A 72,089-nucleotide genomic window follows, 5' to 3' on the forward strand; every position below is an offset into this window, starting at 1 on the left:
AAATAAATAAAATAAAATAAAATAAATAAAATAAAATAAAAATGGGATAGGGCATTTTATGACTGGACTATAATCATATTGTACTTAACAAGGGTCAAGATTATATCTTAAGTAAGTTGGGAACTGTGTTTGGCTGATAGTTCCAAGTCTGGAAATAGCAGTGACCTACTAAAGTTGAAGAAGTAGGGAGGTGGATGGTTCAGGCCTGAAAGGGCAGTTTCAAAGAATCATCTGGAAACTAGGCTCTTTGTGCTTCAGCATCAGGTGCCCTTGCTCAAGGTTCCTTCACTGCTAAGGATGGGGCAGGAACTCACATCTCAATTGTAGAGCAATTGAGTAATTGAGACTCTCCCAGAAACCCCCACCCAAGAACTTCTGCTCCTGTGGTCCCTACAAAATAGACAAAAAAATGTACTTTTCCGGTGGGCATATTCACTGCATTTTATTTTACTTAAAAAAGTGAGGGGGAGGGAAGGGGGAAATAGAAATATACAGGCAATCAGCAGATGGTATCTAATAAATTAAAAAATCCTAAGACCAAATATAAGCCAAATATCCTGGGATTTTTTTTTTAGCATCATTTTACTTTTTCTCGTCAAGAGAATAAATATCTATTATAACAGAGCAAATCAAGCTGCAGAGTTCAATCTAAACTACAGAATTGGCATAACAATATATTTGAATAAACCCAGATACATTTCAATGAACTCTGAAAATACTTTAGACCTATGTGAAAACGTTAAAAAGAACAATCAAAAAATGTCAAAGGGGAGTTCCTGTTGAGGCCCATCAGAAAAGAATCTGACTAGAATCCATGAGGATGCAATTTAGATCCCTGGCCTTGTTCAGTGGGTTAAGGATCTGGCATTCCTGTGAGCTGTAGTGCAGGTCACAGACTCGGCTTGGATCCTGAGTTGCTGTAGCTGTGATGGAGGCCAGAGCTACAGCTCAGATTCAACCCCTAGCTTGGGAATTTCCACATGCCATGGATGTGGCCCTTAAAAGACACACACACACACACAAAAGGGTATCAAAGGAAATCTGTAGTGATAGTTGAGAAATATCACATTTTAAATCAACTTCATAAGGGACTTCAAGGTAGCAATTTCAATTGTATACCCCTGGTTCCTTTCCATTCATGACACAGATGTTTACTGAATTTCCTACTATGAACCCAGCATTCTAGGTGGCTCTGAATCCATGATGTGAAAGTGGACTATCATGACCCCTTTCCTTACACAACCATAGGCCATTAGAATTTCTGCTTTATTTTGTTAGTAAATATTAACATTTGATTATTGTTAAAGTTATGCTGGTATTTAAACTGCTTTATAAAAAGAGTAATAGCATCAAGAACATATTAAGTGCTCCCTGGAGGAAAAAGCTTTATATAAAAATGACTACGGATAGAAGATATTTTTATTGAGATATGACATTCAAATATGAATGCAATGTTTTGGTTTTAAATGCAGTATTTGAAAATTAGAACTTCAGATTAAGCTGATATTTTATTCCTGAGAAGCATTTGTCTTTATTGTGAAACATAAAATGTTTTTCTCAAATTTGTGGTCAATATTGGAGTTTCCATTGTGGCTCAATGGTTAATAATTCAACCCCTAGCTTGGAAACCTCCATATGCCTTGGGTTTGGCCCTAAAAATACAAAAAAAAAAAAAATTGTAGTCAATCTCAACATGTAATAATGGCAAAATCTTGTGGTGCTTAAATCAGTTCATTTTTTTCTGGCAATATTTTCTAGGTTGCAAATTTTCTGGGTTATAATAGACAATAGGCTGCAATTACTCAATAGGCAGCAGTTACTAAATACATTTTTAAACATATCACAAAGTAATAGATGCAAGGTAAAAATCAATAAATGATATGAAAATTTGAGCCAGGTTACAAACAGTCAGTCTTTTACACATTTTCTGCTAGAGGTAACATGTAAAACATTCTTCTGTGGGCTAAAATACATTGTCTTTTTGGTATATTTTCCAAATTTGGGGATAAATTCAACCTAATTTTTCTCAGATTACATATATATGCTTGCTATAATTTCCAGATAAGGAGGGAGGAAACTTACTTCAGACTTTTGAAGAATTTACAAATAGGGTACTTGCATATAATCTATAAAGAAACTCTCTTTATTTAAACAGGATTTCAATTATGTTTGGCCTACAGATTTTAATCTCAGGTAACTTTATTTTTAAAAGGTAGAATATAATTTCAATAAGTGTTAGATTTGAACTTAATCTGTTTTACTCTGCATAATATGCACATTATGTAATATTAAGTAATTTCTTAGGATTAGGATTGTGCAGCAATATAATTCTACATTGCTAGAAGGCACTTAATAATATCTTCTAAAAGTAAAAATGCTTCATTTTTTATTTTTGGAAATAATAGAAATTCATACTTATTTTCAAATGAAAAATACAATTCAAAAGAGAATAAGGAAGGGGAGTTCCCGTTGTGGCTCAGTGGTTAATGAATCCGAATAGGAACCATGAGGTTTCAGATTCGATCACTGGCCTCGCTCAGTGGGTTAAGGATCCGGCGTTGCCATGAGCTGTGGTGTAGGTTGCAGATGTGGCTTGGATCCCCCGTTGCTGTGGCTCTGGCATAGGCCAGTGGCTACAGCTCCAATTAGACCCCTAGCCTGAGAATCCCCAGTGTGCTGCAGGTGCGGCCCTAGAGAAGACAAAAAGACAAAAAAAAAAAAAAAGAGAGAGAGAGAATAAGAAAGTGACAATCATTTGTAATCCCTCTACCCAAAGAATACTGATGTTTATTAATATTTAAGTATACATTCTTTCAAACTTTTCTGTTAAATATAGCTTTTATTTTTAAAAAGGTAGATTTTTTTTTTTTTTTTGCACATCTAGGACTTTTTTTCATGTTCCCTTTATATAACAATACTGAAAAGCAGTTTTTCTGGATAAGGAAATCTTTTTTTTTTTTTTTTTGCAAGCTTTTATGCTCTTAAAATTCTTCAGACATTTCTTCATCATCTTCCAATGATGAAGTGCTGATGAAGGAAATACTTAGTTTTGCTCCCCTTGAGGAGGTAATCCGTTTAATCTCCATCAGTTCTTACAGGATTTAAAAAATTCTACCTTGGAAATAAAAGAACAAAAAAACAAAAATTATGGGCTATATTTAGATATTTCTATTTAATTTGCCCAGAATATGTAAGTGCTTTCAAAAAGTAAACTTTTCAATAAGTAAATACTTTGTTTGTTACAATAAAGTTTTCCTCATTTATATCATTGATTATTGCATGTCTTCTGGTTTCTTTCTCCAGAATCCCCATAGATTCCTATCATTTTTATCTCTTTCCTTTTCATCTCTTGATTCTCTTTTTCTACATTCTAAGATAGTCATTATTATTTTTTTTTTTTCCTTTTTAGGGCCACTCCTGTGGCATATGGAAGTTTCCAGACTAGGGGTCAAATGAGAGCTGCATCTGCTGGCCTATGCCACAGCTACAGCAATGCCAGATCCTAGCCACATCTGCAACCTATACTGCAGCTGGCAGCAATGCCGGATACTTAACCCACTGAGTGAGGCCAGGGATTGAACCTACATCCTCATGGAGGCTATGTTGGTTTCTTAACCCTCTGAGTCACAACAGGAACTCTGTATATTTTAAGATATTCTTAATTTTGTGCTTTATACCCCTGATTCAATATTATGAGGCTTTTTTCTTAATTGAATCTATAATATACCTGAGTGTTGATATTTTAAGTTTACCTTGCATTCTTATCTCATTCAAAAATCTCTTTAAACGCTGGCCTCATATTAATCTGAACTCTTACTTTCATGTCTATAAACAGTTTTTTTGGATATATCTAGGAATTCTCAAATTTTCTTCCTTTTTCCATAAAACATTGTCCTCTGCTTTTTTATTAGTTTTTAGAAAAACTGAACTTTTTTCTCGTTATAGTTTTTTAAATGTCTTCAATTTAGATTTTTTTCTGATTTACTCATGACAAATCAGATGCCAATATTAGACACAAAAAATTAATTCACAAATTATACATAACTTCTCTTGATTTGCGATATTCATTCTGGCTCTTGGCAGATAAACAATGAAATTTTTAATCTCTGTCAAACTATTGAGAGTGACATATTGCTTATAGGTTTTAAATATACACTAATTTATGGAATATGCACTATGTACAATTATAATTTGAGTTTATAATTATGATTAACAATTATAATTAATAATTATGATATATGCTATTAATATTTGAGAAATATTTTTATATTCTCATACAAAATGGATTACATAAACGCCAATTATAATGAGTATCCAGGAAAGGTTGATAATAACAGGTCAATATAGTCATGTGAGATGTTAAATATATTGAATTTACTGTGTTTTATCAAGTCTAAAAAGAACCTTCTTCCTCCATATTTGAACATCTCTGAAATGGGCTGTATTGTGTAATTACTGGTGGAAATTGTGATGTGGTTATCAATTGCTACATGTTTTTATACATCTTAGGAAAAAGCTGGCAGAATATTGCCTTTGAGAAAAATAGCAAAGGTTAACAGTAGGGTACTCTCATAAAAATGTTGTATTACTCATGCTCTGGGTGATATAGATGACACTGTGTGGGACAATATGAAAATTGATGAATATGTTAAAAGTGATTCAGAAAACTGAGATTGTTAATATAAATAAATTCATGCCTTAACAAATTAATTTTTTATGTATGCCTAAAGGGACATCTGTTTTTAAAATCTATATTTCCATAAATCTAAAAAGCTCTTTCAAGGGGATATCATAAAATTTTAAATAATGAGAAAGAGCTGTGAATTTAATTGGTGGCATTTTTTAAGGGGTACATAAAATAAATGGTTCTTTCTACCACCGATGAGATGAAATAGAATATACTTTCACACTGGTTGGTAATTCTCATCTAAACCCATCAGTGGGGCCCTCTCTCCTACCACAGTCACTCAGACCCCTCCCCTGGGATCCCCTGAGATTTTTGCACAGTGCAGCAAAGGCCACCAAAACGCTGCTCCAGCATGATTGCCTATGCTGATTAGTTGAAGCCATTTTTCTCCTGTGCGTGGAGACTGAGATGGTGGAAAAGGAATATTGAAATGTCTAACGTCAATGATGTTTGAAAATTAACTATTAAGTGGGGAAACAAAACCAGAGCTTTCCAAAAAGCATGCTGTGAAAGGGTGGAAGCTGTGTCAAGGAGTGTGCACAGGAGACTGATTCTTCAGCCCCCAGGTGGCCATGTAGCACCAGAGACCCTGAATTCTATTAAGCACTGAAACTAGCTACGAAAATAATAGCACAGTGTTCTCCCCTGCACATTTAAAATAGAATGAAAATTCATTGAGGTATTCTGTTGTAAACTCAATAGCTTGAACTTATAAGCTTAATGAAACATCACTTCAAAAGAAATTTGCATAAGGGATTTGAGGTACTCAGAAATTCTTAATCTTTAGGTCCTTATTCAGTGAAATAAGAAATTCAATGCACATATTCACACACAAAGGCAAATACAACAACAATAATAAAAATGCCCTGCAAAAACATTTAGGAAAAAAATGTCCTTACATGAAGACACAAAGAGACCAAGACCTAATGAAAATAAAGTCTCATAAGAGTAGGCGATAACATATGGAACACGAATTTCATAGAAAAGAAAAATTTTCCAAGAAGAGAAATAACCATTTTCTTCTAGAATTTCCCACTCAAGTTTGAGCAAAAGACCATTTTAGAGGTTCTGTCCCAGTGAAATAATCCTTCCTGGTCAAAAAGAAACATTTAGGTGTTTCCATAAAACTTGGGTCAGAAATCAGCTTTGTAAGTCCACAAAAGGAAACAGAAGTATGAAAAGCTGATAGAACCCAATTTTATACTCCAATGTGATGACGAGAGCAGAGTTAGGTTTGGCCACCGGCAAATCCAGCAAGCAAATAGTGGCTATAAGGTACACAACATTAAAGAAAACATGACTTAGCCTTTCTTACTAATACTGTGTTTTCCAACCAAGTGCATGGAATTACTGTCCAAGAAAGGAAAATGTGTTTCTGCTCATTTTTTGAGGAGTCAAATTGATTTTAAATTCATGTAATTTGAGATATTCAGAATAATAACAAAAAAAGAAATCATTGCCTACTGGATGACTTGGCCTAGAGTAGCTGCCTATTATCACAGAAGACATGCTAGGCACACTATTGCCTTAATATCTATGTTATGAGCAAAACCTCCCTAGTAAATATGGTCAAATTTAAAAATCTGAACTTTAGTTACACAATAGAATGCAATCAACATGCAATGGCACATGCAAATAAAAGAACATATTTAATTATTCTGTACAATTATATAATTGCAAATCTGCAGACCCAAACCCTATACTCACAATCTGGTTCTCAGTTAAACATGGAAAGATAATTTTAGGAAAAAAAAATTGAAAGTTTTTATTGATCATTTTGCCCTTCCAATCAAGTTTTCTCCTATCTATTACACGATGTGCTCACAGTATATTTCAGTCTAGGGAAAAGCTGCCATAAAACCATGCTCCATCCCCATTTCCTCTGTGCTGGAAAAGCCACCTTAGGTCTGTGGAGAAGAGGCTGAGAAAGGTTAACACTGACTCATTCATTGACAGTTTATTTACCAGCAGTCTAATTAAGGCAAAGTATTTGCATTATCTCTAAATTATTGTTGGCTTAGCTGGTGATGTACTTTTGTGCTCTACAAGCAGTAGTAATGGAAACTTCATTTTAATGTTAAATTAAAATATGAGAGCCTAAGGATTGAATGTTTTTTGCAATAAATTTTACATAAATCATTTTAATTTATTTTATTTTATTCATGGTCTCTCTCTCTCTATCCATCCATCCATCCATCCATCTAATCTTCCTTCTAATAGTGTATATTATTGCATCATTTTTCACGTGAACAGCCTTGTATATAAATCTTTGCACGAAATCTAGAGAGTATCTAAAGAATAAATTCCTTAAAAACACTTACTTTTTTTGTATTTATGTTAAAATATTTGATTTATTTTTAAAATGGTTCATGCTTTTGCATGGTTCCAAAAATCATAACTACACAAAACATTTTCATTAAGAAGTCTCATGGTTACCCATGATCCATCTATCTGAAATCTTTCAGCTCTCTCACAGGTGAAAACTTCAATTTTTTTTGGAAATAATTTCAGAATTATAGGTGCTTCAAAAATATTGCACTGAATTCCTACATCCCCTCACCCAGTTTCCTCACATCTAACAGAACCATGGGACATTTACCAAAACTGAGAAATGAACTGGTATGTCTCCTTTGTCTCCTACACGCTATGACAGTTATTTTAAAATACTTTCCTGCTGACTCTAATATGTGCTATGTGTGTGGTGATACTTCTACTCTCTTAATTTTCTTATTTCTTATCACTGGTCACATTTCTATTGCTACACTCTACATGCATTATTTTAAAATTGTAATTAGGTATTGGATATAAAAGGACTTGAAAGACCCCGAATGATCTTATTTTGCCCAGAGAGCATTCATCGTCTCTTGCTTGGCAGAATGCATGTAGAACTGACCACATGGACCAGGCAGACAATGAGCTGAGCTCAAACTTTGCAACTTTGCAGCCCATCCATGATGCAACCTGGCCTTTGGATTGAGAGCATGGAGGCTCTCTGTCTCTTCTATATCCTCAGTCTATGTTTAAGGTAGCCCTCCTTCTCCCCAGGGAGAGATTTTCTTCTAAGCATTCCCAGACTGGGGGATTTCAATTTTGTCTGTTAGAGTTTTCCTACCCTCTTCCTTGGTCTCCTATTTTGCTGCAGCACATAGCATATGTCTACAAAGAAAACTGGCCATGCATTTGGGGTACTGCTAGATTTAAAACTGTCACACTGGCCCCGATGACTATTCAAAGCTTTGCTTCTCTTTACCCAGTAGAATCCCTCAGCCTAAATCAAGTCTAATGCAAAAGCCTCAAGGAAATAAAAAAGGCAGTGATCATCAGCTCCTCTATGAAATACTTTTCCTCTTAGGGATTTTAGTTTGTCTAATTCTTCTTGCTTCCATAGCTTTTCAGCCTTTCTAAAACTTACAGCTTTCCTGGTTGTTATTTTCAAAGTGTTAACTTGTCATGGATGGTCTCCTATATTGTACTCAGAGCAGAACCCATTTCTCAAAATTTCTGAATTTGGAGCAGATTCGGATTAGTTTCTACAGTGTGACTGAGCTGTAAAATATAATTCTCAAAAGGTATTAATGATTGCCTTTTCAACAATGTGGCTAAAGCTTGGCTACAATGAAACAAAAAAGCCAACAAATAAGCAACAAAAAAATGGGAACAGGAGAGTCCTAATGGTGTGTAGAACGTGGATCCTTTTGAAGGCTGCAATTGCCCTTGATCCCAAGTGGCTGGGGGCCCAATTCCTCGCTCTGTCTTTCTCTTTTGTGTGTGTGTGTGTGTCTTTTTAGGGCTGCACCCACAGCACATGGAAGTTCTCAGGCTAGGGGTCGAATAGGAGCTACAGCTGCTGGCCTACACCATAGCCACACCAATGCCAATGCAAGATCCGAGCCACATCTGTGATCTACACCACAGCTCATGGCACTCTGGATCCTTAACCCACTGAGAGAGGTCAGGGGTCGAAACCTCATCCTCAGGGATACTAGTCAGATTCTTTTCCTATGAGCTACGATGGGAACTCCCCTCTCTTGATTTTGAGGAGCCCAACACTCCTTGAAACAATTTCCCTCGTTTATTTTTTGGTGTAATCAAATTTGTTCCTCATCACTTGCAATAAATGTCTGAATTAATACTATACTTCATATGATTAAATATGTTAACAGAAATAATAATGTCATTATTGTCATTATTTTAGATTTTTATTTTTTAAAAAAATTAACCTGGATTCCTGGTTATTTTGCAATAATGATAGCAGCTGTGACATCTTACTGCATTCAATATGCTACCTGACATAGTTTCTCATCCGTTTCCAATGTGATGCTTCTAATCCTTAGGGGCCTTGAAAGTCACATAGCCAAACATGATAAAAAGGTATGTAAAGTAAGAAGTGAGATCAAAATGGGGCTGGGAGGAGCTGTCTCATGCATAAAGGGCAAAAGTTTTAGTACATGGAATCTAGATTCTTTTTCTTTACATTCCAGGTTTTGGCAAGTTCTTAGTTGATGAACTTGCCAAACCATTGATTTCTGGTTGCTAAGATGGATGCCTTTTAAAAAACTTTATTTGAATAGTTTTTTTCTCAAGGAAAAGGCCTTTTTCTTTGGTACACCATTGAATCACTGACCCACTGGTAAGACAAAAGTCAATATATTCAATAGACATGGAGAAAAGAAAAAATTCAATTTTTTAAATTATCTTTCTTTTTATTTGTCTTTTTTTTGGTCTTTCTGTCTTTTCTAGGGCTGCACATGCACAAAAAAAAAAAAGAATTTTAAAAATTGAATTGATTTTCTTTTCTCCCTATCTATTGAATATAATTGACTTTTGTCCTAGAAAAGTGGATTCGTTAACCACTGAGCTACGATGGGAACTTCTAAATTATTTTTCTAAGTGATCTTTATATTAACCCAGTTAAAAATGGAGAGCAGGGAATGTCACTACATTGAAATGGATTCCTTCCAAACAATTTTTAAAAAGCTTTCAGGAAGTTCCCGTCATGGCGCAGTAGAAACAAATCAGAGTAGGAACTATGAGGTTGCGGGTTTGATCTCTGGACTTGCTCAGTGGGTTAAGGATCCAGTGTTGCCATGAGCTGTGGTGTAAGTCACAGACGTGGCTCAGATCCCACATTGCTGTGGCTCTGGTGCAGGCCAGTGGCAACAGCCCTGATTAGACCCGTAGCCTGGGAACCTCCATATGCTGCAGGTGCAGCCCTAAAATGCCAAAAAAAAAAAAAAAGGCTTTCAGTTATCATTTTTTTTTAATTTAATGTGTATGCGTGTGGGGGAAGCTTTGGGGGAAGTGGTTAAGGATGAGGAGACAGGGAAGAAGAACAAAGAAGAGGAAGAAAAGGTGGGATAGAAGTGAAAAGGCAGACCCTGAAGATAACTAAATGGAACTGGGGAATGAAGTCAAAAAGCTTCTTGGGGAAGGGCTTAGCCTGGTTTCTTTGGGCTGTGAACTTTAGAGTATGTGGAACAGCATTGCCTATCAGTGCTACTTTGCAAGTGATGATTAGCTGGCTAAACATAATCATGGTACACAATTCTTTATCTGATTTTTATCTTTACCACCACCAGGAAGGAAAAAAAAAAATGTATGGGTACCTAATGAAATACTATTCTAGAGATGTAAAGAGCTATGAACACTGATGCCACTTCACAAGTGGGATGAAATAAAGCCACAGGCAGGATGGTTAAAAAGGCTGCAGTGCTGAGGTGCCTGGCAGACTTTGGTATAGACTCTTGGTAAAGAGGTGGATCTTGAAATTAGAGAGACTAGTTCGATTTCTTACCAGCTGTCTGGCATTGGCAAAGTTGCTTAAACTCTCTAAGTTTCAGATTCCTCATCCAGAAAATGAGGGTGATTTAAATGAGAGAATGTACGTGGAACATGTAGCATAAGGTTTAGTTAGTAAACAGTGTGCTCAATAAAGGATAATGCTTCTTATCCATAAATTACAGGTAAAGAAGCAATAAAACAGCTTGGATTTTTTTTTTTTTTCAAAATTAGAATGCATCTCATAGTAATGCAACTTCTCCTATTTCGAAAATCAGGTAAGATACGATTTCTATTGCTTTTATCCTTAAGCCAGAGGATGGCTTCACTGTTAAATTCTTTGATTTGATTTTTTAAGGAGAGATTTCATCCTGAAAAAAATTGCCTACTGAAGGCAGTGAGTTTTTCCTAAGTTTGGTGGGTTCATTGACATTGTTTTTCCATCCAAAACTTCTTATTAATGCCCAAACTTACTGTTTGTCCAAAACATGAACAAACGAACAAAAAATCCAATGCTCATCTCCAACCATGCAACCTCACTTATATTACTTTAAGCTTTAAGGTTAGAAATTTTCTTCTAATTCCTAAGTCGTCAGCCAGGTAATATGTGATTGACTGAGACCTAAGCTGGGAGCTAGCTCTTCTACTGGTTGGAGCTGGGCTGGCTTTGTACTAGCAGTAATCTACTTGTTGCACATACCTGTTCAAAGTAGCAAAGTGTTTCTTACTACAGACATAGGCATTAGAGTGTGTCAAAGTTTTATAAATATATACATATGTATATATATATATATATATGCTCTAATTTTTGTCTGCATTCTTCTTTCAATACAGATATAGCTTATACAATACAAATGCATTCTAATTCTTAGAGATTAATTTAGGCCAGACTGGCACTTAGAGAATAAAATATCAGTTTTATTATTTGTTAAGGCTTAGGGCATCCCTCATTGAGCATGCAATGTATAAGTACTATGACACAGATACAAAGTCAAAGGCCCAATGTAGGGTCAATAAGATGGAGAAGGATCAGGCTCAATAAGATGGAGAGCCAATAAGTTGGAGAAGCACTGGAATATGAGAAGGTCTGGTAACCCCCAAGTATTTTCTGCAAAATTTCTATGTATACATCTGCGTAGGTTCACTTATCTGGACATTTCCATAGTTTCAAGCAAAAGTAAGACTGTACTTTCGTTGCTATCAGTATTCTTCTTAAGGAATAGTTACTGGAGGAAATATAAGAGGAACCTAGAAACAGGCTACCACAACACATGAGGATGTTGTACAGAGCTTGTGGTGTCCCGCTGCCCATTTCTTGGGTGGAAGTCAAAAATAAGCAAACAAAAAAGCAAACAAGAAAACAAAAAAAGTAGTGGCCATAGGAGAAAGTGAGATTAACCAGAAATAGCTTGCCAGGCCCTCAAGTTTAAGGAGGATTCGAGTGGTGGGGTTGGAGGGTAAGATTAGTTTTCTTTTAGCAAAAGAGCAAAGCAATTACAGCATGAGAGGTCCAGCTTTTTTTTTTTTTTTTTTTTAAATGCAAAGTAAAGATAAATTTACAAGGACTTTCTTGCTCCTATGCCCTGGAGTTAAAAGTCACTTTCTAGGAAATGCAGGAAATGCAGGTTGCAAGCTAGAGGCAAGCACCCCAGATCAGAGGGCTACTTGGCTTGCAGTCAAGCCAGAGCTGAGCCTCAGCAAGTTCTATGGGGTGGCTGTTGGTGTTGCCTGGAGGCAGAGAGGGCTTCTTTTCACAGCCCTAGGTCTAGTTAGCGCTGTGGTGCAAACCTGCAAGTCCATGCCAGGCTTCACTGCAGTGACAGCACCATTACCTTCCAGCAGAGGCAAGATCTTTTGCAAGGGCGATTCTTCTCCAGTCCCTCTGCAGCTCACCACCATGTCAGGCTTCTGTCTGATCACAGGCTTTGCTGGGCTTCTGGTTTTATCCTCTGCCTCCTCAGCTTCTGCTCAAAGTCCACCAGAGCGGAGTGATAAGGGGAGCACATTCATTTGCTGTTTGTGTGTGCCAGGTGGCCTAGCAGAATCCCAGTTCCACTCAACTAATATTTGCTGCGCTCTGCTACCCCATCTGGATTCTCTCCTTGCCCCTCACACGGAATCTGTGTTGGCCGAATTTCCCACAGACTTGAAGGGATGTTGCTCAGAGTGGTTGGAGATGAAGGGAACCCCGGGGCCCCTCCTCTGCAGGGAATACCCAGGCAGAGGCGACTTTAAAGGCGACTTCTCGGGTCTCTGGAGCATTTCACAAACATGCACCTATGTGCAAATATCTATACTTTATATGTTTGAAAGTGCAAAAAAAAAAGTGAATGAAACGAAGAAGCTAGTGAGATGTGGGTCTCCACTAAACTGTCAAAATCCCATCTATGTGATGGCTGGCCGTGTTCATGCAATTCTTAACCAAAGGGGTAAAAAAATAAAACTCTTCCTCGCGGTGGCAGATTGCGCTCAGGGTCCAGGACTCCGCGAAGCAGCGAAAAGCAAGGCTGGAGAAAGCCACAGGTCCCCCATGTCACCAAACCCAAGGAGCGGCAATTAAATTTCAAAAGAAGAGGCTGTTTGCGGCTGCTAACATTCCTCTTTGCCTTCCTCCTCCTCCTCGAACCCTTTCAGCAGATCTCTCCAGCCTTGCCTCCCTCCCTTAAGATAGCGGGAAAATAGTTAAATGGCACCTCCCTACCACAAGGAGCAAACACACTCACTTGTGCTCCGTCCTGACCAACGCCCCCACCTAGCGGTTTAGGCTCGCCTGCTTCGCTTTCTTTTGCTAGGGTTTCTAAGAGAGCGCTGTTTTTTGCGAAATAATTAACTCTCTAGGGGTCTGATTTGGGTAGGTGGGGTGGAAGGATGGGCAGAGCCCCTTAAAAATTGGTGCAAAGGAGGCTTCCATTTACCGGTTTACCGGAGCTGTTGCTAGGTACTAGGAAAGGCAGGAAAGAGAAGATTGTGCCTTTTCACCCAGCTGGCTGCAACAGCCCAGACCGCAGCCAGAGGATGTCTTTGGAGAGTTTCCACCTGATTAAGTACCCTCACTCTTAGTACAGGAATGTGTTTTATTTTCTTTGCAACACTTTAACCTTATGTGAAAGTATGTTAATTATTTACTTGTTCATTTGGTTATTGCCTGTCTGCCTCATCTAGAATGTAAACTGTTTGAAAACTGGGTCTGGGTCTACCCAGTTGACCTTTATACCCCAGATGCCTAGAAGAATTCCCGCATAGAGCAGGCATTTGATTTTTGCCTATTTGGCTGGCTTAGAGACCCAGAAATTTAGGCGACTTGAGTTAGGGTTATGTCACCTTGGGTTGAAAGCTCTTCTTTCAAAGGATCTGATCTCCATGACTTCTAAACTGAATGGATTGGCCAGATAATCTCTGGCTCCAAACTAAATAATTCTCATTAAAAAATGCTTATACTTATCTCGATATGTTCAATTATAAGGTCGTTTTTATTGTATGCGTTCTAGCTGCCAGATACTGGGGTATGTGCTTGGAACTTGCCTTTGGGATCACTTAGTTCTTACAGCTGAACAGGCAGTGTCCTTTCCTGGTACTTTTCTTTAAATGTTCTCTAACTTGTATTCTCACTCTACACATGTTTCTGTTAGGGCTGGAGGAGGAACTGAGTAGAGTCCCTGGGTCCTGGGACCTAGGTACTGGTAGTGCTTGGGGCCACATATGGTTCATACCTGGAAGTATTTAGTGATGCCTAAGGAGATGCACGGATGATACTGGTGGTCAGGGCCACCGAGCCAGTTTTTTATATTCCCCTTGAATTCCGATGATCTCCTCTCCAGGCGCTCTGTGGGAGGGAGCTTGCTCACTGCGAACTGTTCTCCCCAGAAGGCACAGAACTGCTGAGCGGCTGGAATGGGAGGGTGGAGCTGATGGTTAAATTTCACAAACAGTGTGCTTCTGTTTGTGATACTTTTCACATTTTTGTAGACAGTTTTTTTCCCCCTTGCTTTTCCGGTTGACTCACAGTTAAAGGGGAGGGATTAAATGGAAAGTACAGATTCCTAAAATCAGATGTGAAAAATTAGTTTGTATTGTACCAAGAGTTCATGACTTCAAGCCTGAAGTATAAAATGCGGTATTGGCCATTTCCTTCTAAGGCAATATTACTGGTGCCTCCTTCTAACCTGGGTGTGGCCCATGGGACTGGATAAAATTCCAGAGTGGAGAGGTCAGAGACTGGGGCAGGCTCCACCTAGCAATGGCTTGGCCTGCTGGGATAGGAGAGGTAAGCAGGAGCCTAGTAAGGGACCTAGTAAGGCTGTACTGAGTGTGTGGGTCTAACTGGAGGGGCGTGTAGCAAGCTCGGAAGAAGAGGCAAGGACAGGACGTCCGCATCCCCATTCCAGTCAAAACTGCGTGCCCGGGTGTTAAGATTAGGAAAAGGGCGGGGGGGGGGGGGGGGTTATTGGAGAAGAGGGCGATAGGACCCGGCGGGAGCCTCCTTGGCGGGGAAGGGAACAGGGCGGGAGGAGAGGAGGAAAGGAGATAGAAAAAGGGAAGGTGATGGGGAGCGGGCATCTGCACTCGCGACGCGACACGAGTTGCACGGCTCAGGCAGACCGGACCTGGACTCTATAAAAGGAGCCTATCCGCTCTGCCACTCACACGCTCCTCCCGGACTGGCGTGCGCCGCTCCCTCCTGCTTCCCCAGATACCTGCCCCTTCCCCAAGAGCCGCGCCAGGTCCCTCAGACCCTTGCGCCCAGCAGCATGGCTCCGAGCGGTGCCCGTGGGACCAAGGTGGCCGTGGCAACGTCGCGGTGCCAGTAGCCGCATCCCCAACCCCAGAGTCCCCCTTCTTGCGGCCCCGTCTCCGCGGGGCAGCTCTCCGGAGCGGCCAACGCGTGAAAAGAAGGGAGGGCAGAGCTCCGGCGCGCCGCGCGGCGCGGCGCGGCCCCCAGATTTCACCCCACCCAGATCTGGCGGCCGCAGCAGCCGCAGGAAACTGCCCCAGCCTGGGTAGGAGGGCGGGGATGCAAGACCAGGACTCCTCGCTGGCCTGCAAGCTTTGGTCTCGACAGCTAGGAAACTCCTGCGGCCCGAGTCTGCAGATCCGGGAGCTCCCGGGTTAGGAGACGCTCAGCCCCGAGCAATTGGGGTAAGAGATCCCACCTGGCCGAGACTCCCTTCTCAAACAAAACAACTCCCACCTCACCCAGACGCCCGGGTGGGAGCCGGAGCGGAGCGGGACTGCGTGGACCAGTCCTTAGCAACCTAGAGCTGAGACGGGGCGTAGTAAGGAGCCACCGGAGACTCGGAGGCAGCGCCTGGCGCACTGGAAGTGCAGGGGACGCACTGGCCAGCCTTGGCTGCCGCGCCCTTGACCTCTAGTTTCAGCTGGGAAGCTGGATGGAGTAATTCAGGAACCCACGGAACTGATTAGTAACCACGGAACAAGACTGTGGTCTCCTCTGAGGTCCTTTCGTCCTCTTACTAGTTCGCTCCATGCCCGAGAGCTGCGCTCGCTCGGGAGCCAGGGCGAACAGAGACATGGAGGAAGCGGGCGCTCAGTGCGCCCCGCCGCTGCCCGCGAGCTCCCAGACCCGGCTTTCTCAAGCCAACCTCTCCGCGGCTCCCTCCCAAAACTGCAGCGCCGAGGGCTACATTTACCAGGACTCCATCGCCCTGCCCTGGAAAGTAGTATTGGTCATGCTGCTGGCTCTCTTCACCTTGGCCACCACGCTCTCCAATGCGTTTGTGATCGCCACTGTGTACCGGACGCGGAAGCTCCATACCCCCGCCAACTACCTGATTGCCTCCCTGGCGGTCACCGACCTGCTGGTATCCATCCTGGTGATGCCCATCAGCACCATGTACACGGTCACCGGCCGCTGGACGCTAGGCCAGGTGGTCTGCGACTTCTGGCTGTCGTCGGACATCACCTGTTGCACTGCTTCCATCTTGCACCTCTGTGTCATCGCTTTGGACCGCTACTGGGCCATCACGGACGCCGTGGAGTACTCGGCTAAAAGGACTCCCAAGAGGGCGGCCGTCATGATCGCGCTGGTGTGGGTCTTCTCCATTTCCATCTCGCTGCCGCCCTTCTTCTGGCGTCAGGCCAAAGCCGAGGAGGAGGTGTCGGACTGCGTGGTGAACACGGACCACATCCTCTACACTGTCTACTCCACGGTGGGCGCTTTCTACTTCCCCACCCTGCTCCTCATCGCCCTCTATGGCCGCATCTATGTGGAAGCCCGCTCCCGGATTTTGAAACAGACACCTAACAGAACTGGCAAGCGCCTGACCCGAGCCCAACTGATAACTGACTCCCCCGGGTCCACATCTTCGGTCACCTCCATTAACTCACGAGCTCCAGACTTACCCAGCGAGTCAGGATCTCCTGTGTACGTGAATCAAGTCAAAGTGCGAGTCTCCGACGCCCTGCTGGAGAAGAAGAAACTCATGGCCGCTAGGGAGCGCAAAGCGACAAAGACCCTGGGGATCATTTTGGGAGCATTTATTGTGTGTTGGCTGCCCTTCTTCATCATTTCTCTGGCCATGCCTATCTGCAAGGATGCCTGCTGGTTCCACTTGGCCATCTTTGACTTCTTCACATGGCTGGGTTATCTCAACTCCCTCATCAACCCCATCATCTATACCATGTCCAATGAGGACTTCAAACAAGCGTTCCATAAACTGATACGCTTTAAGTGCACAAGCTGACTTGTTGGTGGCAGTGGGGTGGCCTAAGCGGCCTTTGGGGGGGCCATGTTGTGTCTGGTTCCACAGGTAGGTCGAGTCTTCTTTCACTGTTACTGGGTCTGAGAGGCTCTCTCTTCTGAGCAAGGGCAATGGATCCTGAAAAGGCAGGACAGCCATAAGAGAGACAGCTCTAAAGGAGAACTGTTCAAACTAAGGATAGAGCTCCTTGGTTGAGGAGGAGGCTCACTTTCTCCCCTCAAACCCCAGGTTCAGTACACTGACTCTGCAGCAGCCAATCACAACAGTGGATTGCAACTTAAAATCAACAAAAAACTAAACAAAACAAAAAATGATGGTGGAAAAGGGATCTCTGCCTTGCTTTGGTATTGTGGATGATACCCTCTAGAACCAGAGGTACATGTAGTTGTTGTCTGAAGTTTGTCTGAGACAAACAGCCTGGAGGTACTTGAACTAGACACCAATACCCTGTGTTTTGGGAGAGACTTTATGTTACAGCTTAATTTAAGAACAGTTACTTTGGCATCCTTCAGTCTTCATTCTGTTTTTGTTTATTGAAACTTTGTTGGAGAAACTTGTGGATTTGGTGCTTCAAACCCCATACACATGGGCTTGGATGGCACAGAGAAACCTTGAAGAGTTAACACAATTCTGATGAGAAGATCTCTATTTTTTATTGGAACTGGGTGGATGGAAATGGGAGATGGGGGAGCATTCAACTGAAAACCAACACCTATGATTGTTTGTTTTCTGCAGATTTGCAATTTTTAAATTCATATTTAGTGATGGTCAAACCACATTTCTAACAACTCAGACAAAACATTATGTGTGCTAGTGCCAAAGTATGCAGGTTGCTTTATTTTTCCTCCTAATTTCATGTACTGCCATTTTACACATTTAAATCCCCATAAATGGAGGATAGGATGGGTGACTCGGCCCAAGCTGCTTGCTATATTTCTTATTAATGCCACTGATTAAAATGATGAGTATCTGATATATCAGCTCCTTGGCAAGCAAAGTATTTTTAATCCGTATCCACTTGAATGACACATGAAGGGGTCAGATGAGATAGGAATTGTTCTTATACAGTTAAGGAATGGGTGGCAATATAAGGATGTATATTTTGACTTGTAAAAAATCTTAAATGCATGAGACTTTTTTCTAATAGTCATTTGCACTCTCCTTCTCATCTGTAATTCCTTTGTGTGCTAACACAGAAAGTGACCAAGAGAACTAGCTCCTTTCTCAAAAAAATCTTCAAAATGTAATAAAACCCCTAACAATTATATTAAGGATAAAAACTTCTTTTCCCTTCCTATTGAAGTTCAAGTAGAAACAACAATTACTAGAAAATGGCATGCAAGGATTTTAGAAAAGCTTAGAGAAGTTAAAATGGAGCCCGTTTCCTTGTAACTTGTGGAACCAAACCTCAGACGTAATAGGTAACAAGGAAACTAACGAGCTTTTGAACCTTGGAAATTTGTCACTGACCTGACACCTCAATGAATATAATATCAGTAATACTTTAAATTTGTCTCTCTCTCTTTTTTTTTTTCCAAATTTCAAAGCTACTTAGTTGTTATCTCAGATTCACTCTGAGAACTCCCCAACACAGGGCAGTGTTAAAAGATGAAAAATGCATTATCTAAATAAAGTGGGGTAGCCCCAAAGGATCATCTACACAGAAAATGAATGTGTCTGTGGGACATTTATTATGCCAAAGAAGATTCACACTCCATGCTTTAGAGAGCTTTTTGCAGTTGACACCTTTTGTCTGTAGAAGCAAGTTGTCTTTGTAAAATGGATTCACTCTCTGCTTGAAGCTCCCCAGTCCAGACTGTCAGACAATAGATGTATTGAACTGAAGTACACGCTTCCTAGCTGTGCAAACCTTTACTCTGGCATAATGTCACTTGAAAATATGCTATTCAAAGATTCACATGTAAACTATGTAAGAAAGAGAATTTTGATTAACATTGTCACCTGTCACTGGAGGAAGATAAAATTTTAGGCATGAGATAATCCTATATTTCTGCTGTATCCCCAAGTCTCTATGTTGGTTTTTTTGGTGCCACTTCTCCTATGGAGAAATCTAGCTTACTACTGAGAGAACTGTGCATAGAGCACAGTGTCTGTTTTTATGTTATTAATGTGTCTGTCTTTTGTTTATGCAGCTGCATTTCCTTGAGCCTAAGAAGCAATTAAACCAACTTCTAGGAGCCTGAGAGGCAGAAATCAATAGAAACCAAGAGCCACTTACAAATGATTTCTTTATGGGATACCTGCAATGATGGTGTTCTCATATTAAAAAATACAGTCAATTTTGTCAAATGGGTTGTTTGCCATTAATAAACTACCTACCTAATTTTTTGCTTGACTATTTGGCTGAATTGACTGGAATTGGGGCATACTGTGTGATGTAGAAGCTTGCACACCTTTGTAGTTATAAGACATCCAGACTCCTCATCTTGCACTGCACATGATTATGCAAAGTGTATTATTCAACCCAGGGTTATGTAGTTAAGACTGTTAAGCTCCTTTTCAGTTACTGCTGCCTATAGCAGCATTTGTTTCACAAACTAGACATATGGCTTTTTTTTTGCAGAGTATTATATGGGAGATGGAAATATTTAACTTACATAGAAATGAAAATATATTTTCATTGGCTGTGGTAATAAATAACATTTTCCATATTGTTTAATTGCACAGATTTTCACACACATATATGAATGTGTACTTATCCCCAAATACCAATTTGTCTTGTTTTTCTAGGAATTTTAGAGTTTCCTTTTTAAAAATGGACACTGCACCTAGGAATGAATGGCTATTAAATGCAACAAATTTCCTACAGAACAATATTCTTCACTTTCCCTCTCTGTTATCTTTGTTTTACCTTCTTGAACCAGGAAACCATAAGTGGACTGTCATTCACTCAAGCAGCAAAATCTCCGATTATGTGTATTTGATCGAGTTGCTGTGATTGAAAATTGCTTTTGGTATTCCACCTTTCCAAAAATGTGTAATTGAAAATGAAATTTAGGAAAATAATAAAATAAAAGTCTTTTTTTTTGTGTTCCAAAAGTCATTGGGTAATAACTTTATTATTATGGAAAGACTGATTGGATTCTGGGTTGCCTTGAGGAGTCTGAACCTTCAAGAGAGAATAATTGATGATAAATGCACTGTCAGGATTTGGGGGATTTAATTTATATCCAGAGGAAGAATTTAAAAGGAATTAGACACATTCTGCCAAGAGGATAAGTCAGTTCCAGTATCCCAAGAGTTTTCCAGAACAGCATTCTTGAAGGAATGTTTAGTCTCTAGGCTGCAGAGTGAGAGTCTGAGGCACTTCTTGGTGCTTGAAATATAGAAAAAAAGAGAAGGAAGAGCTGAGTTGGAAACAGGCTTGGGGGAGACTGAAGAGGAGGGGCCTGGCCTATCTGAACACCAGGGAAGGAGACAGACAAATAGCTTCTGGAATCAGGAAGTTCTAGGTTTGAATTTCAAACGGAGCCTGTTATCTCTGTGTGGTTCTCCTCAAATGCAGTCTACTTGTGATTTGTTGCAAAGGCTTAGAGCCCTGTACATGTATATAGCACTTACCCAGCTATCTGACCCTTTGTGCCTCCCAGCAGATGTTACTTCCTCTCTAGCCATTATTTTAGCATCACCTTCTTTGTGGATGCAGTGTGCCTGTAGCAGAGAAAAACTGAGGGCTACTTCAGAGATGTAGGATGGGGGAAAAAACCAAGCTAGCTTGAAAGAGAGAAAAATGAGAAGCAATTGAGGCTTGAAGCTTTTCATACTTAACCCCCTGGGCTTGGAACATAAACAGCCAAGAGACCAAGAGGGAGAAGGAGATGTGGTTTGCAGTGGCTCTAGTGGCAAGAGGAAACTGGCGAGTATTTCATTTTCTGTAGCATTTTCTCATTAATTTTAAAATTCTCTTTCCTCTTCCTTGTATAGAGACTTCCATTTGTTTCCAAGAGTCCAAAGACCCTAACCACATTTATGTCTTTCCTTGGTGTCTCATTTTCTACTTCTCTGCTTTTTTTTTTTTTACCTATGACAAGCCATGATAACCAATGGTAACAATTCAGTTCTTATTTTATCTGTGAAAGCCTGATTAGATATCCCAGGGTTTTTATATTGTATCAAAGGAGATTGTTGGCCTAAATTAATTAGTGAAAGTTTTCAACTTGTGGCACCTACTGGAGTTTTCCGAGGGGAAGAGGCTAGTAGGAGAAGGGTATGGGAAGGGAAACGTCTGCATCTTTCCTCAAAGTCAGTTCTTGGATAGTCCACCAGGGGGCAGAGCGCCTCTGAGTTGTGCAGAAGACGCAGGTACTCAACCATTGACAATCTCTGACTCTCTCTTCCTGAACACTACAAATCGTATTAACTTCTCTAGGCTCAGTGAAAATGAAGACCTGTGAGTCAAGGGAGAAGGAATTTGTCATTTACTTAAAACAGCAGATTTTTCAGAACTGAAAATTTAAGCAGAAGGTCCCTAAAATAAAACTAAAATTTTTCTTCGTAGTTATAAACTTATTTTTGTATTCATCTCTTGTCTTGGAATAATGCTAAAATCTTAGTGTTTTAAAGCATTTGGACCTTTGAGTCATGTGTCACTGGGTAAATAAGAGTTTATATTATAGAATAAGAATTTATGTTCAAAACTGAAGAAACTAATTATTAAACTTATCTTTCACTATTATGATTTTTCTCATCACTCTTTTTCTTTTCAAAAGTTTATTGGCTTGAAGCTAATATATCCACAGTTCAAAGACAGAGCACTGCCATTTACCATTTAAAGAGAGGGCTGTTTTTTGGGGTTTTATTTTCTTTTTTTGCACAGAAGTCAGATGTATTTACATGTCAGTTTTTCCTAGAAGGAAGACTTTCAAATCTGTGTAATTTTGGCATTTACTTTAAAAACAGGAATATAGAAATGTGAGTACAACATCATGTATCACAAAATTAAGTTTCCATGTCAGAAAATGGATATCTAGTGAGAAAACAAATGAGGTGATATCATTGTCATTCTCCTTAACTGTTACCCCTTAACATTTTCGTTGTCCCCAGCAGAGAGTTTCATATCTGCCATTTCATACATCTGTCAGTTAAATCACACTTTCAAAGTCAACACTCATCTCTTAGGATTATAGTAGGATTTTCAGTGCTCCCTGACAAAGAGCCAATCCCTGGAGTTGGGACAGCTGACCAAGAGATTGTCTTAACACCCTTCCAAGTATAGTTGGTAAAAGCAAATGCCCATGTCTTCATACTGACTTGCACATATTTCAAAAGATAGAAACTCTTTTCAAAAACTTCCAACTGGAAATATAAAGAACAAGAGTGGTCTTAGAATATTTTCTGTACTTAAAGTGAACAGATGGTGATATAAGAGCCATTTATGGCAAATGCTGTAAAGAATCTACACAGGGCTTAAGTGATGCATGAAGCTGTGACTCACATCCTCCCTGGCTCTGTGGGTACATTCCCATTGGCTTCCACTAGTGGGCCCATATTGGGATAATCAGTAGAAATCTAGGTATCTCCTGTTCGCAAGTGTGGTTCAGGGACTGCAGGGACAGAGCAGGCCACACGGGGTGGGTTACTTGTTTCCGAGGCTCTTCCCAGGCTACTTTTGTCAATACACACCTGGTTGTGTCTTCTAAACTCATGTGGTATTCTGTGTGTAGATGTGCAGTTCCCCCTGTGATCCACCAACCCATTCTTGGTTCCTTCAATACCTTCAAGTGGTTCAGCCCTGGGCTAATCTGACTTTGTGGAGAAGCAGTTATATAGTTTTCCATCTTTCTCTCCTAGACTGGCCCAGCCTTTAGGTCATGGAGTTCATCGTCTCTTCCCTGCCCCTCAGGCTTTCCAACTGAGGGTAGCATCTTGGGATTATCACACACAGGCAGTTTGGAATCACTTGACTTGAAGGACCCCTACACAGTACTAGATTGAAATACAAGAGCAAGTGTTTGAGTCAAAAAGATGGGTTTACACATGAGAAAAATAAATGTTTATATGTATGACTAAGTCACTTTGCTGAACTGCAGAAATTGACTCAGCGCTGTATATGAACTATACCCTAATAAAAATACATTTAATTCATTAAAAAAGATGTCTTTAAATCCATGGTTTCTCTGTAAATGTAATAATAGGCACCATTATGTTTGCAGGTAAAAATTAAATGAGATAATGCACATTGACTGTACATTTGATTATTAGGAAAGATTTAAAAAGACCTGTGCTCAGACCCTGAATCAGATGAATTTAACCATGTTATCTGGAGTAAGGCCTGATAATCTTATTTTAAAAAATTCTCTCAAGGTAATTCTAATGTGTAGCCCAGGGTGAGAGTCACTGAGAATATGCTTATAAAGCTCTTAGAACATAGAGTTCCCATTGTGGCACAGTGGTAATGAATCTGAATTGTACCTATGAAGATGCAGGTTCGATCCCTGGCCTCATTCAGTGGATTAAGGATCCGGTTTTGCTGTGAGCTGTGGTGTAGGCCTCACACGCGGCTTGGATCCCATGTTGCTGTGGCTGTGGTGTAGGCTGGCAGCCGTGGTTCCAGTTCAGTCCCTAGCCTGAGAATCTCCATATGCCACTAGTGCAGCTCTAAAAAGCAAAAAAAAAAAAAAAAAAGAAAAAAGAAAAGAAAAGAAAAAAGAAGAATAAAAAGTCCTTGGAACAATGCGTGGCACGCACAGGATCTATAGGTGGGAAGGGGGGTCCCAGAATGATATGGAAACGGTAAGTCAAGTGGAATTGGTTTGTTTTACAGTTGTGCTTCTCAAAATGTAATGGACATGTGAATCAGCTGGGGGCTTGGTTAAAATGCAGAATTTGATTCAGTAGGTCTCTGGTGTGACCTGAGATTTTGCACTTCTGATAGGTTCCCAGGAAAAGCCGTTGATGCTCATCTGCGGAGTGTCATTCATGGAGCATCAGTGAGACTCATCTCTGAGTACAAGAACATAGTTATAGATTATATGTCATTTCCTAAGGAGATTACATATACATACACACATATACATATGTATATGTCCTTTGTTTATATAGAAAATCCTAAGCAACTTAAAATTTAAAGATGAGAAAATATGTTTTGTAACATACAATATGTTGTGTTTTCCTGACTTGTTGGCATGGCATTCATGTCTCAGCTTTAGCAATTGTTAAACATCTTCCTCAACTGCTTGGTATCCTCAGTCTATGCTAAAACAAACAGCTTCCTTCTGGATCTGAATCAGCAAAGCATGACCCTTATATGCAGCCCTTTGTCTTTACATTGCTTCCAAATAAGGGCTTTGTCTTTTGTGGAAAAAAAAAAAGAATTAATTAAAAATACAAAACAAGTGATAAAACAAAGAAATGACAATTGTGAGCATATGGCAAATGACACAGTTTCCTTGTCATCTATTTCACTTGGTAAACCCACTTAGATTCCTTCTGTTAACAGACACATAGACACATACACACTTACATATTATATAGAATTCATCTTTCGTAAATACATGTAACTATATATTCAATGGAAAAGTGGTTTGCTTTCCATTTATTATATTTTTATTAAAGTATAGTTGATTGACAGTGTTGTGTCAATTTCTGCTATACATAGACATTCTTTTTCGCATATTATCCTCCATCATGTTCTATCCCAAGAGACTGGATATAGTTCCCTGTGCTATACAGTAGGACCTCATTGCTTACCCATTCTAAACATAGTAGTTTGCATCTACTAACCCCAAATTCCCAGTCCATCACATTCTCTCTCCGCTCCCCCTTGGCAACACAAGTCTGTTCTCTATGTCTGTGAGTCTGTTTCTGTTTTGCAGACCATCTATTGTATTTTACTCCTATTTCATTTTAGAGACAATATCCTAGAGCAGTGATCCGGCAGCCTTTTGATTTCAGGGAAAGCACTTCCCCACTTTTTAATTCCTAACATATTTCATGAATTTTTTTTCAGTAATGATAATTTAAATTATTTATGAAAAAGATTTGTCAATTTCTTGGCACCCACTCATTAAACTGGAGATACTGTTGAGTTTCCTACGCCTAAGTTGGGACCAAGAATCAAATGATCCTCCTTAAGAAAATATCACAACTTTTAGTTTTTTACTTAAATGTTTAAAGTGAAATGAATAAGATTTCCCATTGTAGCTCAGCTGATTAGGAACCTGGCTAGTATCCATGAGAATGCGGTTTTTATCCCTGGCCTCACTCATTGGGTTAAGAATCAGGTGTTGCCACAAGCTGCTGTGTAGATGGCAGATGTGGCTTAGATATCTGTTGTTGTGGCTGTGCTGCAGGCCTCAGCTGCAGCTCTAATTCTGCCCCTAGCCTGGGAACTTCCATATGCTACAGGTGCAGCCCTAAAAAGAAAAAAGGAAAAAAAATGAAATGAATAGTATCAATGTCCTATTAGGTTTTTCTTCCAAATTAAAAAAAAACATTGTTCAAAGTCTCCCATCTCCTCCATGTCTAATCAAGATGCTTAGGGTTGGATTCCAGCAAGGACATGTTCCTAGGATTTAACTGCTGAACTTCAGAAGGAGCAGCAACTGGCAAGGAGGTCACATGATTGAGCACTTTATGTCCCATACTTTACATAAATGTCCTCTCCCATTAGTCCTCATTTACACTAACATAAAGTAGGTACTATTGGTTTCATTTTTATGATACCATCATCACAATAATTACAATGAATAAGGTATTACAACAATTTCATCCCGTTTTGTGATTAGAGAATTATGGCAACAGCCCCAGTGGAAAAATAATTGGTATTCAGATTTGGACAGGAAACTGTATTATTAGGCCTATTCCACTTAGTTTTTGAGAAGAGCATTTTCTAAATGCTAATCTCCAACATAAAAGTAAAACAGAACTTTTAGTGTGTTTGTAAGTACAGTCTTGTTTCTAGGGAACACAGGTTTCCTTCTTGGTCTGCTCTCAAATTCCCGTTCATTCCCATTGAACTTAACCTTGACCAACCAGGGAACACACCATGGCCCCTGACCTATTGTGAGGGAGTTTGTATGGATGAAAATGTACATTTAAGCTGCTGGACTTGGCAGTTTTAAATATAAATGCCTTGGCTGTGATGAGTAATGCATGGTAGGAGGTATTTCCCTTGTGTGGAAAGTTACTGAGATATATAGACTTCAAAAACTTCGAGACTTGGGGCATTATATCCATTTTTACATTGAGCCCAATTTCTGAGTGAAAAAAAAGTAAATTCAGGCAAGTAACAGGATGTTTTCAAGTACTAGCGCTTTTTTATTTATTTTTTCCTCATTATACAGATAAAACTTCTAAAGGAATCCTATTTTTTCTGTTTTATAATTGTGGGTATCATTAGCACAGACCCTCTTTGCCAAGAGCTTTCCATTACTTTCCTCTTCCCTCTTTAGTTCCCCCCCTCCCCAAATTCTAAAACACTACCACAACCAACAAAACCAGTAAATCCTGAAGATAATAATGTATCTTTATTTACAAAACTGACTTAAAACCAAAACACTTAAACTAGATATAAAAATTTGCTTTCATCAGTGAGTAAACCTTACAATAGTGAGTGGGAAAGGCTGTGGAATCTCCTCTCTTGTGGATTATAAAAACATATATATTGAAGAAAATTCTACTCAAAATAATTTTTGCCCTATGTCTTTATTATCACCCATTTTTAATTGAAACAAAAATATGTACGATATAGAAACTTTGATAAAGAATTTGTTTCTAGGCCCAGGCTGACCATGGTTCAAATTCCAGATTTACCATTTGCCAGTTGTGTGGCTTTTACCTCACTGAGCATTAATTTCTTCATGTGTTAATGTGGAGGAAATAGTGTCTTACTTGAAGATTTATGATGAGGATTAAAAAGCTGCTATGTGGCTGTGCTCAATCCAGAAAGTGCTTAAAACATAGTAGTTGTTTACCGGATGCTGGATTCCCCCTGTTAAGACAAAATGAGCCAGGTGTCTCTCCAGAGACTATGGGATTTTGGAGTCAGAAAAACTGTTTAAGGTTCTGTCTTTCCTTCCCATTAGCATGCAACTTGGAACATGTTACTTAATCTCTGTGTATGTCAATTTTCCTACACCTAAAATAGGGCTAAAATGCTTGGCAAACATTTTAAGAGGACTGCATTATATGCTAAGTGTAGATGTCTGTCTGCGAGGGTTCTTGGGGCTTTGCAGTTGCCTAGTAGAACTTAGTGTTCTACTCTGTCAGCTTTCTTTCCCAACTTTAGAAGCTAGGGTCTGACAGTATATGCTGTGCTTATGTGTTGGTAAAATGCCTTTTATTGTTGAAAGTGAGATCTGTACAAGTTTGTGATTTGGAACAAATTTTATTGATACTATCTGGAAAACAATTGTATGCTGGATTCAGGAAGTACTAAAAAAATTACTCTGTTTTTATTGTAAAATATAAATATTTCTTGGAGTTCCTGCTGTGGAGCAGTGAGTTAGGAATCCGATTGCAGTGGCTGAGGTCACTGTGGAAGTACGGCTTTAATCCTTGGCCCAGTGCAGTTGGTTAAAGAATCTGGCATTGCCACAGCTGCGGAATATGTCACAGCTGTGGTTCAGATTTAGTCCCTTGCCTGGAAACTTCCATATGCCATGGATGTGGTCATAAAATTAATATTTATATATAATATATAATATATATTAATATATATACACACACACATACTTCTTGAAGTTTTACCACATTCTATTGGCCACCAATTATTTATACCTTAACCTAAATTAATTTCTGAGTGCTGTAGGTTATTGAAGCCCAGAATATTAAAATCATGTGAATTTTGAATATTAGAGGATGACAAAAAACTAATTCTGAGCTATAACTCAAATATTTCTAGATAGACAAAAATGAGGAGCATTATCACAAGTAGTCAGGTGAGAGCATCAGAGGAAGAAAGAAATTTGAGATTATTGAAAACAAAACTTACCCTCTTTCTAGTTTATTTAGTTCACCATGTGCTTGCATTTTCTGCTATATATTTCTATAAGATTGTTGATTATTTTGGATAACACGAGCATTCAAGTTTGCTAGAAGAAAAAATAATTTGGGTTGATAAATAAGTCCGTCTACCCAGCTAGAAAAATAGAACTGAGCACATATAAGCTCTCTTGCTCTGGTTCTTCATGCTCATTGTGGGTTTCTTTGTATTAAATAAAGATGGCTGGCTGGTGTGTATTTCTTAGAGGAAAACCTGGCAGATACATGGCAGTGTGTTTTTCTGATGCAGCCCCAAGTACCACAAGTACATACTTAGTAGTTATTTGTCCACAATAACCCACACCACTGTCCAGAGGCAATGAAATAATTTTAAAGGTCATTTAGTCAAGTCTGTTTTTATCTTTGACTTCTCATGTTACTCGGTGGTATCCATAAAACATAGATATTTGGTATAGCAACTGCCAGAAGCTAACACTGCAGGGTGGATGGACTGGCCGATTATTTTCATTCACAAAGGTGATCACTCCCCTGCCTTTATGAAATGATGTCTCTGAGACCTATTTATACCAAAAGAAGGAACCAAATAAGACAGGTAGGAGAGGCAGATACAAGGTATAATTAACATTCTTATCCCCAGATAAGTGACCCACAAACAAGAGGATAATCCCAATCGCAGAGATTCTCCCCAAGGATTGAGGGGTGTCAGCCCCACATCAGACTCCTTTGGTGCCTAAGGGTCCTGCACCAAAAAGATAAAACCCCAGGACTTCTAGATTTGAAGGTAAGAGGGCTTGCATATGGGAGATCCAGAGGGCTGTAGGAAACATAGGAAATGGAGACTCTGCTACTAAAGGGCACACACAAAATCTCACATGCCCTGAGTTCCAGTGCAGAGGCAGTGATTTGAAAGTGCCTGTACATAGCATGGGATGGCATCAACCCCTCTCCCCCACTCTAGGCACTGAACCAGCCATGACAGGACCAATTCCCACTTACCAGTGGACTGGCAGATACTTCATGAGGCAAGACCTGGCAACTAGCCAGAGGCCAGCCCCATCTACCAACACATGCACAGTAGTTGTCTCCACCACTAGAAAAGTACATACAGCCCATAGAAAGAGCACCCCTTAAACATATAACTCTAGTGGCCAGAGGGAAATGAGCTGCTGGCCCTCATGGGACATCTCTAAGTTTAGGAAATATAACCTACCTACCAAATACATAGAAATTTACACTGAGAATTAGCCAAAATGAGGTGACAGAGGAATATGTTACAAATGAAAGAACAAGACAAAATTCCAGAAGAACTAAGCAAAGTGGGAGATAAAAAAATTATCCAATAAAGAGTTCAAGGTAATAGTCATAAAGATGCACAGTAAACTCAGGGAAGAATAGATGAACACAGTGAGCAGTTCAAAAGGGTCAGAAACTATAAAGAAGAACTAAACAGAGCTGAAGAACACATTAACTGAAATAAAAAATACACTAGAAGGAATCAACAGTAAATTAGATGATACACAGGAATGGATCAGTGAATTGGAAGGCACAGTAGTGGAAGTCACCCATGCTGAACAGAAAAAAAAAAGGAATTTTAAACAATGAGGAAAATTTAAGAGACTTCTGGGACAACAGAGGCATACTAACATTCACATTCCAGGGGCCCCAGAAGAGAGAAGGAAAGGGAAGAGAACTTTTTTGAAGAAATAATAGTTGAAAACATCCCTAACCTAAAAAAGAACACAGACATTTAGGTCTGAGAAGCAAAGAGAGTGCCTAGCAAGATGAACCCAGAGCATCTATACTAAAACACATTATAATTAAAATGGCAAAAATCAAAGATAAAGAGAAGATCTTAAAAGGATTGAGAGAAAAGCAGCTAGTTACATATTAAGGGAATTTCCATAAGCCAATCCGCCAACTTTTAAGGAGAAATTCTGCATGTCATAATGGTGTGGCACAGAATATTGAAAGCAATGAAAGGAAGAAAAAAAAAAAACAAAAAACTACAAACATGATTATTCTGCCAAGAAAGGATACCATTCAGATTTGAAGGAGAGATAAATAGTTTTAACAAGCAAAACATACAAAAGTTCAACACTACTAAGCTTGCTGTATACAAAAAGTTAAAGGGGATTATTTAAGCTAAAAGAAAATACCACAACCAGAAATATAAAAATTATAATAAAATCTCATAGGTAAAGGCAAACATACAGTAAAGGTAAGTATATCAACCACTTATAAAGCTAATTGGGAGACTATAAGACAAAAATAGTAAAATAAATCTATATACACAATAAGTAAAGGGATAACAAAATTATAAAATATTATGTCAAAAATATTAAATGGGGAAGAGTGAATAAGAAGCATAGTTATAATATTTTTGAACTTAGAGATTGTCAACTTAAAATAATCACATGTCTGTCTGTCTGTCTATCTATCTATCTATCTATCTACCTACCTACCTACCTATCTTATCTATGTTGTTATATGTGGACCTCATTGTAACCACCAACCAAAACTGTATAACAGATAAACAACAAAGAGAAAGGAATCCAAACATAGCACTAAAGATAGTCATTAAATCACAAGCAGAGAGGAAAAGAAAATGAAAACAAAAACAAAAACAAAAAAACCCCAAAAACTGTACAATCAAACAGAAAACAAGGGACAAAATGGCAGTAAGTACACACTTTAATAAGTACATTAAATGTAAATGGACTATGGCTCCAATCAAAATACATAGAGTGGCCTAGTGGATAAAAAACAAAGTCAATATATATGCTGCCTTCAAGATACTCACTTCAGGGTTAAAGACATGCACAGACTGAAAGTGAGAGAACGGAAAAAAGTATTCCATGCAAATTGAAATGAAAAGAAAGCTGAAGTATTGCTACCTCCACAAAAGAGAATTTACTTTTTTTTTTTTTTAGATTAGAACACTTGATTTATTGGGAGAAGCTCATATTGAAAACTGCAATTGCTCATTCTAACAACTTATGAATCAATCATTTTATATATAAAATAAGTTCATTTTCATTCTATAAATGCAAATAGTAAAAGAAAATAGTAATCCATGTGGCATATCATATATTTGCCATTCAGATAAATCTCACATCCCTGAATTCTCCTGTAACATGTTGTGCCTCAAATTTTTAAAATCTCTATACTAAAACAAAAAAAAAACAAAACAGGTTTTTAACTATATTAAGTTTTTGCTTACAGCTGCAATATATCAGAAACTGTGTCTATATGATTAGAGTTCAGTCAAAACTAAGATGAAAAATTCAAGACATTTCTTCTCTTTAACCTACTTTAATGTTACTTTTGTGATAGGAATTGTCCCCTAATGTTTTACTGAACAGCCTAGTCTTATCATTCATGATGAATTAGACCAGTCTGTCTTCCAACCCAGTCTAGGCTTGTCCTGAATTATATATTCACATACAAAAAATAGCACAGATCTTTGAGTATACAATTTTCCCACATCCCGACCCTATAAACCACTTCAAAAGAGAAACGTTTACCTTAACATTTCACAACCTAAACAGGCCTGACTCCTGCAACAGGCTTTGGCCATGAAAAAATACTTTCCTTCATGCCAAGTTAAATTGAAGCTTAGAAAAAATCAATTACAAAGTATACTAATTGGACATTCTCACAAAATAAGAAAGGATTTTTCTTTAAAGAGCTGGAGGCTTGAAACCAAAAAACTTACATAACTCAATATCAAAAAACCAAACTCTATTAGAAATGGGCTGAGGACCTGAATGGATATCTTTACAAAGAAGATATATAGATGGTCAACAGACAGATGAAAAGGTGCTCAATATCACTTATCATCAGGGAAATGCAAATCAAAGCCATAATGAATTACAACCTTACATTGGTCAGATGGCTGCCAAAAACAAAACAAAACAAAACAAAAAAAACAGTAATAACAAGTGTTGGTAGAAATGTGGAGAAAAGAATACCCAGGTGCCTTGTTTGTTGAAATGTAAATTGGCACACCCACAGTGGACATGGAGGTTCCTAAAAAAAGCACAAATAGAATACCATACAATCCAGCCATTCCACATTTGGGTATCCTTCTGAAGTAAACAAAAATGAATTTGAAAAAATATATTCATCCTAATGTTCATTGGAGCATTTTTTTACAAAAACCAAGATATGGAAGCAACCTGTGTCCATTGATAAAGACCAGGTTGTGTTTGTGTGTGTGCATGTGTGCGTCTGGGTGTCTGTGCATTTGTGTGTGTATAGGTATATATACATATATATATACCTACACAAACACCCACATATTAATAATTTAATTAGATTTTTTACAAGACCACCCCTGCTTGAAAGTTAAGAATAATTGTTAGTGAACAGCAAATCAGTGTGGGGTTATCAAAAAATATGGTAACGCCAAACCCCTCCTCCTTGTCCTTTAAATTCCAGTTCACTTGCTGTCACCTTGGAGAAGCTTTTTCTGATTCTCGTAGATGGAGGCATTTGTCTTGAATTTATGATATGTTGCTTCAGAAGGATACCCAAATGTGGAATGGCTGGATTGTATGGTATTCTATTTGTGCTTTTTTTAGGAACCTCCATGTCCACTGTGGGTGTGCCAATTTACATTTCAACAAACAAGGCACCTGGGTACTCTTTTCTCCACATTTCTACCAACACTTGTTATTACTGTTTTTTTGTTTTGTTTTGTTTTGTTTTTGGCAGCCATCTGACCAATGTAAGGTTGTAATTCATTATGGCTTTGATTTGCATTTCCCTGATGATAAGTGATATTGAGCACCTTTTCATCTGTCTGTTGACCATCTATATATCTTCTTTGTAAAGATATCCATTCAGGTCCTCAGCCCATACCATGTGGGCTCTCAGAAATGTTCAACAGTACCTCAGGAGAATAGGGAGTGTTCAACAGTATCTTAGGAGAAGATCTTAGGAGATATTAGTATCTTAGGAGAAAAAGGAGTATTCAACAATATCTTATGAGAGAAAGCAGATGAACTTGCTCTGTATGTTGTTCCTTAGAGGTTTTAGTTTTCTTCTCCATTACATTCCAGGGCCTGGCACAGTGCTTCACACTTTTTAGGGACTAAGATAATAAATGAATATGTGAAGAAGAATGAATGCAGGATAATGCTTAGTAAAACATTTTTCAACTATATGGTTTCCTAAAAGTTTTTTTTTCCTTTTGTTAAAAGCATACAAATGAAAGAAAAATGTGTCACCTTAAAAGAGAAACTTCCTATCTGTTCTTAATAAGATACTGCAAGATGCTGAATCATCAAAAAAAGACTAAGTGATATGACGTACTCAAGATGTGCACTAAAACATTCTACGAAGATTTTCAACAGCAAATTCAGGGTCATGGTACTTTAAGTGCCAATACCTCTCAGCACCAGAAAGCAAAGTTAAATGGAAAACTATGCTTATGCACAATTGCAGTTCCGTTGTCATTAAATGTTTTAAATAAAAATTTCCATATATCAGTCCTCCGTGCAATCACATTTTCCTTCTAGAAATGCTGACCATACCTTTGCACAGTGTAGTGAAGGAAGGGACAGGGTTACTATGAACTAAATGAGTCTGTTTGGAAGGAAGCCAAAAGCAGTCAGGAGAGATGCTTGGCAGTGGCTAGAGTGAGAGGCCAGTGCCCCACAGAAGGAAGGCATTTTTCTGGTTTTTGGCTGTTCTGTCCTCCCCACTGAGTCCCTGACATTTAATGGGAATTGTGGTGAAGAAGAGCCTGGTGAGATTCCTGCCTTCAGCCATATGGGTCAGGGAATAAATCCATATAAAAGGTCCAGAAGTAGAGACAGTAAACTTTTATGGACACAAGACCTCACTCTGGCCCCAAAGATAGAGATTTCTGATCCTTGTTCTATGGGATAAAGCCCTTCCAGCCTTTCAGATCTGAGTGACAAACATAACTACTTCAAAGGCCTTCCTTTACTCATTTGCAAAACAACTTAAGCAATTTTTCAATTAGAATGCAAAAGCATTTTTGTTAGGGGCATTTATGTCAACAAAGGCCAAGCTTCCTTGTAAGGTTTGGATAAGTTTTTTTCAAGTAACTTAGGCATTAATACAAAAATGATCACGGCAACAACAGATTTTGGTGGCCTGAATAATTAATTTAGATTTGCGGTTTGCACTAATTGAATTCACTGGATAAGTGCACATTTGTCTTCTTTCTGCTCTTGTGGACCCAACAGCAGTCTTGGAACAAATGTTAAATGATGGGAAATTTTTGTTTATTGTGTAATTCAATAGCCTAGCATTAGAACTGCTTATTAGGTGATTATAAGATGCAGTGACAAGGAAAATTACATTTTTCTTGTGCTGACTGGTACAAACAATGGAATTAATTGCTGTTGGGTCTCAATTATACAGAAGTAGGAAGTTGCTGTTCAAGTATCAAAACGAAGATTTTTTAAGGGGGAGACAACAGAGAAGGGGGAAAAGAGAAAGATTGTGATAGAAGATTACGTTTATTGTGACAAGCATTATCACTCCAAGATCAAATTTGTTTCTTGGGGCTGAGTGAGGAGGAGAGACAAAAACAAGGCAAGAACCCATAAGAAAAGCAGTGCTACAGGAGCAGTGATCTTTCTGATCATTTATCACTGATGCTCCCAAACAAGTATTTGAGAATTAAATTATCTTGTCATTTCCCTAAGGACTGAAGTCATGAATAATGGGAAAAGAAACCAAACTCACAACATTTTCTCTGTAAAAATCAACCTATCGCTGCAACTGAAGTCCATATCACGGATGGCTCTAATTAAATACAAGCTTGCTTCATTACTTCTTAAGCTCCTCATCACATATACTGGTTCTCATGGAAAACATCAGATGAGGATGCTGTCTGGAGTCTCTGTGAAAATAATACACGTGCCGCTTCTACACTGCAGGTACCTTGAAAAAGAATTTTATCTGATAAAGATTTATTTTGGTACCAAGTGACATTTTTTTTCCTTTTTGGAATTATGGATATATAAAAATCTCAAGTCCTCCCTTCCAAGACAAGAGCCAGCATTCATTCAGAACTTAGTGAGGCACTGTGCTGATGATGGTTCTACATGCATTGTCTCATTGGATCTTCCTAAGAACATTTAGATGGTGTTGCTATGCTGTACCTCCTTGTGTTCCTGATGCCCAGGTGTATTAAACATCCTAGCCCTTGGAAGACACATGCCATTTTCCAGCTTCATATATTTGGTACTCCCTCTATGGCTATTGGACCTGACAATGCATCTTCCAAGATGCAGCTCAAACTGCAATGCTTCTGCTTGATGCTCCTAGGAAGAACTGGTACTTGATTCCCTTTGCTCTCGTAACAACTTATCAGCACCTCTGATTCCATTATATTATAGTTTTACTTATGTGTTTCTACATCTTTGAATGGACTAACTCTTTCAAAGACGGATTATTATTTATTCATTTTTGGAACTCTATGGCCTTAGCATAGGCTCTGGCCTATAAAAGATACTCTGTAAATGCTCATGCTTGCTATATTGTTAAATGGTTGTAGTTAATTTCACAGATTTATTAATTTCTTTGCATTAGCATTTAAGGTTATCCTGAAAGGTGACAAATTTTTTGTGTTTCCCTATTATTCCTAATTATAAATATGCCTATTTTTTTGTGTGTTTCTGGAGAAAAAAAGGCTTTTGCTTATGCATATGAAGGAGGAATTACATATTTAAAAAACAAACATAAAAAGTGTATGCTTGCTTCTACTTACTCTTCACATTGCCCTATTTCCACAAAGATTTGATAAGGATTTCCATATTTAAAGTAATTCACCATATCATGATGAGAAGCTATGTGATACACTGGAAAAACATATAATTTAGAACTCATAAGTTTGAATCATAACTTTCCCTCCTGATTAAATCACTAACATTGGGGGAACTCTATCATTTTTAGCATCTGTTTATTTATAGAATCATTGTGAGTTTTAAGTAGAAGGACTTACGGGATCATACTGAGTACATAGAAGTTAATCAAACTGTCCAAACCCTGTCTTCATGGAGCTGACTTTCCTGAGGGGGACTAAGACAATGACCAAGTAAATATAAAATAGGCAATGGTGATAGTTTTGGGAAGAAAAGTGAGTGGTACACAGCGGTGTGCTCTTTTAGTTAAGAGCGCCAAGAAAATCTTCTTTCATAAGAGGACTTTTAAGTAGAAACTGTAGAGGAGTGAGGGAGTAGGCCAAACTGGTATGGGGGAAGAGTGCCCAGGTCAGAGAGGTCAGCTATCATCATTCTTTGAACACTTGCTTTGCAGGTCCTGAAATGTGGAAGACAAGTCACTAATGACAGCTGTCTCCATGTAAGAAAGGTGTTTGCAAGGAGAGACATTATTCCCAGACTTGTTTCCACTTCAGAGCACCTTTCCTGCAGATCCTTTGGCCTCACTGATTGCTGCCATTGAAATTCAAGACATCTGACTTTCCCCAAAGATACTAGATTTTCCAATTACTAAGACATTTGAGTGTTCCCATATGTACTTAAAAAAAAAATTAAGTTGGAGCTCGTAAATTTGCTTTCATAGTTTCTTAAAGTCTGAACATTTTTCCTATAAATGTTGGCTAAACTGATCACTGCTCTGTAACATACTGAAAGAAGCAATGAGAAAAGTAAATATATAAGATAGCTAATATTAAAATTAGCTTTGGTATATAAAGTTTAGATACATAGAGAAATGGCCCTTCAACCTGGCAGAAAATTGCAGTTTTGAATGTGAATAACCTAAAAATATCTTTAATATTTTATTGGCATAGGGTACCAACTTTTGCTTTTCCCCGTTGTAGCAGGTAAATAAAAAAGCAGAGATTTCCATCGTAGCAGCACTATGCACATTGACCTTTATTGATTTCCATTAGTATCTGAGGTGGCTGGCATTTTCCTTTTATGTGCTGCATTAATAAATTTTGCTTAGATGCTGCCTGTGCATTTTTTCTTGAAGCCCCTCATTTGTTCATGACTCTTTCCGAAAAATCTTTTGAGTTTTGAAATTTGCATTTCTCTTGTTCTTTGTTTTCTTTTTTTGGGCAATGTACAAATAGTACCACATGAGCCTATTTCCCAAGGAACACTAAAGCACAGGAAGGCATATTCTATTTCAGTTTGTGGAGATTATTTAAAGGATCTCTTTGTTTTTTCTCCTTTTAAAGTCTAAGAGAACAATGCTTTGCATATGCTGAAACCACAGGACTGTAAATCAAAAAAAGATTCATTCTGGCACCTGGGTAAAATTGGTGTGAACTAATGTAGTGTTTTCTGAATGTTATTTTCAAGACCAGTGTTTACCAGCAGTCAAGTTTCCTTAAATCCACAGAAATAAGAGAAATAACAATGATGAAGTAAAATTTTTGTAAAGTAGCAGTAATTCAATTTGAATATCTGCCCTAAACCCAAGGTTATGTCATGTAAATTTTTATAAAGCATTCTATTTTTTTTTTTAAGGCCACACCTGCTGCATATGGAAGTTCCCAGGCTAGAGGTAAAATCAGAGCTATAGCTACTAGCCTATGCCACAGCCACAGCAATGCCACAATGCCAAATCCAAGTCTTTTCCCTGACCTGCAGCATAGCTCATGGCTCATGGCAACGCATGATCCTTAACCTACTGAGCAGAGCCAGGGCTTGAACCCGCATACCTATGGATACTAGTCAGCTTAGTTTCCACTGAGCCACAACTGGAATTCCTTGGTGTTAAGTGTTCTTTTATGAAAGATAGAGATAGCTTATGTACATTATAATTATTTTATGCCTGTAATAATAATGGTCTATTTTTTATAAAAAGAAATAGAACATGGTTCAAAATGTAAAAAAAAAAAAAAGAAACAAAGATATGCCTTTCTACATTTGTCTCTCCTACTTGCTATGGCTTCCCCAACCTACTAACAGTCAGGTAGCACTGTCGTGATTTCTTTGAATAGTTCTTTACTTCAAGAATTTCATATGTGTGCACCATGACTGCAGGACACATTCCTAGCAGTTCAAAATTAATACACATTTGCAACGATGTTCTGAAGATACAACCTTCGTAATATGTTGTTTTCCACTAAGTTATTGTGTCACTTAACACAATGTCAATAAAATCCCCAAGAGGCATCTTTTAAAAATGGACATAGTAAAGTTAATATGGACAAGTAAACAAAATGAAATAGCTTGGGACATTCTCCAAAATAAAAACAGTCTGAAGTTCCTGTCATGGCTCAGCGGAAATGACCCTGAGTAGTATCCGTGAGGATGTGGGTTCAATCCCTGGCTGCATTCAGTGGGTTAAGGATCCAGCATTGCCATGAGCTGTGGTGTAGGCTGGAAGACACAGCTCAGATCCCTTGTTGCTGTGGCTGGGTCATAGGCCGGCAACTGAAGTTCCAATTAGACCCCTGGCCTGGGAAATTTCATATGCAGCAAGTGTGGCCATAAAAAAAAACAAAACAAAACATAAACAGTCTGACAAGAATAGGATAATTTTATCAGACATAAAAACATAGTAAAAGTCCTATATAATTATGACAGTATGATGCTGGCAAATGAAGAGACAAGGCAATGAAATAAAGTAGGAGGTTCAGTCTACAGCCATACCACCCTGAACGCGCTCAATCTCATCTGATGTAGGAGGTTCAATAATAGATACAACCATGTAGAAATCTGATAGATGATATAACTTGACTCTTAGTGAAGAGAAAATGGAGTGAGCTACATTAAGATGCCATTTTTTTAACTTATCAGCTTAGCAAATTTCAAAAGTTTTATAGTTCTGTAAGGCTGTGGGAAAACAATCTGATATATTGCTTGGTAAGTATCTAGGTGGCTACAACATCTGCAAAAACATTTGGTGATTCTTTTCTTGCTTGGCGAGGTGTATTTCTGATCTTTGACAAGGATTTTGTTTTTGTTTTAGTGAATATCTTTATAAGTTTACTAATAGCCCTCATCTTCTCTTATGCACTTTGTACATGAATCTATAAATTTGCTACTCTGTACCACAATCTAGTCATGTCTTAACCCTCCTCTTTCCTCACTCTTTCCTTTCCTCTGTAACCCAGTGTTACTCGCTATAAGTATTTTTGAGTGTCTTTCTTGGTACCACTGTGTCACAGCTTCTCTTTGACCTCCCCATGTGTACTTTCCACTCTATCCCATCCTGATTTCTGTCCTGGAGCCTGCTGACATGTACAGATCAATAGATGGCTTCTGACCTGGTTTCTGGTTACGTTCAGCAGGCGACCCAAAGGAAGAAGAGTGAAGCCAGGGACCTTTTGAGGGGTTGCTTCAGACTGTGACACTCTTTGATTTTTCAAGGTAACCTTCTTTACAGAACTTTCTTCATCAGGTTCTACTAACAGCTCCTTATCCTCACATTTGTGGTCCTAAGGTGGTAACAACTCTACTGTTTTTTTTTTTTTTTTATCTTTTGTCTTTTTGCTGTTGTTGTTGTTGTTGTTGTTGCTATTTCTTGGGCCACTCCCACGGCATATGGAGGTTCCCAGGCTAGGGGTTGAATCGGAGCTGTAGCCACCGGCCTACGCCAGAGCCACAGCAACGCAGGATCCGAGCCGCGTCTGCAACCTACACCACAGCTCACGGCAACGCCGGATCCTTAACCCACTGAGCAAGGCCAGGGACCGAACCCACAACCTCATGGTTCCTAGTCGGATTCGTTAACCACTGTGCCACGACGGGAACTCCATAACAACTCTACTGTTAATATCTTCACAATGCCCACATCTTTGAAAATATTCTCTGTATTAAACCTTTCTTGAAGCACCCTAATTTGAATGTGCAGTTTGTTTCCTGCTGAGTCCCTGAATAATTCAACCACTACATATGTGTGTTTAGGTCTATTGTACCTTATCTGCAATTCTGATATAGGGAAAAGTTCTAAAAAGTAAACTTTGGATAAGTTCACCACAAATTTACTTGTTGGCAAAACCTGAGCAAAACTTTTTATAGTCTTTTTTCTATGACTTAGCATAAATATTCATATGTTTCATCACAGACATATTTTTAAAGCTGGTATTAGCTGTCTTTTTACTACAGAGAATTTTGAATATACACGCAAGAGGAAGAGAGTAATAAACCCACATGAATTTATTAACAGTCCCAACAACAATCTCCTCATGACCTATCTGGTTCCCTTCAAACCACCGTTCACTTTTCCCAGGGCCCAATCAGGACACGTAAGCCACACAGTAATTTAAACAGGAGAATTTTAATATAAAGAATCATTTATTATAACAAGACTTTGGAATGATAAAGGATTGGATAGTAAGTAGTAAACATTTTGTAGTGTTAAAGGGAAGGAATAGGCTAGAGTACTTTTAAGATTTTATACTCTAAAGACTTTTATTTATTTATTTACTTACTTATTGTCACAGAGATGACAAACATGACCCTGCAAATATGGCCTTCCCCCAATTATGCAATTTTTTTATGAGGGTCCTCAGTTTGTTTCTTTGAACTAATTAGGGCAGAGACAAGCTTCTCCAACAGTTCTGCTAAGGTCAATTCCTATTCCTGTTGTAAGTAGGCAATGTACTATTTCAAGGTCAGCCTCTCTCCTACAGGAAGTAGATTTTTGCGGGTGTTTCTGAGATTCCCTGGTATTTCCCCTCAGGTCTTTCCATTCTTCACTTTCTGCTTGACATCAGCATTTACACTTAATTGGGCATCTGCAGATTACATGAAATTTTTCTCTTTCTTTTGCAGAAAATGAAGTGTGAGTTTTTGTTTTTCTCCTTCCTGCTACTTTTCTATAATTTTTCGGCATAAATAGAGAAGAACATTGCTCATTTGATTTTACATTACTATTTTTTTTTTTAGGGCCACACCACAGCATATGGAAGTTCCCAGGCTAGGGGTTGAATGGGAGGTACAGCTGCAGGACTATGCATAGTCACAGCAACACCAGGTCCAAGCTGTGTCTGCAACCTACACCACAGCTCAGAGCAATGCTGGATCCTTAACCCACTGAGGGAGACCAGGGATTGAACCTGAATCCTCATGGATAGTAGTCAGATTCATTTCTACTGGAGCCATGATGGTAACTCCTCATTTGATTTTTAATGTCCGTACTCAGTAAAGGGAAAATTCGGCAATCTTATATTACTGCTCCCCCCCCCCCACAAGAGAAATGTGAAGCCTGAAGAAACAGTAGTCTTGTGAACAAATAAAAATTATGGATATACAGAAATATGAATTATAATCTGGCCTTACCACTTACTCTTTGTGCAACCTTCTGTGCTATTGAGCAATGTATTATTAATGAGCCATGGTTTCTTAATAAAATGTGGACAATAATCTCCATTTTACAGGAGTTGCAAATATTACCTGAGGAAAGCTTTGCCCAGAGTTTGCCCTCAGATGTTCAAAAATTATTGGTGTTCCCCTGCTGCCAAGAACCCTAGTGAATGTTTTAACAGGTGATTAAGTATCATAAATTTTTTTTTTACTAAGTTCATCTAAGTAATTCAATTTTATACCTTAAAGAGTTATGCCCCTTGGTACAGGGAGAGGTCAATACATGGTCACTATGTAAATCATTCAATTTTTGGAAAAGTAGACAGTCTGATTTTTAAGAGAAACATAGGATTAAACCAGAAGTTATCATTCCTGTGTCAAAATTCACTGCAAATTCAAATTTATTATTTTTTTAAAAAGGTCATCTATATGCCTTTCAAAAAAGATTGGGATTGGATTGTCTTCACCTAAGAATTCTATAAACATTCTGAGATCAAGTAAAAAAATCACTATCAACTTCTCTTCCTTTATTTGTGAAAAATACAAGTCATCTCCACAGAGTGCTAAAAAATTTTTCTGTTACTTCCAGATGATTTTAATTTTACATATTTTATTTATATGGTGCTCAATGTAAAGCATAATATATAGATTTTTCTGACAGTTTATTTAATAAAACTATAGTTTCCATATTTCAAAGAAGGAATGAAAGGAAATGAATGAAACAAGAAACAAGAATAGTTAAAGGAAGGATAGTTGAGAATAGGTCAGTAGTTTTCTGGAAGCTGGCACAGAATTTATTCCTGTCTCATTTCCCTTTTAACCACACACACATTCAATACTGTATGCTAACACAGCTGCAAGAAAGGACCATAGGGGTGTATTTTCCCATTTTTGAAATATCAAATGTTGAATTCATTTTTATATATATATGAATTATCAATATATATTACTGTTCTTGTTTTCCTTGTGCTGTAAATATATACATTGTCTGTCTACTGGTAATCCAGTGCATGGTGAAGCAAATATTTTTGCTTGATTTTAGGATACGAAAATCTCTTCTATATAAGTCATTTATATTTTAATTATAAAAGGACATTTGAAAGATAATGTGGTTTTCTGAAGGAACTCTGGGTAGTTTCTCACAAGTAACTGGAAAAAAAGGTCCAGTTACAATTTTAACTTCAGAGAACAATGTTCTCTCATGTTAAATGTTGTGTATTTTCACTTTACTGTGAGTTAAAAAATTCACAAACCACATGATTCCTCTTCAAAATTAAAATAGATCTCTACTTAGAAGTCATAAATGTATCAAAACTTGAAACCATGAGAATCTTAATTTTAGGGAGATTAAGTGGAGAGATGTAAACTACGAATCATCATGACAATGGTGTTTGGTTTTTGCAAGAGTATATTTTCTTAAAGTGTTTTATGAAAATATTTCCTTTCTTCTATAATCATCTCATTTATCATGTAGAAAGAAAATCTGGTAATTAAAATGAAAATGTCTTAGAAAGAAAGACTCATTAAATGATAATTCCAGAAAAGCAATTTTGAAAATAATTCTAATTCAAAGTGGAATTTAGTAATTTAGAAATATAAGTTAAATTCAATTTATATGTTTATTTTTGAAAATTAACACTTGAAATCTAGTGATATATTTTTCATTATAAATTTTTAAAGTGTTCCTAGCTTTTCTGAAGGAAAACAGTTTTTTTAATATTCAACTAGTATATTTAATAAGATTAAAATCACACTAAATATTTTTTTTCTGACCACAATGATGCGAAATTAGAAATCAACAAGAGAAAAACTGGAAAACTTATAAACTTGTGGAGATTAAACAACATGATCCTTAACAACCAACTGGTCAAAGAAGAAATAAAAAAGAAGTAAAAAAAAAATCTGGAAATGAAATGAAGATGCAAATGCAACATAGAAAAACATATGCGATTCTGCAAAAGTAGTTCTTAGATGGAAGTTTCTAAGTGATAAATGCATATATTATGAAAATGGAAAGATCCTAAATAAACAACCCTAATTTACAATGAAAGAAAGCAGAAAAAGAAGACCCTAAGTCAAAGTTAACATAAGAAGACATTAACAAAGGCAGGTGATAGAAAATATATATGACAAGAAAAATAATAGAAAAGATCAATGAAACAAAGTGCATATTTTGTGGGAAGACCTGCAAAGTTTACAATTATTTTACTAGCCTCAGAAAAAAAGAGAAAAGTCTCAATAAATAAAATCAGGAATGAAAGATGTGATATAAAATTGACATCACAGAAATGCATTGGATCATAAGATTCTACCATATACAGTTACATGCCAACAAGTTGGATAATCTAGAAGAAATAGATAAATTCCTAGAAACATACAACTTATCAAGACTGAATCAAGAAGAAATAGGAAAATTTACTAGTAAGAAGAATTTAATCATTGTGATCAGTTTACATAACAGTTTATATAACAATGAGTTATCAGGTTATATAACAATCATGCTTTTACCAAAAAGTCAAGAAAAAAACAAGTATTGATGAAGATGTGGAGAAAAGGGAACACTTGTGCACCATTGGAGGAAATGTAAATTATTTCAGTCACTTTGGAAAACAGTATGGACCTTCCTAAAAAATTTTAAAAACAGAACTACCATATGGTCCAGCATTTCAACCTTTGAGTATATGTCCAAAGGCAATGAAAACAGGATACTGAAAAGATACCTGCACTTCCGTGTTTATTATAGCATTATGCACAGTAGCCAACCTATGGGAACAACTCAAGTGTCCATCAGTTAATGAATGGATAAAGAGTATTGCGTTTATACATACAATGGAGTATCATTTAGCCATGAGAAAGAAGGAAATCCTACCATTGTGACAACATGGGTGGGCCTTAAGGGCATCCTCAAGGGATTAATTAATTTGAAATTAATCAGACACATACTATGTGATATACTAATATATGGAATTGCAAAAAGCAGAAATTATAGAAACGGAGAGTAGAATAAGTTTACTAAGTCAACAATTTGTACACCTTAAACAGACATAATGGCATATGTCTATTATATCTCAATAAAAACAAACAAAAATAGGGAGTTTCTATCATAGCTCAGAGGTAACAAACCCGACTGGTATCCATGAGGACATGGATTCCATCTCTGGCCTCTCTCAGTGGGGTAAGGATCCGGAACTGCTGTGAGCTGTGGTTTAGGTCGCAGATGAGGCTCTGATCTGGCATTGCTGTAGCTGTGGGTATGGCTGGCAACTGCAGCTCCGATTGGACCCCTAGTCTGGGAACTTCCATGTGCTGCAGACGTGGCTCTAAATAAAAAACAAACAAACAAAAAAACCCAAACAAATGAAAATAAAAACTGTTTACTTAAAAATTTATATAATGAGCACATGTGAACAGCAGGATATTTTGAGCATCATTAACATTTTCTCTGTAGGATTCATTAAACACACATCATGTTGGTTCAAAATGCATTTGTGCATATATGCTGCATTTATTATTTTACACTTACAGAGAAAATATGCCAAGAGAAGAGCAATAGAATACGGCATCTAAACAAATGACGCATTTTTGGAAACAGCTTTTATTTTACTTCCCCTGGTAGTTCAGACAAACAGAGGAGTCTGTGTGCTTCAATCAGAAGGAGGGCACCACCAGGTTTGCAAATCTTACAGAAAAAATCTAAAGAAAATTTTAATATTGGTCTATAATTTTGCATAATGATAAGTTGTACTCACTGTGTTTTCATTGTTATGGAGATAATAGCAAAAGTGGAAACCATGGCATGCTTGAGAACCTCTTCTACAAAGAACAGCTCCAGCTTTACCCTGATAGTTGCCATTTGTATTGGTAGGCTTAATATTACCAGATACTTTTCATTTTCAATAAAAGCTGGAAATTGATATTGATTTGTAAAGTCTTTTTTTATATGTTGAGAAATAATTCCAAGTCCAAAAAGGAAAACATTGTGAGCCAAATACTGTACTATCAGCCCGTTAGTCATCCTATTTAGAAATTTATGGGTGTTGTTAGGACTCTGACTTCTTTTTTGCTTTTTAGGGCCCTGCTTGTAGCATATGGAGGTTCCCAGGCTAGCGGTCCAACCGCAGCTACAGCTGCCAACCTACACCACAGTCACAGCAACATGGCATTTGGAGCTATGTCTGAGAACTACATCACAGCTCATGGCAACACCAGGTCCTTAACCCATTCAGTGAGGCCTGGGATCAAACCCACATCCTCATGGTTACTAGTCAGACTCATTTCTGCTGAGCTGCTACAGGAACTCTTTGACTCTGACTTCTAGCCTATTTCATTCCCTCACTCTGATCCCCATCCTTAAAAAATTAAAAATTCCTAAGAAAACATTTATGAAATAGTTATTAGATACCAGGCTCTATGAGTGCTGAGTACCTTATCACATTTAATCTTCACAAATACAAAACTATGATTCTTCCTTGCTACAGTGAAGAAATTGAAGATTGGAGTTAAGTAATATGCCCAGGTTCACAGGACTAGAAAATGTAGCTGCGTAAAGTATCCAACACAGCAAAGACTTGTAGTTGATATGATCTAGTCATGGGGATATAGTGTCTTTTTCCCAAATCACTCAGGTGGTTAGTACTAATAACAGTACCATATTTCTTCCCTTCCAAACAAGGCCTTTTTTATCAGCAGGACTGCCTTGAGTTTTCAAGTGTCTTGTCTCTGAATTCAGTTATTTTAGTAAGTTCTATTAAGAGCAAGAAGGCGTTTCTTTTTGTCTCTCTCCATCTTTATATAATCAATTTGTCAGCTGTGCATCCAGCAATTTTTTTTCAAAAATATGGATGGAAGGAATTTTGTATGTTTCTTTCTTGTATAAAATGGTTTCATGAGCACATATTGTTTTTTTCATGTTATTTCTTAAATCTTCTCTGTGTACTAAATAGGTATATTTCTTTTTTGTGCTTCAAATTCTTAAGAGGAAAGTATTGATTTACTCATGTATTTTTCCAAAAACTTCAAATATTTCACGATCTTAGGGAGTGTATCTCTAGAACTTTAAAAAGGAATTTTCTTCTTTACCAGAGAATGATTAAGCCAAGTTTTCAGAGACTTTCAGTAAGAAAATGTCAAAAATCATGCTTGTTTAAAAAATTAAATGCCACCTACTTGTCTTTTTTTTTCTTGAGCATTTCATTCTTTAAAATGTGGAGATAACTTCTAAAGTTACTTATATCCACTGGTTTCCCTTCATATTGTGTATCTTGAGACATACGATTTAATTTTCTTTTTATTATAAAAGTCACAAATAGTAATTTTCATTCAGAGGCATTTTTCCAAGTAAGACACACAGATGGCCAACACACACATGTAAAGACACTCAACATCACTAATTATCATGGAAATGGTAGTCAAAACCATAATGAGATATCACCTTACACTAGTCAAAGTGGCTATCATCAAACATTTGCTATTTGTATCAGAAAACACACTAATAAGCATGTAACAAGTGTTGGCAAGGATGTGAAGAAAAGGGAACTCTCATGCACTTTTGGAGTGAATGTAAATTGAAACAGCCATTATGGAATCTATATGAAGAATTCTAAAATATTAAAAACTACCATGTACCACTCCTGGGTATTTATCCAAAGAAAAAAAAGACAGTAATTAGAAAAGATACACTCACATCCATGTTCACTGCCTCATAAAGACAGTATATGGAAGCAACACAAGTGCCCGTCAGTAGAGGAATGGATAAAGAAGATGGATAAAGATGAAGAATATTAGCCATAAAAAAAATGAAATCGCCATTTGCAACAACATGGGTGGAACTAGAGAATATTATTCTAAGTGAAAAAAGTCAGAAAGAGAAAGACAAATACTATTGTGATTTCACTTATACGTGGAATCTAAGAAACAAATTAACAACTACAACAAAACAGAGTTAGAGATGCCACCTACTTGTCTTTTTTTTTCTTGAACATTTCATTCTTTAAAATGTGGAGATAACTTCTAAAGTTACTTATATCCACTGGTTTCCCTTCATATTGTGTATCTTGAGACATGCGATTTAATTTTCTTTTTATTATAAAAGTCACAAATAGTAATTTTCATTCAGAGGCATTTTTCCAAGTAAGACACACAGATGGCCAACACACACATGTAAAGACACTCAACATCACTAATTATCATGGAAAGGGGAGAAGGAGGAGGGAAGAAACAGGTGAGGAAGATTAAGAAATTCAAACTTCCAGGTGCAAAATAAATGAGCCATGGGTATTAAATATATAATGAAGAGAGTATGGTAAATATCTATATTTTTATGTGGTGACATATTATAACTAGACTAATCTTGGGGATCATTTTGAAATTCATAGAAATACAAATAACTATATTGTGTAACAGAAAATGAGTGTTGTAGGTCAATTATACTTCGAAAGCAAGCAAACACATACAGAAAAAGAGACCAGAGTTGTGGTTACCAGAGGTGGGGTTTATGGCAGAGGAATTGGATAAAGGCAGTCAAAAAGTCCAAACTTCCAGATGTTAAGATAAATAAATAGTAGTGATAAATAGTACATGATAAATATAATTAACATTGTGTGTTATATATGAAAGTTTTTAAGAAAGTAAATCCTAAAAGTTCTCAGCACTAGTTCTTAATTTTGTATCTATGAGATGATAGACTTTCAAAGCTTATCATGATAACCACTTTATGATGTAACTCAAATCTTTCTGCTGTATGTCTTAAAGTTATACAGTGCTGTATGTCAATTATATCACAATAAAACTGAAAGAAAAATAATACAGACAATTAGCCTGTTTTCCTCTGATTTCTCTTCATTAATTCTCTACCATTGCTTAAATGATTTAGTTCAAGACATTTTACCATTCAGGCCACATCCTGGTTTCAGAAATCTAACCTAATTGGCTATTTCACAGATACATTCTCTATGTTTAGAAACCAATTCATTCAAATGATCAATTAATTAATCAATCATCAAATTCTAGTTTAATTTTTGAGTGACCAATCTGATTGAGGCACTTGATACAGAAAAGAAAGAACAAAGGTTTTTCCTTAGAGCTGCTTCTCCAGAAAACTTGTAAACAACTGGATACAAAAGAAATATAAGTGACTGTAATAGTACAAAGTGAAGGGTAATATTTATCCATCATCCATTCATCTATCCATTTATCAGTCATATTCTCAGACTATTTTGACATACTTGAAATTTTCTTGCTATTTTCTCATGTATCTTGGGATTCAGGTAATTAATTTTGATATTTATTCTAATTTTCTAGTGTGGGGGCTATTCTTCATGATAGAGAAATTGACAGCAAAATGGGAATTGAGGAACATTGCCTTCAGTCTTCAAGTGTCCAAGTTTTTGGAGATTTTCTTCCTATTCTTTCACTGATTTTTAGTTTGATTCCATTGTGGTCAGAAAATATATTATTTCTTAAAAATTTGCTAAGGTTTTTTTTTTTTTTTTCTTGCTCAGAGTATGATCTATCTTGATTTGCGTTCCATGGACATTTGAAAGAATGCGATTCTTCTGCTGTGGGATGGAATGTTCTGTAAAAGTTAATTACAGGTCATTTGATGATGTTGCTGAGTACTTCTGTATTCTCACCAATTTTCCCTCTAATTAAATTATTCATTGCTGAGAGAGAGCTGTTGAAGTCTTCAACTGTAATTCTGGATTTTCCTGTTTCTCCTTTTAGTTTTGTCAGTTTTTGTTTCATATGTTTTAAGCTGTTATTCGGTGCATTCAAATTTAGGGTTGGTATGGCTTCTTGGTGGATTGACTTCTTACTCATTGTATAATATCCTTTCATGTCTCTGGTAATTTTGCTCTTAAGAGTCCATTTTATATGAGATTGATATAACCACTCTTGCTTTCCCCTAATTAATATTTACATGATCTATTTTTTCATCCTTTTGCCTTCATTCTGACTATACTGTTACATGTAGTCAATTTCTTATAGATAACACATAATTTCTTCAAGTTTTTAATCTATTCTGCCAATCTCTGCTCTGCAATTGATATTTATGAACCTGTATGCTAAACACTTTATTTAGAGCTTAATTCTTGTTTTAAAATTTCCATTTTGTTCTCTTTATATCTTCTATTTCTTTGCAGGGACTATTTTTTGCTGAAGTTTTCTTTTCCTTTACTTTTTTCATTTGTTTCAAGCATGTTTAACATTTTTCATTACATCATTTTTAATCATGACTGCATTAAAATTTGTCAGATAACTCTGTCATCTCTGTCATCTTCATATTGCCATCTCTTGATTATTTAAAAAATTCAGCTTAAGATCTTTCTGTCTCTTGATATTATGAGTGATTATTTTTACTAAAACCTAGATTTTTTCATATTATGAGACTCAAACTTCTTTAAAGTTTTTGTGTTAACTAGTTTTTTTTTTTTTGATACCACTCCAACAGGTGAAAGGAAAGGTTGTATGACCTCATTATTGCCAGGTAGAGGTAAAAGTTCAGGTTTCCTAGTGGGCTCAATTGACATCCAGGAGAAAGAGAGTGGTCCTCCTTATTGTCAGGTAGGAGTGGGAGTTCTGGCTCATCAAGTGGTCTCCATTGACCATAGTGTGTGATCTTTTTAGGATGGATGGTGTTGCAAATCCCTTCTTTCCAATGGGCCTCTTCAGCCAGCAGAGAGGAGGTGTAACCTGATGATGAAAACTGGGCTGGCATGTGTCTTTACTGATGGTGGTGAGGGAGGGATAAGCAGGTGAGGGATATAAGTTCCAGCTTCCTACATGGCTTCTCTACATCACCCAGTGGAAATGTTTGAGTACATCGTCACAAGTTCACAAGCGTGGTAATGTAGGCTCCTCATTCAGCCTTTGTTTTTCTGAGCGCAGGTAGGACCACATTGTGTGTGTGTGTGTGTGTGTGTGTGTGTGTGTGTGTGTGTGTGTGTGTGTGTGTGTTTGTGTCTGGTTGAAGCATAGTGTTTACAGTATAAAATTTTCTGACTTGCTAGGCTGTTCCTTTCTGGTTCTTTGATTTAACATTTTTGTTGTTGCCTTTTTCTCTTTATTACTGTCATGTCTGGATTGCAGTCTTCTTCAGCTCCACATTTGTTACATGTGAATCAAAATTCAAATCTAGAGAACTCACCACCGCATTATTCCTCAAATGTCCCTAGCCAGTCTGCCTTCTCTTTACCTTTCAGAATCTTCATGTGTTTGTCTTCTATATAATGTCCAATCTCTTTAGTAATCTTTAGTAGGTGGAATTGGGCAAAATACAATTACTCTGTCTTCTCAGAAATAGAAATCCTGGTGGTAGTTTCCTACATATTATCTTTGCTCTCCTTCTCACTAGCATCAGCACATTTTTCTTTGGGGAGGCAATGTGCTAGGTTAAAAATATTCACCTCTCTATACTTCCTTGCCTTAAGAGTAGCCGTGTGATCGAATTTTAGTCCATGATAAAACAGCTAAAGATTTCCCATCATGGCGCAGTGGAAATGAATCTGACTAGGAACCATGAGGCTGTAGGTTCGATCCTTGGCCTCGCTCAGTGGGTTAAGGATCCAGCGTTGCTGTGAGCTGTTGGTGTAGGTCACACAAGTGGCTTGGATCTGGCATTGCTGTGGCTGTGGTGTAGGCTGGCAGCTGTAGCTCTAATTAGACCTCTAGCCTGGGAACTTCCATATGCCACAGGTGCAGCCCTAAAAAAGACAAAAGACAGAAAAGAAAAAAAAAAAGATAAAACAGCTAAAGTCTACTGGGTAGAACTTTTGGAAAAGCTATTGTTATAGTAAAAATGGACAGATGGAGGGGCATGTTTCTTTTCTCTTTCTTCTTTTCCCCCTTCCTTCTGACTAAAATAGAGACATGATTCTTCGTGTTAGAATAGCCATTATGCCCAAGAAACAAAATCCACCCATTATGATTGGCAAAGAAAGAAGCTAAAAGGAGCCTGAATCCTTTACTAACTCCTTGAGCAGATGCAGAGGACTTAAGTTTCCTACTCAAGGAGTATTTATTACGGAAAAAATGTCTATTGATTGAAGCTGTGCTAGTTCACTTTCTGTTTTACTCACTCAACACAGTCGTAAGAGTTCTCTATTTAGTTCTCTTCCACCCAATTTGGAGTCAAGCTACATTTTACTTCACCTTCAAAATTCTTCTCAAGGCCACTTCCACTAGGATGACTTCCACGTTTTTACCCTAAAACAGATGTTCTCCTCAGCTGTGCCAGCACCAAGTATCACCCTCTATCATGCTTTACGTAATTGTATTTTTAAAAAATTTATGATCCTTTCAACTTCACTAGACGACTTCTTGAGAGCAGGAATTATGCCTGCCTGGTACTTATTAGCTGCTCAATAAATGATTGTCAAAAAGGCAGATGAACGCAATTTTCTAGATAGCATTTGTTTCATTGCAATTTGTTGTAATTTAAAACTATTTTCCCAGTAATTAGCTTCATGGAGTGTGTTGGCACATTTCACTTTTCCTAAAGCTCCTGGAAATATCTGAGACACTGGACAGGAATTAGTGCCAGAGTTATATTAAATATGTTTAGTTAAAGTAGAGCACCATAAATTCCTCTGTTTTTATGATGTTGGCAAGCCAATTTCCTCTATGTTGCCAATTTTGGGATATATATGTATTTTGCATCTAAAAAGTTGAAAGAATTGGAGGATGTGGGGGGAGCTTCCTGTACAGATTTCCTCAATTTTCTGCCTCCCTAATGTTGTTTTGTGATAAATTGAATTGTCTTTCTGGGATCCATCATGGAATCACTGTGTACTGGCTCTTTGCCTGTCTGTGATGCCTTTATGACCACCCCAAATCCACACTGATGTCACCTGGGAAGGCAGGGACTAATTTACATTTCTGCTAAAGTTACCATATTTTTTTTTTCCCCATGACCAAAGTCTACTTCTCCTCTCTCAACTTTCTTGACTCCTTGATGAATGGGTTTTTTTATTATTAATATTTATTTTTATGATTTATTTTTTTACCCTCCCAGGTTCACCTGCAACATGTGGAAGTTCCTAGGTTAGGGATGGAATCTGAGCCCCATCTGTGACTTACACAGTAGACGTGGAAAGGCTGGCTCCTTTAACTCACTGCACTGGGCTGGGGATTTAACTGCCACTGCCACAGAGACAAGCAGGATCATTAATCTACTGTGGTGCCACAGCAGAAACTCTGGAGGCTCTTCTTCTTCTTCTTTTTTTTTTTTTTGTTTTTTTTAAAGAGGATAAAATGGACCCAAAGGAAATCTCAAATCTGGCAGCTCTCTAAAGGCAGGATAGATAACTTTAAGTGATATATGAAAATTTCAAATTTCTTGGAATATCCTGAGGCTTGGGTGAAAGGCGTGGGAGTCTTCTGAAATGGAGCCAGAAAGGACTGAAGGAAGGGCCAGTCAGCTAATGTTTGCCTCATTCTCTTAACTGTTACATGTGAATCCTTTTGGTGTTTGCATTTTTTGTAAGATGCAAGGCATAGGCATGCATTCTAATACTATGAAGAACTCTCTAGAATAAATTCATGCCCCTTTTTCGACGAAGTAAAATTATAAATGCATAATTAATATATATATATATACATATATAAATATATTTTATACCTACAATTATATAAAAACAAGGAAATTGCTGTTTACAAAGACATTGGTGTGTATATGTAGTGTTGCTTCTGAAATTTAAAAAAATGTCAGATAACACAATACCATGACTATCAAAATGGGAGTTGAGCTAGGAATTCCAAAGTAAAATAAAATGTATGCAGGAAAAATTATCATGTGATAAGCAATGCACTATACTAATATAAAAGTATCAGTTCAAAAAACCCCTAATTCTAAGTATTTACTTAATTCATGAACTTGAGTTTCTTAACCTGTAAAATAGAATGAATATATGTATTTTTTTGCTGTGCCCATGGCATGTGGAAATTCCCAGGGGATCTAACCTATGCCAGAGCAGTGACCTGAGCTGTGCAGAGATAGAGTGGAATCCTTAACCTGCTGCATCACAAAAGAACTCTAAAAATGAATAATTAATACTAGTAATCAATATGAGTATTTAATGATATGTATCCTGCATTCCTTACACTTATTGAAGGATAACTAACATCCTAAGTTAAAATGCTTTAATACTTCTAAAGTGCTAAAGTGTAGATTTTCCTTATAGTTAATAACAATAGTTACAGATCATAATTAGCAATAGAAAAAACAAAATCAAAAAGTTCTGGAGTTCCGGGCATGGTGCAGTGGAAACAAATCCAACTAGGAAACATGAGGTTGCTGGTTTGATCCCTGGCCTTGCTCAGTAGGTTAAGGATTCCGTGTTGCAGTGAGCTGTGTGGTATAGGTTGCAGATGCGGCTTGGATCTGGCTTTGCTGTGGCTGTAGCGTAGGCCAGCAACTATCTGTCCGATTAGACCCCTAGCCTGTGAACCTCCATATCCCATGGGTGCATGCAGCCCTAAAAAGACAAAGAAAAAAAAAAAGTTTCAATTTGTTAGGTTGATGATGAGAGTCAAAGTTCTACCTGTTAAAAGCTTAGCTGTGTTTAACAAAACATTGCAGCAGTGCTTTTTTTTTTCAAAAGAATATCTGAAAATCAATTATAATGCAACAAACAGCTGAGGAGATGCTTCTATGTGCTTAAAAAGTAGTACATATATTTATATATGAGAGTATATGTATGTATATAACACACACATACACACACATTACTAAAATAAATCCAGGGTCTTCCCTTTATGGCTTAGTGGTAATAAACCCAACCATCCCTGGCCCTGCTCAGTGGGTTAAGAATTCAGTGCTGATGTGAGCTGTGGTGTAGGTCACAGAAGTGGCTTGGAACTGGTGTTGCTGTGGCTGTGGCATAGGCCAGCAGCTACAGCTCTGATTAATCTACCTTTAACCCAATGTGCTCTGTCTGGGATAGAATCTGTACCTTCGCAGTGATCTGAGCCAGTACACTCAGATGCTTAATTCACTGAACCATGGTGGGAATTCCTCAAGCAAAGTTTTTGAGATAGTTGTTTCTTTTGATATTTTTCCAAATAATGTTATTTTAAGACCACTTCTTTGTTTATGATTTTTATAATCTACCTTTTGACATTCTATAATAAAGATGAAGATTTTAAATTTCCCTACCACAACTGCATATCTCCCAACTTTATTCTAACATTGGAATTAAATCAATGATCATTATTTTCATCATTATATTTATACAAATACAGTTCCTCCAGAGCTAAAGTAATGTACAGTGTGTGGGTTTTGTATTGTAAATAACTGCACTACTTTTCACATGCCGAGTTCGCTGTATCAATATTTTAAATTTATGCCTTTATTTTTGTAGCTCTCCACTAGCTTTCAAAATCTAGACTGTTTCTAAGTAGTTCCAAACCTGTTACCTTGAGATGTCTCTTCATTAACTTCATTAACTTCTTGATTTTATTCCATATTTCCTGGATTTCATCTTTATATTTCTTGATTTATTCATAAAGCTGATGAAGAATTTTTTTCAGGACCTCTCACAGGAAATATGCATTCAGAACCCTGGGGGACATGAAAATTCCTTGATGCTCTTCTAGACTGACTGTGATAAGAATTCGGCTAGGTGGAGTTTTAGTTTGAAAAGCATTTTCCCTCAGAATTTTAAAGTACTTAACTCCAGTGTCTTTTAATATGTAGTGCTCATTGTGAGAAATATAGGTCTTGTTTCCTTATTCATGACTTGTTTTTTTAAATCTCTAGAGATTTTAGGATTTCGCTCTCTTTCCTGCACTAAAATCTTATATATGTGCCCTGATATGGATCTGCTTGTATTCTTTTTCTGTGTACAGTAGGCCTTTTCTATTAAAAATGTATATTATCTATTTCAGGAAAATTCTCTTGCTTTCCTTCTTTAACTCTTGTTCTCAGATTTTTTTTTTCTATTTCCTATAGAACTCCAATTAGCTGAAAGATAAGTTTTCCATATAATTTCCTTAAGTCTCTTAATTTTCGCTCATTTTTTTTCTCTCTCTCTCTTCCTCTCATCTCTCTTTCTCTCTCTGCACATTGTTTCCTTATCATTATCTTTCAAAGTTTCCATTGTAATTTCTTAGCAATTATATATAGGTTTTTAGGGCTATATCTGTGGCATAAGGAAGTTCCCAGGCTAGGGGTCAAATTGGAGCTGCAGCTGCAGTTGCAGCTGTTGGCGTACACCACAGCCACAGTAAAGCGGGATCCGAGATGCATCTGTGACCTACATCACAACTCACGGCAATGTTGGATCCTTAACCCACTGAGTGAATATGGGGATTGAACCCTCACCTTATGGATATTAGTTGGTTCATTACTGCTGACCCATGATGACAACTCTAGCAATGACATTTTATATTATAAAGAATTATTTCCTATTTTCAGATTTTTTTTTTCCTATTCCAAAGTGTCAGAAACAGATTTCTAAGATGGTCTCTAAACTTCTTGGCCTCTCATGTGCACATCTTATGTGATCACCTCTTCTTGAGTGTGGGAGGAGGTTATAAATATGATGATATATCCTTCCCTTGATTAATTCACATTGTGTGAAAGAAAGGATTTTTCCCATGTAATTAAGGCCACTAATCAGTAGATGTTAAGAGAAAGGGGGATTGTAGTGGATGGGCTTGAAGTAATTAGCTGAATTCTTCAAAACAGGGCTCAATGGACAGTGATACCCAGAGAACTATACTCCTTGCTGGAGGCAAGTAACATTCGTGCTTCTGAAAGCCACCCTGGCAAGAAACTGATGAATGGTCTCTGGAAATGGGTAGTTCTGGCCTAGAGATAGCAAAAAAATGAGATCTCAGTCCTGTAACTAAGAAAGATAATAATAACTGTTTTTTGTTGTTGTTGTTGTTGTTGTTGTTGTTCCCTCCATTACTTTTATTTGTTCTTTTATTATTTTAGAATTTTTCTTGAGAGCTCTCCTCAAAGAGTGGTTACTCTTAGTGTTCCTTTTGTTTCCTTTCCTTTTTATTTTCTTTTTTGGCCATTCCATAGCATATGGAGTTCCCAGGGCAGGGATAAGATTTGAGCTGCAGTTGTGACCTATGCCACAGCTGTGGCAACACTGGATCCTTAACCCACTATACTAGGCTGGAGATTGAACCTGCGTCCTAGTGCTGCTGAGACACCCTTTTCCCACTGCGTCATAGCCGGAACTCCTTAGTGTTCCTTATGTTTAAATGTGAGACCCTAAGGAGGGGACCAGGTATCTGTGTGAAAATGTGAGACAAGATTCCATTTAATAGACATGAGCAGTTATGTATTTTTTCTCTGTTCTTATTTCATTTCTCCAAAAGAGAAATATTTGATATTCTGGCTATGTTCCTATTCTCTGGCTGTTAGAATTCTGCTTGTGATGGAGTACCATGGTGACCTAGCAGTCAAGGATTCAGCATTGTCACTGCTGTGGCTCGGTTCCATCCCTGCCCTTGGAGCTTTAACATGCCTCAAACGTGCCTCCTCTCCCCCGCAAAAAACTCATTCTTCTTGTGAAATGGGTTAGGAAGTCTGAGTATTTGATAAATTTATAGGCTGAGTGTCCTAAGCCCATAGCTAGTTTAAATATTCCCATGAAAATGTTGCAGATTCATATTACCTAGGGGTAAATATTTGGATGCCACCTTTCTGTGTCTCTGTATGGTCACCTTGACAATCTCCTTTGCAACGTGAGGTCTCAAAGCTGCCATTCACTATACATGTGAGCTGGCCTCTGAGAACTTCTGGGGTCTGGACCATACGTCAGTTCCCTTCAAGTTCAACTCATGAAAAATTACCATTTTTAAGGATAGAGATTAAGAAAGAACATACTATTAAATTGGCTTACTGTGTTGTGGAACTTTACGAAGATTATTTTTATGCTCATGGACGTATAAACTAGTGTTTGAATTATGAGGAAGGAGCAATGTAACTGATGTCTTGTGTGGTTTAGAATATGGATTTGATGAATATGGATTATTTCATACACTCATCATTTGGAAGGTAGCTGCAAAAATAATTCCTGACGTTGGAGAGGATCAGTTGTCACAACTACTCAGCTGTTATCTAGTTGAAGGCTCCAGAGGATTTCCCTTGTGGTTCCATCACCAGCAGCAGCCAGTGTTTGTCACCAGCTATTTCAGTTGTTCCACTGCTCACCATCTCCACCTCACCTAAATGGCAGCATTTCTGATGCAACAGCAGTGAAACTGCTCTGCTTTGGGGAATTCTCCTATCATGTCAGATAAGTATCTCCATGAAGGCAGCTCAGATTAATCAGCTCCTAGGTAGGGCAAGGGAGAAGCTTGGTTATTAAGAGAACATTAGGTATTATTCCTGCCTTCTAGGTGAAGCAGAGGAAGGACAAAAGAGAAAAGAAATTAAAGTCATAGAAGTGTTCTAATCATTGGGAAAAAAGCTATGACTCTATGTTAAGAAATCATAAATACATAAATAGAATAAATTTATGGGAGCTATTTTAAGAAAGATGTAAATATTGGAGGTATGAAAGACCTCATGCCCTTAACCCCAAGTTCTAATAAAATCAATGATATAAACGTATACATATGGGCACATATAGGCTATTAACAGCTATTACTAGAGTTATATAAATGAGAAACAAGGATTTATAGTGGAAAGATTCCATGGAAAAGGGTTTAAAATATGCAATGAGTTACACATATAGTGTATTATTGCCATATTCCTTGTGTGTGAAGGCAAGACCTAATTTCTTCATAATAGCAAATGAAGAGAAGGATTTGGATTTATACTCAAAAGTTCTGGAGGGTAAGGAAAAAACTGATAGCGATTGTTTCAAAATTGACAAATATTCTTACTTCCAAGATGCTATTAGACTTTGAGGAACTATTCCTCAAAATAATATTTGAATTGTTCATTTCAACTACATTTCTGGATTTTTGAAAGTATGATATGGCATTTATGTTATTACTGCTTTTTGTAGTGAGAGAGAAAGCAATTATTACTATTAATATTGGTAATAACAAAAATTGTTAGTGCAGGAAATAAGATCAGTTAAAAGCAGCAAAAGTAAGAATCACATTTTGCTCATTTGACTTAAGATATACCTAATACAACAGCTTGTAGGCACATATATGAGTAAAATTTTTCATTATAATTGTAGATTAAAATACAAAGGCAATGAGGATATAATAAATATGGGGAGGAGATAAAAACTATGCTAAATGCTCAAAGCTTTTAAGAAAATCAGATTGAGTGGTGGGTAATGATATATAATTTAAAAAGCATACTACTTAAGCTTCTACTCTTCTCAAAATATGCTCAGAGGTATTCTGATAGGTTATTTTTAACATATAAATAGAATGTTGATAATACTATCTATTTTTTCATGTACTTATATATAATCACACTACTGAAGAAAAAAACAGATAAAGCAGGAGACATAGTAACTAAATTTTTTTTTTTGAGTGAAACAGTGACTAAGTTATTCTTTGAAATAAAATAGTCACTAGGTGAAGTAAGTAATCTCTTCAGCACAGCTTTAAGTATGTTGATTCTTCTCACAGTGCCTTGAATAACAATATGCAGATGCCACAAAAGGGTGAATTAACTTCATATGGAATGATGCTTTATTTCATAACAAAATAGTTTTACTTGTTAGGGTAAAATTCTTCACATGCTTGGACAACTTTGCCTGTGACTTGACAAGACTTAAATTGATGATAGCAATAGACCATTTTACATTCTGCCTTGTGTTTCTTCTTTCGTTCTTTCTTTTTCTTTAATCCTTGACTGGTATTGGTTCTCTAAAGGCCTGGACACTTCAAATAGATTTGTAGTTGACACAAACAAATTTATTTTTTAATTATTATTATTATTTTGCTTTTTTAAGGCCCCTTTTTTAGGGCACCTGTGATATGTGGAAGTTCCCAGGCTAGGGGTCAAATCAGAGCTACAGCTGCTGGCCTATGCCACAACCACAGCAACGTGGGATCCAAGCCACATTTGCAACCTACACCACAGCTCATGGCAATGCTAGATCCTTAACCCACTGACTGAGGCTAGGGATTGAACCCACATCCTCATGGATCCTAGTCAGGTTGGTTAACTGCTAAGCCGCACAAAGGTAACTCCCAACACTAACAAATTTAATAGTTCCTTATGGGGTCAAATGTGCTTATGTCTAACTTTTTGCTTTTTCCTCGTTTTATAAATGCTCTTGTGATACAGAGCACAGCATTGAAACATGGAATAATGAAAAATAATTGTAACAAAATTTCTTTTACATGGAACCTTTTTTCCCAAAAAAATAAAATCTCTTGAAATAAAAATCAAATAATTACTTCCACAACAAATAAGTGAAGTTTTGGAATGCAAGTGAAACAAACAGCTCTTTGAAGCCACATGCCCAGGAAATCAAGGATTCTATCTCTGTGTATCTTCCATTAGGGATCAGCAGTTTTTTTTTTTTTTTTTTTTTTGATATATGAGAGATTTTGCATTCATGCTCTGGTGATTTACACTGTATATGACTTGAGACTTGTTAGAAATTAATTTGCCCACATATTATTTTCTAATTAGCTTTTAGTTTTATCTTAAAGTATTTACTATTTTTGGAGCTAGTAGTAGAGCTGTTTACTTAAATTCAGTTGCTGTCTTAGAAAATATTTTTATAACTTGAGTTTTTACAAAGTCACACTTGGCAACAATTCCATTACTCCAAACAGGTGAGTTTTTAAATTGATTTCACTAATTTATTAATTCTAAAGTAGATATGGGGCTCTTCATGTTTATTAGATCCTGTGCATGTGTGCCAAGTGGATCTCAGTTCTTTTCCTTAGAAGAATTCGTGTGTGGTTTGGGACATACAGCCAAATAACAAGGCGATAAGCTCAGTTATAACGACGTGCAAAGTCTAGTGAGCACAGAGATTCTGGAAAGTCAGGAATGCAGCCACAGAGGGAGCAACTTTTCCATTAAAAGTCAAAGGCCAAAGGCCAACTGCTGACTAATTTTCTGGGTAAATGGTTAGAAGGGCATTCTATTCAAAGAAGTCATAGGCATCAGGAAATCAAAATAGAAATCTTAAGAAACTTACATAAAAAGATTAAAATCACTGATGAAATCAGCATACTTATAATGTTGCTTAGTTAACTTCGAAACTAAGGTTTGAATGGAGATGGGATTGAGATCAGAGTTTGGTAGAATTAAGGCAGGTTTTCCAATAAACAAACAAACAAAAAATTCTCAAAATCTCAGGTGAGTTTGAAATATTTCATAATTTCCATGAAAGGTCAAAATAGCCACAGAAGGAGAGTAGGATATGTCAAGTATACAGAATCAGTCTGGGAAGTGGGAAACAGATTGCTCTAATTTTAAAGCCAAAACAGTTAACAGAAGTGAAATGACTTGCAGGAAGTCTCCTTTTAAGGAAATGGGGTTACCAGGAAGAGAACATCTGTCTCCTACATTCTGGTTGACTGAAAATGAATCATGCTTTCTTTTATTTTGGGAAATTTGTATTTAATTTTAGATGATTTCATGAGTGGCATGCATTGGGTTTGCATTTCTCTATGCTGCGAGGAAGCTCTAGCATTCGGCATAAGTCAGCTCATTTGTCAGCACTCTTCTAGGCACTGGAATAATGTTTATGGAGTGACAGTGGCAGGAATGTGTGGGAAGAACCGGATGAAGAACTTAGTACGAAACTCAGTTCTATTCCTGGTTTTTCCAGGTAACTTAGAGGAAGTCCTCTACCCTCTTCATGTCTGAGTTATTAGAAACTCTTTTACAAGTGGAAAATTTTGTTCCTGAATTATAGAAAATGACCAAAACTCCTGTTCTTTGTAGAAATAATACCAGAATAATGGAAAGTTTTGAGAGGGCTTTAAACTCTTTATATTGTATTTTTTTTTAATTTCAATATAAAGTGCATCAATTAATAAATACAGGATTTAAAATATACTGACATAAAACTAATTTTATGGATTATAATTTTTTTTCATAGCTTAATATTCTGACATTTTATATATGGCATTTTGTGGTCTCAAAGAAATGGCCTTTCAATTCTACATAGTTTATTGTAGTGGTAAAAATGCATCTCTATAGTTAGATTTTTTAGGTTTCAAATCCCAGCTCTACCACTTGACCATGAACAACTTACTTAACCTTTCTCCGCCTTAGCCTTCTCATCTGTAAAATGGGATAATGCATGCTACAACTATGCTACAACTAAACACATAAAATTATCCCATTATTGGAGTTCCCATTGTGGTGCAATGGAAACGAATCCGACTAGTAACCATGAGGTTACAGGTTTGATCCCTGGCCTCGCTCAGTGGATTAAGGATCAGATGTTGCCAGTGAGCTGTGGTGTAGGTTGCAGATGTGGCTCAGATCCTGCATTGCTGTGGCTATGATGGAGGCCAGTAGCTATAGCTCCAATTCAACCCCTATCTTGGGAACCTCCATATGCCATGGGTGTGGCCCTGGCAAAAAAATAAAATTAGCCCATTATTATTATTCTTAGTGTTTAGTTGTGGCATAGATTCTGGCAATAGAGTAAACCGAAGCTTGTGCAATTTGATGTGCATAAAACATTAAAAAAACAAAGCAAATCGAAATTAAATAATGTTAGCGAGATAATGGAATGAGGACCTCTGAATATTCTCCTGCCCATAAAATAAGAACAATGAAAAAAACTATAAGATTTTTTTGAAGAACTTTATAAATTAACCAACAGTTTGATAGAACCTGTAAAAAAAAAGCTGAATCAGTAAAAGAAGTAAGTGTTGAGATATTTTAATTTTCATTTGATATCCTTATGCCAAGCTTAGTGGTAGTCTTAAAAACCAGTAGTCCATAATCATGGTGAAAACCAGCAACATGGGAGCACAATGGAGCTGGTGCACCTCCAAAGAACCATCCTTTATGAATTGTCATTATTTTGTTCTATGGTTCTTGCAAGGAGCACTGTTTTTGCTTGACTTGACTTGGAGCTCACCTAGTGAGAATAGCTTTATTTCTAGGAGCATTAAAAAACATTCAGAGACAATTGTTAAATATTCTGACTGCTGAAGATTGTGGTTAACAATTGGAGCAAACAATAGGCTAACCAGAAAATTTAGGAAACTCTAGGGAGTGAACTGACCATAAGGCTGACATATTCTTGGGGATTTATAAGGCTGCATGCATGCATAGAATTGTTCATACAGATGGCCAACAAACACATGAAAAAATGCTCAACATCACTGATTATAAGAGAAATGCCAATCAAAAGTACCATGAGATATCACCTCACACCAGTCAGAATGCCCATCATTAATAAATCCACAAATAACAAGTGCTGGAGCGGCTGTGGAAAAAAGGGAACCCTCCTGCACTGCTGGTGGGAATGTAAACTGGTACAGCCACTATGGAGAACAGTTTGGAGATACCTTAGAAATCTACACATAGAACTTCCATATGACCCCGCAATCCCACTCTTGGGCATCTATCCAGACAAAACTCTACTTAAAAGAGACACATGCACCCGCATGTTCATTGCAGCACTATTCACAATAGCCAGGACGTGGAAACAACCCAAATGTCCATCGACAGATGATTGGATTCGGAAGAGGTGGTATATATACACAATGGAATACTACTCAGCCATCAAAAAGAATGACATAATGCCATTTGCAGCAACATGGATGGAACTTGAGAATCTCATACTGAGTGAAATGAGCCAGAAAGACAAAGACAAATACCATATGATATCACTTATAACTGGAATCTAATACCCAGCACAAATGAACATCTCCTCAGAAAAGAAAATCATGGACTTGGAGAAGAGACTTGTGGCTGCCTGATGGGAGGGGGAGGGAGTGGGAGGGATCGGGAGCTTGGGCTTATCAGACACCACTTAGAATAGATTTACAAGGAGATCCTGCTGAATAGCATTGAGAACTTTGTCTAGATACTCATGTTGCAACAGAAGAAAGGCTGGGGGAAAAAATGTAATTGTAATGTATGCATGTAAGGATAACCTGACCCCCTTGCTGTACAGTGGGAAAAAAAAAAATTGTTCACATGCTCAGGGCATTATATATGTTAAGAAAAAAAAAAAGGTGAGGGTCTAAACCCTTACCCAGTTTTTTTGGGCTGTATAACAAAAATAGCATCAATCAAGTGGCTTATAAATAACAAATATTTATTTTCCACACTTCTGGGAGCTAACAAGCCCAAGTTCATGATTACAGAGTTTTCTGATGAAGATCTGCTTCCTCATAGAAGAAACCTTCTTGTTGTATCCTCACATGTTGGAAGGGACAAGGAATCTCTTTAAAGCCTCTTTTATAAGGGCACTAGTTGCATTCACAAGGGGTCTGTTCTCATGATCTAATAACCCCCCAAGCCCCACATACTAATAACATCACTTTGGAGGTTGGGATTTCAACACGTGAATGTTCAGGGTACACAAAAATTTAGATCATAGCAGACAACTCTGAGGCTCTGTGTGGGCATGAAATAAAGGCAAAGACAGAATTGTAAATTACCTGGTTGAGGGTTGAATGGACACATAGCCTCTTAGTACCAAATACACACAGCCTTTTAGCAAAGGCTGGGAAACTTAATATTTCCATGCATGCAAGGAACTTTCTGCTTAATCAGTAACTGACTTCTAAGATAATTGAGCAGAAACATCAGTGACATGACAAAGAATACATACATTATGAATTTGTTCAGAAAAGTCAATAATAAACAAACACACACACACACACACACACACACACACACAAAACAGCCACAACAGCAAAGCTTAGGGACAGGAGAGAATCTGATATCCTAAGTTGTCACATTATATTGTTTAAAATAGCCAGGATTTGGGGTTCCCTGGTGGCCTAGCTGTTAAGCATTCAGGATTGTCACTGCTATGGCTCAGGTTCAATCCCTGCCCTTGGAACTTCTGTATGAAGTGGATATGGACAAAAAAACAAGAAAGTCCAGGATTCAAAACAAATACTATGAGATATGCAGAGAAATATGAAGCTATGGAAAGAGTTCAATACAAAGGTCCCTGTGGAAACAGGTGTTTAATTTATTAGACACACATTCAAATCAGCTATTTTTTAAATGCTTAAATAACTAAAGGAAAACATTTCTAAAGAATTAATGAAAAGTTTGAGAATGATGTCTCAGTAGAGAATATCACTAAGAAGGTAGAAATTATTTAAAAAAGAATCAGCAACATGGATACAACTAGAGATTATCATACTAAGTGAAGTAATTCAGAAAGATGAATATCATATGATATCACTTATATGTGGAATATAAGATATGACACAAATGAAGCTACCTACAAAACAGAAACAGACTCACAGACATAGAGAACAGACTTGTGGTTGCCAAGGAGCAGGGGAGGAGAGGCGAGGAGTGGGAGGTTGAGGTTAGCAGATATATGCTATAATACATGGAGGGGATAAAAAAACAAAGTATAGCACAGAGAACTATTTTCCATGTCCTATAATAAACCATAATGGGAAAGAATTAAAAATTACTGTGTGTATATGTATAACTGAATCATTTTGCTGTACCACAGAAATTAACACAACATTGTAAGTTAACTATACTCCAATTTAAAAAAAGCTACTAGGAAGTCTGGAGTTGAAAAATACTGTGTTTGAAGTAAAAGAGTCACTAGAGAGGCTCAGCACCATATTTAAGCAAAGAGAAGAAACAATTAGCAAATCTGAAGGTAAACCAATTGAGATTATCCGGTCTTAGGAAAAGAATGAAATAAAATAAACAGCATCAAAGACCTGTGGGACACCAACAAACAATTAACACATGTATAATGGCATTCACGGATATTGAGGAGAGAGAATGGCAGAAAGAAGATCCGAAGAAAAATTTATCTTATTTGGGAGTGCTCATCGTGGCTCAGCAGATACAAATCTGACTAGTATCCATGAGGATGCAGGATGGATCCCTGGCCTTGTTCAGTGGGTTGAGGATCCAGAGTTGCCATGAGCTGTGGTGTAGGTTGCAGACTTGGCTTGGATCCTGCATTGCTATGGCTGTGGTGGAGGCTGGCAGCTATAGCTCTGACTGGACCCCTAGCCTGGGAACCTCATATGCTGCAGGTATGGCCCTAAAAAGACAAAAAAAAATTATCTTATTTTGTGATAAATATTCATAGGCACATCCAAGAAGCTCAAAGAGATCCATACCTAAACAAATCATAATCACACTGTCAAAAGCCAAAGACTTAGACTATAAAGATTATCAAGAAATAAGCAACTTATCATACGCAAGGGATTCCTAATAAGATTAATAATCAATTTTCACCAGAAACAGTGGAATCCAGAGGAAATATGAGAATAAATTCAAAGGGCTGAGAGGAAAAAAAAAGTTAACTAAAAATTCCATCTCCAGGAAAACCACCCTTCAAAAATAAAGGAGAAATTAGGACATTCATAGATAAACCATGCTGAGAGCATTCATTGCTAGCAGACTCCCCCAATAAGAAATCATAAAGGGAATTCTTCAATATCAAATGAAAGAACACTAGATAGTAACTCAAAATCAAATGGTGAAATAAAGAATACTGGTGGAGTTCCCATTGTGGCTCAGCAGAAACAAATCTGACTAGCATCCATGAGGACAAAGGTTCGATTCCTGGTCCTGCTCAGTGGGTTAAGGATCCAGCCAGCTGCGAGCTGTGGTGTAGGTTGCAGACACGGCTCAGATTTCGCATTGCTGTAACTGTGGCTACATGTATTCAGTTTTCCTGCAAAGGCCTCAAGTAAATATGATGCCTGGACTGGATGTTTACTACTGGTAAATCATACTTTTTAGGTACTACACCATTATTTTCAATGTGCTTTCAAAGACTGTTTTTTATTCCTAGACTCTGAGTAGCACAATGATGAGAGAAATGCAGCTGAATATCAGTTCAAAAAAGCAGATGGATATCCTCCAGAAGTTGTGGATGATTTTTATTTCCTAAGTTTTGTACATATATGGCCCTTTACCTAAATGTAATTTCCACTTTAGTGTTTGGCAAGAAAGCTGTTATATCATTCAATCAAATTAACAAATGGGTCTATTAATTAACATTTTTTGTTGAAAGTGATTTAAAAAATTGTAGCTAAGCAATTTTGATTTTCAACAGTCCTACTCACAATCTGCATTTAGCAAAACTCTTGATAGCAGCCTGTGTTGCTAAGCAATAAATATTTCCGCCATGACTCCAGAGTCCCCAGGATCATTTCATTATTTTGTCATTCAAGCTTGTCACACAGCTTGATGTGGACCTCCAATTCCTACACAGTGAGAAGTGTATGCCTGCTGCTCCTGCAGCAGAAAGGGAATAAAGAGAATGGTGGGACAGAGAGATGATTAAAAGGTTAGCAGAGCAAGGCTTTATAAATCTCAGAATTTGAGGGGTGTACTTTTGAAATGAGAGAGAAACCATTGTAAGCTCAATAGTTTTATCACTTTAAAAACAGTCAATTCTCACACCTAGCAGAAATTCACCAAATTTTGGGATCTTTATTTTAACTTTGCTATCTTAACTAGACTTCTCAGGTAAAATACAGTATGTTTCGTAAAATCTTCATAAGTATTTTCTATTTATCAAAGGGCAGTGCTGATCATTTGATAATCAGATATATTGAAATCCTGACTTCAGTGAGGATAGGAAAGACTGGAGAGTCTCCTCTGCTAATTTAAAGGTGTTTCTTTCCTCCTATTTGCTTTCATTAGTTCTTCCTCTTATTTGTGCTATGAAATTAATACCAATAATGATAAGCATAGTAATAATAAAAATAACAGCAGTAATAATGAAAAAAATAAAGGTTTTAGACAGTAGACTCACTAGCATAAGAAGGCTCCAGCTTGGAGTTCCCATTGTGACTCAACGGGTTAAGCACCTGGTTTTGAACGCTGTCTCCATGAGGATGCCTATGTGACTCCTGGGTTAAGGATCCAGCATTGCTGCAAGCTTCAGTGTAGGTCATAGATGTGCCCTGGATCTGGTGTTTCTGTGGCTGTGGCTGTGGCTTCAGCTGCAGCTCCAATTTGACCCCTAACCTGGGAACTTCCATATGCCACAGGTACAGGCATTAAAAGAAAAAAAAAAAAAGCTTCCCACTATTAGAATGCGATGTAGTTACTTATTTAAGAGCAGTTTCATTTTTTCTTCATATCTGTGTTAGATCCTGTAAAAACACCTCTCTAACTATCTTTTGATACAGGTACAGTTATTTACTTCTACATTTCGACTTGTAAAAACAAGTATCCTTTCACACTGACTTAATGAGGTTTCTGAAAATGACTTCCTATGAGGTATAGGAATAAAGAGTAAGAAATATGTGAAATGTACATTTTTTCTAAGCCATTAACCAAGATCCTGAGGATCTTTTTCAAATTAGTAATTCTTTTCTGGAAGGATTAATTTATACTGCGTAACATAGGTGAGTCTTAAAGAGATGAACTTAATCATATTAGATAGAATTGAGATGAAAAAGAATACAATTTTCCCAACTCCTTGACCTTGCCTTCTGAAGTTAGTTGTTTCTCTCTCTTTTTTTCCTTTTTACAGCTGCACCTGTGGCATATGAAAGTTCTTCTGTTAGGAGTTGAATCAGAGCTACAGCTGCAGGTCTATGCTGCAGCCGTGGCAGCACCAGATCCAAGCCACATCTATGACCTATGCTGCAACTTACAATGCCAGATTCTCAACCCACTGAGTGAGGCCAGGTATTTGAACCCACATCCTCATGGAGACCATGTAAGGTCCTTAACCCACTGAACCACAATGGGAACTCCCTAATTTTCTAATATTTACAATAGTAAGGTTGGGAGGTCCACTTGTGGCACAGCAGAAACAAATCTGGCTAGGAACCACGAAGTTGCGGGTTTGATCACTGGCCTTGCTCAGTGAGTTAAGGATCCGGCATTGCCCTGAGCTGTGGTGAAGATGGCGGACATGGCTCAGATCCTGCGTTGCTGTAGCTGTGGTGTAGGCCAGCAGTTGTAGCTCCGATTAGACCCCTGGCCTGGGAACCGCCATGTGCCGCAGGCGTGGGCCTGAAAAGCACACACACACACATACGAAATAACAAAAAAATAAAATAAAATAGTAAGGTTGATGTAGACAATCTCAGGTAACAGTCAACGTAAAAACTTCCTATTTATTTATTTATTTATTTACTTATTTTTGTTTTTAAAGAGCATCCATGTATTTTTCCCTCATCTGCTTTCATTTATTACATTTTTTTCAACTGATATAACTTTAGGTGAGGAGAGGTGAATGCAATATGGAAAAGAAGAAGAGACTATGATATAAGAAAATTACCATTTTACAATAAAGATATGATCCTATTTAATTGGAGTTCATAAACAAGCCAAACTAATTCAGGGTAGTGGCTGCCTCTGGAGAGGAATGAAGGGTTGGAGACTAGAGGGGATAAAAAGATATCAATAACAATAGTTCTTGTCATGAGTAGTAGACACATGGATGTGTTCTCTTTTTGATAATCTATTGAGTTGTACAAATACTATAGTTACATACAGCTTTCTTTGTGAAAGATACAAAACACTTCAAAAGTAAAAACAATGCCAAATCCTTAGAATACGGCTTCGCACGTGGTATGTACACAGTCAGTATTACCTACATTTACATATCTATGTCAACCCATTTAAATGTATGTTGTAATCTTTAATGTTTGCATTGTATTCCTTTGGGCAGATGTACTCCAACACATCACTAATGTTGAAAGACACTGAGTTTTTCCCATTTTCTCTGATTTTCTTATTACTATATGTGGTTTTATTATGTTAATGATTAAATAATATATTGTTACAAAATGATCTATTTTCACACATATTTCAGTAAAGGATCACCCGTATGTCTATTCCAAGTTCTTGAAAAGTCCCCCTTGTATCTTTTATGTAGTTGAATGAGTGCAAGTTAATCAAATAGTCTTCATTATTATTATTTTTTCATACTATCTTACAGGTTAGAACATGATGGAAGACATTATTAATTTTTTTTTGGCTGCTCCTGCAGCATGCAGAAATTCCTGGGCCAGGGATCAAACTGGTGCTACAGCAGTAACCAAAGCCACAGCAGTGACAACACTGGATCCTTAACCTGCTGAGCTACCAGGGAACTTCAAAACTCTCATTTTTAGTATAAGAACTGAAGCAAATGAGTTAAGGTAGTGTTATCCAATATGGTAAATTCAAGTGAATGAAAGACTGAAAAATCTCCTCCATGACTGTTTGACTACCTCTATTTATACTAATCTTTAATTTGTCAAAAATATTCTAAAGGCATTCCATTTCAGACATTCTCAGTATACAGGGTACAGGCAGAGAGGTGAATAGCATCCATGGAGTGAAATGATCAACTGACATGACTTCCTCAAGATCACACAGTAGATTAAGAAGATATGATGGAATACTACTCAGCCATAAAAAAGAACAAAATAATGCCATTTGCAGCCATGTGGATGCAACTTGAGATTCTCATACTAAGTGAAGTGAGAAAGAGAAAGGCATATACCATATGATATCACTTACATGTGGAATGTAAAATATGGTACAAATGAACCGATCTACAAAACAGAAACAGAATCACAGACATTAAGAACAGACTTGTGGTTGCCAAGGGGGAGAAGGGAAGGAGTGCAGTAGACTGGGAGTTTGGCATTGGTAGATGCAATCATTACATTTAGAATGGATAAACACTGAGGTCCTACTATATAGCACAGGAAATATATACAATCTCAGGATAAAACATGATGAAAGATAGTAAGAGAAAAGAATGTATATGACTGAGTCACTATGCTGTACAGCAGAAATAGACACCACACTGTAAATTGACTATATTTTTTACTAAAAATAAGCAACCAAAAAATAAATAAACGAAAAGATCCCTACAGCCAGCAAGTGTAAATCTAGCTTTCAGACCTGCTCCTCTTGAAGGCCAGGTCAGAAGTTTTTATGGTATAACATTGTCCATTATATAAGAAGATATATTCCAATGTCCTTATTTTTTAGCTTAAGTAGGTGAGCTTTAGAGTTGTAAAATGACTTACCCACAGATGACTGCAGAGTGAAGCCTGGAATCCACATTTCCTGACTTCCATGCTGGGGCTCCTTCTGCTTACATAATCCAGATTCATAGCTAATCTTCATTCTTATTCTGTACATTCCATTTTGAAGAATAAATCTGATGGGGAAGGAGAAGTAAATACATTGGGATTTAACAATATTCTTGAACAAAAATTTTGGGCTATGTTTTTGAATTATTCAGACTTGACTTCTTGAAGTTAATGGTTTTTATTTCTCTTAAAACAACCTGAATGTCTACTGGCTTGATGTTCCTGATTACAAGAAGGCAGACCCTTAGCCTCACCTTCCCTCAGCTACTTTGCGATGTTCCAAAAGGGCTAGAACATCTGTGTTCAAGGCCATTTGTTCAGCTAGAGTCACTATAGATGATAATTTATTGAGCAATCATGTGTGAGGTGTTATGTTATACTTAGTAGGGGTTATTCAATTTTATCCTCTCAACAGACACATAGCATGAGTAATATTAACTCTGTCATTAGACAGGTGAGGAATCTTAAACACAGATTCCCAGGTTTCACAGCCATTTTTTAACCCAGGCAGGCTGACCCCAGAATTGATGCTCTTGTTGGTGAAATTCCATAGCAAACATACTCTTCTATAATCCCACGTACCACACATTCCCATTTGTGGCAAAAGAAGTTGCTCGAAATAGCCTTGACACTCCCTTTTAGAGGATGCAGACTACAAATGCTTGCCAAGTTTCAAGTTCTCAGACAAACCTGGGTTATGTTTCACAAGTGAGTGGCCTCCTTTTTAGCTTATGCTGCATTTTGTGTCATAAGCCCTAAGAATAGTTGAGTATATATACAGTTTCACAAAGTGAACAGTTTCACTACCTTTTCACCCTTTATTCCTTACCCACAGGTGATCAAACCCAGTTTAAGAGGCCATGAGACTGGAATTCCCATCGTGGCTCAGTGGAAATGAACCTGACTAGCATCCATGAGGACTCAGGTTTTACCCCTGGCCTCATTTAGTGGGTTAAGGATCCAGCATTGCCGTGAGTTGTGGTGTAGCTCGTGGATATGGTTCGGATCTGGCATTTCTGTGGCTATGGCATGGACCAGCAGTTACAGCTCCTCTGCAACCCCTATCCTGGGAACCTCTGTATACTGTGGGTTGAGTACACGAATACCAAAAAAAAAAAAAAAAAAAAGAGGCAATAAGACAAGAACTTCTCCCTCTCCTTTCTAAACAAAACCTCTTGTCCATATCAGTGGTTATTTGTGTATGTGTGTATCTTCATATACTCAGCTTCTGTCGCCAAATGTGTATCTTTTACAAAAATAATATTAAATGTCAGGACACTTAATACAATTACCAATGGACAATTATAATGGAATTCTACCTATTTAACCATTTGCTTATTTGTTACTGTCAAAGGCATATATAATCCTTGAATAAGCTGCAGATTTGCACAAAGATGGTATAAAAAGTTGTTAATAATACCACTGCCAATTTAGAAATTGTCACTTTAGTTAACTATTGTTAACTCATTGACATACACAAATCCAGAATCATAATGTGGCTCATGATCTTAAACATGTTTTTTCATT

General features: G+C 37.5%; 1 protein-coding gene across 1 annotated transcript; it reads left to right on the forward strand.

The window, feature by feature from the left end:
* The first annotated feature begins 14,925 nt into the window (after window positions 1-14,925).
* Window positions 14,926-18,693, forward strand: HTR1B (5-hydroxytryptamine receptor 1B). Its single transcript, XM_047763571.1, has one exon. It carries the CDS (start codon window positions 15,949-15,951, stop codon window positions 17,164-17,166), a length of 1,218 nt encoding a protein of 405 aa, XP_047619527.1. The 5' UTR covers window positions 14,926-15,948; the 3' UTR covers window positions 17,167-18,693.
* Window positions 18,694-72,089: the final 53,396 nt, after the last annotated feature.

Source organism: Phacochoerus africanus, chromosome 2 (genome assembly GCF_016906955.1).
Source record: "Phacochoerus africanus isolate WHEZ1 chromosome 2, ROS_Pafr_v1, whole genome shotgun sequence".
NCBI classification, from domain to species: Eukaryota; Metazoa; Chordata; class Mammalia; order Artiodactyla; family Suidae; genus Phacochoerus; species Phacochoerus africanus.

Bases quoted from the DNA above. Each gene is read 5' to 3' on its own strand.
- HTR1B (XM_047763571.1), top strand. From the start codon at position 15,949: ATGCCCGAGAGCTGCGCTCGCTCGGGAGCCAGGGCGAACAGAGACATG.